This window comes from Homalodisca vitripennis, chromosome 2, assembly GCF_021130785.1.
Source record: "Homalodisca vitripennis isolate AUS2020 chromosome 2, UT_GWSS_2.1, whole genome shotgun sequence".
NCBI classification, from domain to species: Eukaryota; Metazoa; Arthropoda; class Insecta; order Hemiptera; family Cicadellidae; genus Homalodisca; species Homalodisca vitripennis.
The window spans coordinates 29,572,899-29,633,322 of record NC_060208.1 but is presented as its reverse complement, the minus strand read 5'-3'; the positions used below and the strand labels follow the sequence as shown (position 1 = coordinate 29,633,322).

Here is a 60,424-nt window from a genome sequence, read left to right as displayed (position 1 = left end):
ATATTATTTTGCCTTTGCAAATTCTGAACCTTACAAGCAAAACATAGTTCATTATAGTCATGTTGCCTTCAACCCACGATATTATTGTAAATACACAGATGTTTCACCATATATGCTTTGACTGGACAGGGTACAGTTTAATGACATAGTCCGAATGGGAATTGCTTATCATACTGTTCGGGTGTGTACTTAACCCTAGACTATTTAGGAGCTGTACACTGTGTACAACATCCTAAATTTATTACATTCTTTGATTACGTATAATCTATGAATCGGCTTTTTCACTACATAGTCTAAGACACCCTTTACCCACCAACTTCGTGGAAAAAATATTTGTGACGTTGTTCTACTCAAGAGCAGGCTCTAAATCTAAGCAGAATAAATCTTATCAACATTTCTGGTATGAATGTTTCCATCTTCTATGAATGCTCGAACTCAAACTTTCATCACGAAAAAAATACCAGGCTGTGACTCCTTTGTGTCCATTACCACATAAATTCTGGACAGAGCTGTGAAATTAAAGCTAGTTACGTATGTTTCATCAAGTCTTCAATGAAATCCGACTACTGCAAGTAGGTTTAAGTAGGTTTATTTTTTTTGTGTGAAATCAATACACAACTTTTCATTATAATGTTACAAAATAATTTTTAATTGCATATTCCTTAGGGCTGATTTCTATCCTTCCCACCATTAGCAAGATGTTAGAACGTTTAGTTTATGACCGATTCATGGATTATCTCAATCTAAACTCCATTATTTCAAAATCTCAATTTGGATTTCTAAAAGATAGTTCACCCCGGATGCAAAAAAACAATTTTTTTTGTCAAACAATGTATATGTGCTATCGAATCTTGATTCTAGGCGATCTGCTGCTGACATATTATGTGATCTTGACACCGTTGGCTACCAGTGCCTCCTCAAACAGTTGGAGGCTTGTGATGTCACCGTTGCTCTGGACTGATTTCGTTCTTATCTCTTGTGGCCAAACCCATCGCTCACATATATTGTGGCCAAACTCAATTACGAATCACGTTGTTCAATATGCCGACGATAGGGTGTCGCCGTAAATGCTGAATGAGAAAGTGCACTAAACCAGAAACTCTCCTTAATTCTGAATAATCTTAGCATTTCGTTAAAAAATTCTTGTTTTTAACTACAGATAAAACAAAAATAGTGTATTTTCGTCTAAGGACCCAGTTGACGATGCCCCTATCCCGAATATCATTTCCATGATGAAGTCAAATGTCGTTAGTTTCTTGGACCTCCATATCGATTCAAATTTAAATTAGAAACATCACTTCAACGTTCTGTGCTCCAAACTCAGCTGCTGTCTATATTGTTGAGGTGCGTATCCACCTTCCTTGACAAAAACATTTTGCCTCGGCGACTTTTACTCTCTTTTAAGCTACGGCATTATGTTCTGGGGAACATCTACCAAATCATCTGTGGCCCGGGATGTCTTGACAGCTGTCAAGATGTTTTCCCTGCCGAGGGTCTGTTGACTCTACCTTCTATTTCTATATATTCAGTGTTTGTTCGCTTTTAATAATCTTTCCAATTTTCCAATTCATAGCCACAGATTTGAACTAGGCACAAGAGTAATCTGTGTTCCGGACTAACATATTTTAAAAAAATAATTCATTACCTTGGACCCAAATTGTTCCACAGCCATCCTTAAACAACAAAAGATTGTCAAAATGCAACTTTATTAAAAACATCTTTACGTTGTTTTTCTGCAGTAAAGGCTATTACTCAATAGAAGAATATTTAGGAGACTTGACCTAGCTTAATTTTTTGATTATGCTCCTTAGTTCTTTCATAGACTATAATAGTCTGTTTTAAATTCTAACGTTATGATGAATTAATCTGTACGTCATTTCTTATTGCAAGACTATGTTCTATACAATATTTTGTCTGTAAACAATAAACAATTTGACATAATAACAATGACTTTGAATAACAGTATAGCTGGTTTCAAGAAAAATAAGAATCACATTTAACTGTTGGATTGAGATACAACTGCAGTCTAACAATTCAGGGTATAATACGAGTACAAAAAACTGTAGTTTAGCAACAGCATTTGTCAGAAGAGAAACAATGTGGTCAGTCGTATTAGGCCATAACCATAGTGAAGACTCTCATCTTGAAGGTTTTGTGTACCGTGCAGAAAATTTCTCATCACACGGCACTATACGTTTTTATCCAAAGTCCCACTTGTCTAATTGCGGAAAGGGGTGCACGAAATAGGAATTTGGTTGGATGCTGCCTACTGAAAAGCTAGTGAATTTGCTTGTCGGGGACGCACAGTTCGATCTCATCAAAGTTTAGGTAGCTGAACATTTTGTAGCTTTTGTACACACGTCTCATTTAACAAATGTCTGTAAGGCTGTAATCTTATTACTGTACTGGTCTTCTCAGCATGGAAGATCGGTAAATGCAACAGTTATTTTAAGCCCCATCTCAAATTCATAGAAATTGCATTAATGTTTGTACTGCTTATCAAAACTTACGTACATTACACATAACACGTACAATAAAATAATTTTAATGTATACAAACTTCATTGTATGCTCACAAAGTATAAAACAACGACTACAATAACTGACTGATCATAAGAACAAACAGTTGTTATGAACAGTGGTTTTATGTTTGGTTATTTTTTCAGATACAATTGATAACCTCTCAAATTCGAATAAAACCTTGTAATGACTTCATAAACTGGAATAATACTTTCTCAAATACACTTGACTATTCTCAACTACAATTTTTGTTTTCTAAAATTAAACTTATTTTAATAATCTAATTTTCATCATTCTCCGATACAAGTTACTAACTTCAAACATAATTGGACTCTAAAATAAAAGTAGAGAATATATAGTGTACTACAAACTTATAAATACTACTTACTACGGCTACACATTTATCTAAAAACAGTTACTGGTTGTTTCTAATTGCACTACAATCATTGTCATGTGATATTTAAAATGTCATTCGAATAAAGAATTGCAGGAAATAATAGTGTAACAGAAACATTTATAATTATATATATAATGCAATTTGAATAAACATAGCAATAGACGAAATCACGTTAACAACATGTGCTTCTATGAGTGTACCCACCATAAATGGCAGTTCCTTTTCCCATAGATAAACTACAAAAAACCATACTCGTACGGTACGTCCCATACAAACAGCTGCTTCAATCAAAATCAGCTGACTTCTCAAAACTGGAATTATAAGTAGAATAAAATAAAATAGGTTTTAATAAGATATCAATAATTTAAAATATTATTCTGGTACTGTTCCAACTATGTAGTTGAAAGTAAATAGTCTAGTTGATATTATTAATCATTTAGGTATTAACATATTAGATTTGATATATCACAAGATCTGCAACAACGATCTAATCAATTATTCCATTTTACCGGGTTTCCTATCATCACCGGTTAAAGCACGTACTTTGAATTGTTTAAAATTATTGTAATATTACAAATTATATTTTGAATTTGTATTAACATCTTCTCATTGCTGGTTTTGCGTATGAAAGTCTACCCTTATAATAACTATTCTAGGACAATGATCCTTATTTAATTTAGGTTGCATGCCAGTAATAATGTAGCACTGGTTTTCCCGTTATGGCCAGAGAAAGTACTGTATTTATGTTTACCTTGTTCTCTCTAATAGTCTATTTCTGTTCTTACTTGATAGTATGCCAACAATGAGATAATTTTAACTAGCTTTCATTATTATTTTGGTTACATGCCAAAACTGAGCATTATTTCTCAGTTTCAATTGAATGTGATCATATGACCAACTAAAACAGAACTAGACCTAACTTACAGGTAGGCTAGGCCTAATGTTTTGTAATTATCAGTAATAACTTTACATTTCTTAGACTGGATTAACCCAAGATCTGTGTGTGTTGTACATAGGTACACAATTTTAAATAAGTATTAACAGTGTTAAAATGTAGAAAATTCACTAGTTCTTTTGGTTACAGTATGAAAGCAGTACAGCCATTACGAAAATGATAATTTAATCATGGATAATTCTGATTATTATAACTACTGAACAATAACAAACTGAATTACGATAAAAGTATTTCATATTATGGTATAGTTCACCTATGTTTTTATATCTAAGTAATAATTTAATGATGAGTTCAAAGCAGTGTGAAACTTACTTCTTACTATTTTGAAGGATAAGCATGTCTGACAGCTTTTGGCATAAATAATATAAGTTTATCATCATTGTAGTTATTGCCATTACTCAAAAATCGGACACGAATGACATTGTTTGAATTAAATCTAAACAGCATTGTTATAATACACTATATACATCTAACTTTAATTGAAAATACATATAATGAGAATGATTTTGTATTTGATAATTTAGGTATTTATGTAATCGATAATGTGGTTCGCTGATTCGACTGTCATGGTGGCATTTTATTATACTGCATCCATTCTTTTCTATATGACATCAATATTTAACCTTAGTTTAATGTCAGTAAAATTTTTGTTTGTGTAAAGAAGAAAAATAATAGATTGAAGTCTTTGCCTTGATAATACACAAACAATACTCTACATAATAACATAATAGATTTTTTACATTTACATCTCATACAGTCTCTCATTTACAGTCACAGTATTGAGCACCTTTTTGCACTCACACGTTATGAGTCAGTAGACTTTCCAATGCTGGAAGAAATTCATTTGTTGTAATTTCAGGAACCCTCCATCTTCAAACCAACTCCATAAAAGGGATCCAAATTTTATCCTACCCTGTTTTAATTGGTGATAAACCCTTAAAGAATGTTGGGTTGGCAATTGATGTAGGTAGTGATACTGCTAAATCAAATGTTGCTGTAATCTTCTGACTGACTACTAATTTGACCTTGTAATTCACCTGTCCAGCATGTCAGCAGCATCTAATTGAGTGCTAATAGATGCTTGGACTTTTGTTCTATCTCTCCAGGAAACCTTTCTCGATAAGCAACCTTTGTACGTTGTACTGCTTACTTATCCGCCAGAAACTCCACTGTCTAGTCACCTTTCTATCTTTCACACACCAAAAGACTGCAATCAGTGCAATGCAGATTCTGTCGGCTCATAGGATAGCAGTTGGGCTATCAGTACCTGGACTCGCCTATTTCTGAAATTGAGATCCAGCTCGGCCTAGATCCTCTCGTCCACTAGCGTTGTGAGATTGCGGACATTTCCTTTCCTTATAAGATACTTATCAGCGAGTTGAACTGTCCCGAGTTATTATCTCTCATAGAGTTTAAAATTCCACTCAACAAAGATTCCAAGACCTCTTCATCAATCGGTCACACCAAACAAAACCTGCAAAATGCTCTTATCCCAAGACTTTTGAAGTTGGGCAATATTCTCAGCTTCCGGAATCACAGCAGCACCAGTATCAAGTGTAAATTCAAGACTACCCTTCAGGATCTCAGCAGAAACTGACTCTCTGTGGACTTATAAAGTATTCTGTAACGTTCATACATTGACTGCTGCTTGTATTTTGGTCACACCATTTTATATTCAACTGTTCTTCCCTAATATTCTTAGTAGTATTATATTTTGTTGTCATAGAGTTATGTTTATATTGTTATAGGGTTGTTTGTAGTTATTTTTCTGTCAGTTAACTCATCCCTGTTGTTGATTATTACTGTTATCGTTGTTATATTGTTTATTATCAATTGTTACTATATCATTACCTATGTTGGTTTTCTTTTTTTATATTTAGAGTTCTGTTTTATCATCTCAATTGTAAATTGAGTTTTCTGTTTATAAATAAATAAAATGAAATAAATTTGTTGAATGTAAATATCTGAGTTCATTCATTGTTATCATTTTTCTCTTCCTTAAATTGCAATAAAATACTGTTTTTCTCATGAAATCAAGACTTTAGTGCTATCGATGGACCTTTCTTTTCTTTTCCAAAGTTGCATGTGTAATGTTGCTTCCAGAAAATGTCTGTGCAAACCAAATGCAATCTTTCATTACCGAGACTTCTACCAATTTCAGTCATTGGATACTTTTAGTCCAAGCTTTTACTACCAGACTTTAAGAAATATAGGTTACTATTTACATACAGTTTTACACCATGGACAAGCAACACCCTAAGATTTGACTAAAACTGACTTGGTTCCTATTAGGGTGCCATCATTTGATCACACTATTTGATTTGCTGTGGATGACATCTTACTCTTCTCTTTGGGGTTGATGCAGTCTAAGAAAGAGCTATGAAGTAAATGCTCTATCTTCGTGATATCTGATTCCGTCTTTGATACAGGGCATTTGGAGTTCTTGTCAATTAATAAAGAATATTCTACATGAACTAGGGTTTCTCTCCAGTGATCAGTGCCCAGTCTGTATGCTACTAACTGTGCTTGTTTTAAGGAGGATGCTGCAGGATATCAGGTTGAATAATAGTGTCTCTGTACTCCTATTGGTGTTAAATTTGTACAGATTTGTGAGTTTATCGATGCCATTGTCTGTATTGGTTTCCAGGGCCACTAGACCATGATGCTATGTGCAATGTGGGTCCTGACAACTAATAAGTAGTCAGTAGCTGATTAGAGGAATGTTAAACAAAACATAAAAGGGTCATCGTGAGAGATATTATTTTGCTTTCTAACTATATACTACTCAGGTGCACATTCTCTTTCAAATTTTGATCTAAAGTAATATATGTAGATGTATTCCTTCTTTGGAGGGTATGCACTGCAATGTGCTAGAGGCTGTTTGGGATTTTATTGTTGTTAAATGGAACTATTTCTTCCCAGGATTGATTCTGAGACTGTTTGACACCAGTCAAATATTCCACAGATTGTAATTGAGAACATCTGTTGCAGTTTTAGGGAATCATATTTGAACAAGTATAATTGTAACGTCCACATAATTAAGGGTATTATGTCACCTGCTTGAAATGTTGTACAGAAGACTAGCAACAAAGAGATACCAGAGGAGTGATAGAAAACTTGCTATGGGCTACCCTTGGTTTGCTTATTTGAACTGACGTTCCAAGGAGTTGGTATATATTACCCTCCCTAGGCATCATTGAACAAATCAATATCCATTGTCCAATATCCATATCAGGATCCACTCCCCTTCTAGCTTTCTTGGAGATGTTTGAGATGTTTTCAAACGCCTCCTCAATATCTAGAAAATATCTGACTGTCATTTATCTCCTAGCAAGAAAATCCTTGTTCCTACAGACAGAGTTGTATGCTACAGAACAGTCTTTTTATTCATATATTTCAAATTTTGAATATTTGATCATGTATAAGTGAAGCTAATTCACTCTGAAAATTGTAGTGATTTAGTTTGATTAATCATTTTGGAATTCATTGACCTAATACTGTAGTTAAAGAGCTCAATTAAGATATGAGCAGGTTGTCCTACTAAAGTTGCAGTAGGATAGTTTTAAAACATTTATTTACTTTATATGTTGTCATTTTGCATGATACATTTTGAGATTTAAAATTTCACATTAAAAGATAGGGTATTTCAATTTGTTTCAGAAATATTAGATCTACAAGCTGATGACCAAGTTGATCACATTCCTCTTAATACAACTGCTTTTGTAATAAACATAGTTCCTTATGATATGTCTTCTGAAGAGTTGACCGTTACTTCGGAGATCTATTCTGAGTTGGAAGGATGTCTCTTACGTGGTGTTTCTGAAGAAAGTAAGTAGTTGTTATATGTAAAGCATTAGTTTCCACATTGATTTCACAAATTTGCTTTTGAAGACAGTGTGTAAATTAAAAAACTAAAATGTATAAAAACAAAAATATAATAAATTGTTTAATAAATAATAATTTGGTTAGACTAACTTCTAGAATGCCTTGTATTCTAGAGATAAAATAAAAGTTTCTTCTAAAAATCCAACCCTTTGGTGATGTATGCCCTTTAAAGTTTAAAAAATAATCATCAATATGTTTATAACAGTGGGTCCACGCTATTTGATGAGATGGTATCTAGCTAATTATGTATCCCTTTATACCTCTTTGCCAGACCAGCAACATTAAGGCAATACAAGACACTAGATATAACTGTTCCTATTTTCCTTCCAAAGCAGTAATGTTGGCATTTATAATCTGGAGACTAGATGTGAACCCTCCTCCATGAACCTGTTGTTCTCAAATACAGTTCATTCAAACCAAAAAATGTAAGATAATAAGTTTCTCCATGTATCGTACATAATCTGATAAAATATAGTTAACATTTGCAAAAATAATGCAGTGTAAGTTTTTTTAACAGAAATAAAACATATAAATTTTGGTTGCCTAGTTTTAAGAAACATTCTACTCAAACTCGTTTTATTTATTTTTGTTTTAATTGATTATTTACAATAAATTTAAATGCTAAAACCTTTCATCTGACTATATTTATCCCAAAGTAACTGCATCTTTAAAACATATAATTTGTTTTCAAACTTTTGAGGGCCTTTGCCTCCTCCTAATGGTTGCGTGTTTGAACACATTTTTCACTAGAATGTTCTCTTGGTTTATCTTGTGGTTTCGTACATACCTTGCAGACTCATGGGTCTTTATCAATAACATCACTACACTAACTTATTAAGTCTACAGAAATAACAAGTGTATTTGGTTTTTAAATGTGTAATACTGCTTACCTCATCAAATATTTAGTATTTGTAATACATAATTTTTTATGTTCAATAATAATTACATTAATAATAATAACTTTAATATAATTAATTTAATAATAATTGTGATGATCTGTTTTTAGATATAATTTCTTATTTCAAATTCACGTACCCATTGGAAGCTGTAAATGGAGATGTGAATGGTGTAGAAACAGACGAGGATGGCGATTTGGTGGTTATTCGTAAGAAAAACAATGAAAAAGTAATAAAAATAGGTGAGAGTTAAGTTAATTTTTTTCTTCTATTGACTTAGTTCGATATTAAAACTCACACAACCATAAACATAACATAGCTACTATGGTGGGAGGGTTAATTCAATTATTGTATTGCAATGTCAGATTCCAAATACTGTACTGAGAGAAAGGTGAACTGGAGCTAAATTCAACATTCAGATACACATAATAGTTGAAAGAGCTGGTGGCTTTTGCTACTAGGATGATCTGGAGATTGAAAATTGCTTGGATTTTCTGTATACACGTCATGGCATGTTTACCCAGATGACCTTAAATAATTTAAAACTTAAATAATACTCACTCATATTAATTAAAAAATCTTAAGTACATTAAATACACTTTAGTACTGAGGGTTTTCTCAATTCTTGGGTGCTCGCTTAGAAATAATTTAAAAATTTTTGCTATCTAATCGTGGAAGACCACAAACCTTCAGAACCTATGTATATAGCCACGTTTAATATGTATCTGGCAGTGTAATTTGTTTATTCTATATTTTATTCTAAATGCTCTGAACTTGTGTTCAAAATTGCCACCGTATAGTATATAGTGACATTAGATTTATTTTGGGAGAAATTCAACATGAATTGAATTTTGTGTAAGAATAATACATAATGAATTGTACAGCAGTTAAAAATGGTTGCTTTGTGAAGAAAAAAACAAATGTTCTTTATAAAAAGCGAAGTGGCCTTGTGTTACTGATAACCTTGTCAAAACCTAACTCAATCATGTTAGGGAAAATCAAAGATCTTTCAAACCACTTTTCACAAATACCAAAAACTCTAGTATATGAAATTGTGAGTGAGAAAGTTGGACATGGTAAGTTTTGTGCCCAAACTCTTAACTGATGAACAAAACAAAGAGAATGGGACTAGCTCTAAAGTTTCTTTTTCGGTACCATGGAGAAGGTGATGCATTTCTTAACCACATAGTAACTGGTAATGGAACATAGATTTCTTACATCTGTGTGAAAGGAAAAAATCAATAGAGTGGGATTACATCTTATCGTTGTGTAAACCACCGCGTACAGTTTTATGCGTAGACAGGAAAATTTTATTCAGTAGTGATTGAAAAGCTTGTATACTAGGAGGCATGTAGCTGTGCCTGCGTTCTTGGTCAGTAAGGCTGGTGACAAGGGCTGGGTGGGGAAGAACTGCATGCGTTCTACAAACATAGACTAGGCATTGCCACTGCTTACCTTCCCCACTTGATGGCGATAATACATAGACTGATGTTTTTATGCATGGCAGTACAATTTGGGCTTGCTCCAGTTGTGAGCACAGCTATTGTACCTATATATTATGATAAGAGCTTAAAATGTAAATAGTACTGTATCAATGTTGAAAAATAGTTTGAATTGTACTTACTTTCAAATGTATATAAAAACAATTATGTAAATGTTAAATTTTTATTTATTAAAGCAACTTACTCTCTGAATGACCCTCATATTGTTGAAATGCATTTGATCAGTTATGAATTATGTTTAGATATTAGTCAATTTTTGAGAACTATTTAAAATATTTGATATACAATAATAAACCATTTAACACTTAGTATATATTTTATTGTACAATGTACATTTAGAATTCAATTAATTCATCATCAGGTACTCATAGGTACCTGAACCTACAAGTATCTGATGATGAATTCATTGAATTCGAAATCTACATTGTACAATAAAATATATAAAAAGTGTGAAAAGGTTTTTTATTGTATATTTATACAAACACTTTTCGAGGTTACATTTCTAATAAAATATTTGGTTGTTTATCAGCAGTTGTTTCTACCAGCAAAATATGTCCTTATTCATTAAAGTTTGGTGGTCACATTTTATTTTGTTTTTGTTGTTTATATTGTGCAAAATATCTTTATACAAAGAAGGTTCTTGTTAAAAAAAATAAATAGTTCAGGACGAAATAAAGATAGACATTTTTAACAGAGATTATGTACTAGATTTTAAGACTTGGTGTCACTATATAAATTGATCAGTTGCTCAGGAGCAGAATGAACCAATTTCTCTCTTACACTGACAATGATAGATACCATAATATCTCTCTTACACTGACAATGATAGATACCACAATCTCTACCCAAAGATGATTTAGTTGGTTAATAAATGGGTACTACTATAAATGTTTGTTGATAGTTAGCCTACCATGGAAAAAATATATGCTAGGTTGTTGTAATCTCCCAACCAATGTTTGAATATAACACTCTGATGTGCAGAACACAGTACTGCAACACCGTTGCGGCTAGTGGGACTTCAGGTGTGGCGCGGCGCGTTGCTGCTTGCCGACTATGTGTTACATAACGCGCAGGCCTTGTCACAGTCGACAGTGCTAGAGCTTGGCTCAGGCGTTGGTCTCACCAGCATTGTCACTAGTCTTGTAGCTCGTAGAGTCATCTGCACAGGTATAGCATTTATAATACTTACTAATAGGCTGTGTCAAAGTATTTGTTTGAAAATAGGCTTCTTACTCAGGTCATTAAGGCTGGTAATAAATCTCTGAAGTTTTTTTAATTAAACATAGTACAAAATAAAATTTGGACAAGTCAGGCTAACTCTACTGACATGGTTCAAAATGTGCAATCAAACTGGCTGTAGGAATATTGAACACGCAATCAAACTGGCTGTAGGAATATTGAACACTGATTGTTAAATATTGGACTGAAACTGTTCATCCATCAGTAGAAATTGGTCTTTTAATTCAATATTATTTTGTATTCTGTTATATTATAAACACTTTTGTAAATTCATTCTTATGTGTATACAGTTATTATTTATTTAAATATATAAATATTTTTATTTTCTTTTAATCAAAAGAAACTGAAATCCTGCAATAGGTAAGGATATTATGGCCACAGTTTAACAATGCAGTGTTATAATCAGCTGATTAGAGCAGCTAAAATTAAAACAGCTGATTGTTGCGGCTCACAAATAGTGATGGTACATAACCACACTGGATATTGTTTAGTAGTTGGTTTTTTAAAAGTGCATATTTATCAACTGATTTTCTTAACCTTGATGTTGTTGGATTTGTTATTAAAGTGTAATAATTACGACTTTTTTTATTATATGCCATTTGTTAGATATTGTCGCTTAAAATTTTTAGGAAGCTGCCATTTTGATGAAAGTAAAGCTTCTAAAAAATTTTTTCTGTAAAGCTATATACCAAATTTAAACTTATTAAAACAAGCCGTTCTCAAATTTAAATACTTAAGTGAAAAATCGAAATGGCAGCTATTTGGGTAATTATTTCGTTTTCAGGAGTTTTAATACGATATTTTGGTTTGTATTTGGTCCAGCAATAATACCTGAAAATATTGATAGAGAGTTTTGGGACATTATATATATATTTATATATATTTTATATTAGTTTGCTTATTTAAACGCATATGTGACAGATACGGCCAAATACAAAATAATTGAATCGGAAAAAGTAAGCGCTCTGTGGTGTAATGGTAGCACATTCACCCGGCAAGTGAGAGATCCGGGTTCGACTCCCGGCGGAGCAAGTACTTTTTGTGATTCAATGTTTATTGAAATTAAAATAAGGCTATTGCCATTTATACTATTTAATGTAAATAAAAGTCGTTTGACAGGTATTTGGTCTTCCGATCATATGTTAGTTTGCTTATTTAAACGCATATGTGACAGATACGGCCAAATACAAAATAATTGAATCGGAAAAAGTAAGCGCTCTGTGGTGTAATGGTAGCACATTCACCCGGCAAGTGAGAGATCCGGGATATATATATATATATATATATAATTTCAATAAACATTAACCCTTTGAGTGCCACAGCGTCGCTAATTTTGACGGTACGAAAAGTGCATAAAGTGCCAGCGTCGCCAATTTTGACGTTTCGTATTTTGATAATATTTTATATAGTACAAGATTATTTTGGCAAAATAATCAGACGGCTGTATTCAATATTTTCCAAACTATCAATAAATACGAGTTTTATGTTGTTTCTTAACTATTTTATCTGTGAAACTTATGTTGTTTGGGTACTTATCAAGAAGCCACTATTTTTGGACGAGTTTTCCTTATCGGGAACAAAATAAATTACATTGTTAAAAACACCTGACTTTATTTAACCTATTTTGGAATGTACAAGTTATTACGACAATCAATTAAATCAAAAACTATAAGAACAACGTTTCATTATTCGGAAATGTCAGGTCATTCGTGTGTCTATTTGGATACGATTTGGAGATAAGAAGTATGACTCATCGAGTATTTTTCGATTCATTATGGAAGAAGGAACGTATAATGAAGTTTATTTTGATCTCTGATAAGGAAAACTCGTCCAAAAATAGTGGGCTGTGATAAGTACCTGTACGATGATTCTGTCTTACAGTCACGCGACGTAGCGGACGAGTACCGTGTTGCGTAACGGCCTTTCTTGTTGTTTATGTGCCGATAACCAAGCATTTGAGTAAATACAAAATAAAATAGTAACTTATACAGTATTTTACTGTATTTCTTTACAAAAGTAATGTATGATTTGAGTTGTGTTCAAGCGAAAAACGTGAATTTTCAGTGTAAATATTATTAGGGTTATTATTTAGTAAATGTAAACTTTTATGTAAATATGTTAGCAAGTATTTGTTTATAAATTTACTAATCATAATTATTTGTGTTGTATTAATGTTTTATTAGATTTATTAGGAAAACTATATCATTACTAAGTAATTTCTAAACTCTGACAAATGAAGTACAGTTTATAAAATGTCGGTACCAGGCAGCATTTTGTTAATACATATAATGCCATGTTTTTAAAATTCTAGAATAAGATATTACACATGGGTTTTATTTATAATCATATGGCCTTTATCATGGTATAAAGAAAACAAATCTTAAAAATACCGTATACACACAAATTAGGTTGAAACTTAACTTTTTATACAAAAGTAAAAAACTTTTTTTATAAATACTGAAATTTTTATATTTTTATAAATCAAATTTTATTTGTAACGATATGTATCATATTTTGCATTTAATAAGAAAAAAACAACAACAAAATGATGGAAATCTGTTTGGTAGTTATTTTACAACAGCTTTTGGGAAAAAAAGCTTACAAATATGCGAAAAACAGCGTGGCACTTTATGCATATGCCTTTGGAAAGTACCCGTGGCACTCAAAGGGTTAAATCACAAAAAGTACTTTTTGTGATTCAATGTTTATTGAAATTAAATAAGGCTATTGCCATTTATACAGTTTAATATATATATTTGTTGTAAAAGACTTAATGAATTCTTGTGTTTGTATTAGGATTTGAAAACTAAAACTAGCCATTCACTTAAAAGTTTTAACTATGTTCTTGATTATTTGTTACATGATAACTCTACAAGGCTATTCATAGAAAATGAATGATTTGCATTAAGCCAATATTACAATATTATTGAATACTTGATAATATTTACTAATTTAACCATCCATTTGGCCATATAGGCACACCCATTTTGGCTTTATGCAAAGTTACAGTTACTATTTACCTTTTTTTCCAAAATATGCTAAATTTGATAAATGAACTGGAACCACAGCTATTAAGTTTCTTGAATGTATGTCAACATTTTCTTTTCAACCAAACTAGCCAAAAGATTTATCACCTAATAAGAAACTGTGAAAATATATATACATATATAGGATATACATATTATACCAACAGATATAAAAAATGTGAATGAATAAAAAATTCAATAATTTTTTGAGAGGTGAATATAAAATATTGATTTACGTTTAAACATATTAAATGTTACATCATAGTAATTCTAAATTTATGTTCTATTATCTAAATGTAAATTGGTAAATCAATGTAAACAAGTTTAAAATTTTGTTGAACTGCTAAAGTATGAAACATTGTAAGATGCAAGTAATGAAATTTAACGGAAACTTCAGTACCTATTTGGGGTAATGTAGTTAATTGGGAACATATTGATATCATATTTGTTGGGGTAAAATTTGATGATTAAATAAATCATAGATTTGAAGATGACACAGTGACTAGATATGAGTAGGTAGCCACTGGAAAGTGAACCTAGAGGATGTGAACTCTTCACATTTTTGTCTGCTGCAGATGTAGATCTGGGAGGAATCCTGAACTTGATCACAGCAAATATCGAGCTGAATGCTGAGCTGGTGCGGGCACCGGTGAGCGTGATGGCACTGGACTTCTTCCAGGAGGACTGGAGCGAGGAGTTGACGGCAGTTGTGGGCCAAACGGACCTTGTGCTGGCTGCTGACGGTAAGGTACTGCTGTCGTAGCATCGGGCTTTGGCCACACCACTCACACACAGTCAGTCAGTTTCAGAAGTCATTGGCTCCAACTTTAACTTTGAATTAATTTTGTCTCCTTAAAACAGAAGGATGCAGATGGAAACACAAATTAATGTACAGAAGAGTTGAAAACATTAACTGTACTTTCCTTGTTTTTTAAAATGTGCTGTAACTCCCCATTGGGACACATTCCTAACAACAATACCATGATATGATTTGATACATTTATTTTAATCTTTCAAATCCATATTTAATATCTCTGTTCTATGTGAAAATCGAGTTTAGCTCCATTTCATCTTCTGCTTAGTGCAGCATCTGATTTCTCCAATCCCTGTTCTCTCATCTGGCCAAATTCTCAAATTGCAGCTTTGCTTAGAAATATTTTGGTTATTCCCCCTGTAAGAGTTCTATACTTTTTGTAATTTCTTACATAACTTATTTGTAGATTAACTAATTTAGATCTCTACCTGTGATGTACTCTTGGCGGGGAGTATCACTAATTCACATATTTTCTATTTTAACAACTCAATTTTTTTAAACTGTGAGTTGATAAATTGTAGTAAAACTTATTCAAATTAACAATAAGAAAATATTTATTCCACTGAAAATAATAGATGAATTAAGAAAAAGTAAATTCAGAATTTATGTTAATAAAAACTGCTAATGATAACTAGTGTACAAGACATATCAAAGATCGTTACTACTCATCTTTACTTCACATGTATCTTTCTGAATCCTTTACTTTCACAATTTAAATTAATACATGTTTACACTATGACACAAAATTGAGAAATAATAATAAATAAAAACATACATACTAATGCAAAAACGCAAAATGCAATAAATAATATAAATATTAGGAAGTCAGAAATTTTAGAGATAATAATAATAAACATAGAATAAATTTTGACATTACGTGAAATGATTACAATGTTAAATTCAACTACAGTATGATTTAAATTATTGAAATGTGTAATTCATATTTGAGAATAATAATCGTTCAAAGTAGTTAAATCTTTGCAAAATTATATTAAATAGCATGCAATATAATATTAAAATAGGGTGTTAATAATGGTATATGTAAAGAGAAAAATTGTTTTCTAGACAGTGGCATTTTAGCTCCTAAACACAAAATGTAGAAAATCATAAAATTGGAAGAATAGGCACCTTTTTATAGCATTTCAGTTCCTATGAGAGTTGTAAATTTTTGTGAAGCTGATAAACATGAAGGAAGTGTTTGCTGTGGTGTAAATTTTAACAAATTCAACAACTAGTGAGTTATCATTGTTTATCGAAGAGATGTATTTATGATTGATATGATAATGGCAGGCTCTTGAACTGTAAAAAATAGTGATAGCAGAATTACAAGTATTTTCCAAAGATAAGTACACCTTATTTTCAACTTATCAGCCAGTTTCTTACGTTTTTTGTAAAAAAATATAAAAAGTTATACAAATTGGAAATTATGGAAAAGATTTACAAATTATATTAAAAATATTGTTTTAAATAGAAAAGTTCTTGAACAAGTATTGAAAGAAATAAGTATCAATATTTTGTAATTATAATAAATAAATTATTGTAATTGTAATAAATAATAATAAATGACTTGTATCTCAGCACTTTGAATTCAATTTATAAAAATTTAACAGAGGAAAATACACAATACCTTTATATTCTTTATTGTATAAAAAGTATTTTATGTATTTTCTAAACTTCCCCTCAAAAGCGTGTGGTGTAGAATCATTATGTAATTGTTTTACTTTTTTATTTTTACAAAGAAGTTAAAATATAAAAAAGTTAAAATCATATTGGAGGGGGATCAACAAAAGCTCGTAATGAATTATTACTGAATTCCTTTGAAACATTTTATAAAAGCAAAGGCTGTAACAGTTGAACACTGATACCTAGCGGTGCAGTGGCTCAGTTGATTTAGTCTACTACTGTGGTAGTGGACATATTAAATCTTAACATGTATACTATATGATGTTAAAATTTTTAGTGTCACTGAAAATCGCTGGTTAATACTGAGAGTACGAGCTAAAATCATATGGTTATTCATAGAATTCCAAGCTTTTATTCACAAATTTGCATAAGTGCAGAGAAAAATTATAACTCAAGTAATTTTTACATAAATTGATCATCTCTTTTTGTTGCATGATTAGTGAGCATTTCTCTTTACATATATCGACTGTATTTTGTACCATTACTTAACGTAAAAAAATAAAAATAAAATGACATTAATAAAAAATAACAGATTTTTATTGAGTTGATGTACAGATTAGCTTATGAGAAGTTACCACTAGTAAAACTACATAAAAACATTGAGTATTTAGTTCATAATGAATTTGCCAAATTTCAAATTCATAGCTGAGGCAAGCGTTTGAGAAATATTTTTAAATTAGACATTTGTAAACAAACTGGGTATGATCATATGACATAGTAATACTCATGTAATCTAACTATCACAATGATATTAGCTAGAGTTGAAATTTTGCATGCACCAAGCCGAAGCCTGTTACGTGAGATTTGGTCTTGTGTACATATATTATATATTTTGTTTTTATAGTATAAAGATAAAGAATGAAGATTGTGCTAGTGTTGACCCAGTAAGGCTGACAGAAGATAGTGACCGACTTTTTGTAGTACAACAATCCATCAGTCCATCAGGGATGTATGTTTGATCACCATTTTTGAGTGGTAAATTTTCCTGGTACAACAGTATATCCACTCTGCAATAGTCAGTGCCTACTGTATATAGCCAGGCCTATCAAATTAAAAAATATTTAAATAAAATTGATTGGTATCTTAAAAAAGAAAAACATTAAGGTAACACAATGTTACCTTAAACTTAAATACTAGAATACTAAAACTGGAAGATATGAAAGCTGTTTTTTTTTCATAATAATTAAAATAAGTTAAGTGATTATAACTGATAATAAACTGCATTGAAATAAACTTCATATTTTAGAAAACTTTAAAATAACTTCTTCATATTTTAGTTTAGGATTCATAATGATAACAGTTAAATTCCATAATTTTTAGGATAATATAAATGAACCTTTTTTGACAATATATAGATTATTTGGAAATTGTTTCATGTTATAATTAATTGCGTTCTAAAATAATTTTTGAAAAAACAAAAATGTTAAATTCTAAATAAAAGAAATTTAAACAGTATTTTACTTTAACAAAGAAAACAGAATTTGAAATAGTTTTCCCAATACTTCATCTTCCCTTCCCAGTTTTGTTTTAAGTGGTGCTCTTATCTATTATCAGTATCATTGTTCAGGAGCTAGGTGAGTTCTTACCTGTACTTTATTCTGCGAGATAAAGACTACATAGTGCTATAGAGATGAAATGCATCTACCAAGGAGATAGCCTATTAGTTAAGTTTAGACCCAGTTAAAAGTGTAAATACAAAGAAAATTAATTACAACAAACTTAATTTGTTAATATAAGAGTAATTATGCATAATTTTTAATATATATTTTGAGAAACGTTTCAGTATTTACGTACATAATTTACAAAATCTACTTTTCATGGATTAAATCATATTTTATATCTAACAAAATTTAAATGAAAACACACATTTACAATGAAAACCGACACCTGGTCTGCGATGTCAAGTACAGTAGGCAAATTCAAATGACTGTGGAGTCGAGACAACTGTATAGTGATGCTAGACTGACTCACTCACTCACACAGAGACTGGTTGAGACACATCCATCGATGTACAATCTAGGGTATAATGGATGCATTATATCATCTATAAGCCGCCAGTTTCTTGTTAATCTGATACACAATGCGCTAGGTTATTCAATTTAAACATGTTTTATTTTTAGTTTTACAATTTTTAAATTAATTCTTGTATTGGGTGTCATGTTCATAGTTTTATCTAACTTTCTATCTTTCAATGTCCTCCAATTTTTTTGGCTTGACTAAAATTTTCCGTGAGCAATGCTCTTGTGATCAGATATGTATGTACATGTCCCCAAGACTACCGACCAATTAGTATCTTACCAGCTCTCTCGAAAGGCCTTGAGCGAATAGTTCATTCCCAAATATCAGATTTCTTGTCTAAAAATAATATTATTAATGTTTTTCAGTCTGGCTTTCGCCAAAACCATAGTACAGAAACTGCACTTCTGAAAATAACTGATGACATTCGATTAGCCATGGATCGAGGTCTTTATACCTTACTAGTTCTATTCGATTTCAGCAAGGCCTTCAATACAATCATTCATAATATTCTATTTAAAAAGCTTAAAAATTTAGGTTTCTCTGAAAATGCTTTAGCATGGATAAAATCATATCTGAGGGACAGAAAGCAGTGTGTGTGCAATGACAACTCAATGTCTGATTTCAGAACTGTGACCTGCGGAGTTCCGCAAGGATCAATACTTGGCCCACTACTTTTTATTTTGTACATAAATGACATTAACACTGTATTGCGACATTGCAAATTTCACTGTTATGCTGATGACTTACAAATCTACTCACACTTTAACATTATCGACATAAACCAGACTGTGAAGTGGATGAATGAAGACATACAACGACTTGTTCAATGGTCTTTAAAAAATGGACTTAAACTTAACCCGGATAAAACCCAACCCATGATTGTCTGTCATCAACGACTTGCCAACTCCATTGACCTACAAAATACACCGACAATAACTGTAGACGGAAAACTTTTACCATACGTTGAAAGGGTAAAAAGTTTAGGACTAATCATAAGCAAGACACTTGGATGGACCGATGCAGTGGTGTACACCTGTAACAGGGTGTTCGCTGCTGTGCACACACTGAAACGAATGCAAGGACTTCTACCATTTCACATTAAACTTCTGTTGATCAAGTCACTTGTGTTTCCTTACTTTAACTACTGCAACTCTGTAATCAATGACATGACTGTAGCCCTTAGCACTAAACTGCAAAGAGCACAAAATTACTGCATTCGCTTTCTGTTTGATTTACGTCGTAGGGATCATGTTACACCATATTTTATTCAATCATCAATTCTAAAATTAGCTGATTCAAGATCGATTAGAATTTTGTCATTGTTGCACTCTATTATTAATACGGATTCACCAAAATATTTATCTGAAAACTTTCAGTTTTTGGCGGGGAGTGGCGCAAGAGAAACTCGGTCTGGTGCACTAAGTCTCAGAATTCCAATACACAGAACCAAAACCTATAACCGATCCTTCACCGTTACCGCATGTAGATTATGGAACTCCTTGCCAGATCCTGTCAAACAAATTGAGAGCCGAAAACGGTTTGTGGCGGAGCTGAGACGAAAATACCTGAACCGGATGATCGTGGCGGGCGGCGGGGCTACTCTTTGAATCGTGACTGTGTGAATGGAAGAGTGAATGGAATACTGTAAGTGTAAGCTATAGTTAATTAGCCTTAATTTACATTATTAAGATTAATTTTTTAAGAGGTTAAATGTAAGAAAGGACCATGTGGTCCTAATTTCGCCTCAATAAAGAAGTGTTTCTTTCTTTCTTTCTTTACATGTGGAGTCCGGAAGCTGCATAACCTACTACACCATCAAAGTCACATAATATTGAAACATTGCTTAGAGAATTAAATTCTTGAAATATTTTGGCCTTACTGTAGAAAGCCACCAGATTTAAAACCGAAACTGCCACATTGTATAAGTATAACTTTCACCGCTAGAAATCAGTTATTCTATGTGATGAGACAGCTGATACCAAGAGGTTGCTAGATCGGACTTTTATCATAAAAATGATGCATTGAATATATTTTCCAACAGCTGGTTCTATGCTTGCTTCTCCTAATTGTTTCTAAATAGTCTTTGTTTTAAGCTGCTTTCTGTGACTTTTACCAAATTGTAACCAATTAGTGACACTTCCCTACTACACTTCAGATTCTTGTAAACTTTTTTGGTTCTAATATGATTAAATTTGTAATTATTGATATTTTATTTTGATAATAGGTTACAAATTTACATTAACAATCTAACTTTATTAGGAAAATACAAGATGAGTTCAAAAAGTAAGTACCAAAGTAATATACAAAAACAGTTTTTTAATTATTTTATTTTTACAATTAATATTATATCTTAAACCACTTTTAAATATAGTTTCTAACATTGTTCATGCGGATAACCAGTTTATCTAAACCTTACACAGTAAAATGTTACAGTAGTGAAGACAGCTATGTCTGTACTCAGTTTTGTGTTGCATCATGTTTGAAGAGCTTACTGACAAGCTCACATTCCATGTGCAGGACAAGTTGTAGTCTGAGGATGTCAGGTCTGGACTGAATGACAGGTGAGTGTATTCTCTCAACTGAACTATTCAATTTGACTTTTAGCATTTTTGATAAGTCTGTGAGAATTATTATTGGAATCCAGCAGGAACTAACTTGTGATAACCTAAGTGCTCAGTTACAATCTCGAAACTTGTGAAACATTCATTTCTCAATTCAACTGAAGCATTCTCATTATGAATCTGTCTTCTTTGATTTCCTCATTTAATCTCCTAACCAAATCACCATTCGCAACAGCAGGCCTCCTGTGAACATTATCACTGTGAATCTGTCTTCTTTAATTTCCTCATTCAATCTCCTAACTGTATCACCATTCGCAACAGGAGGCCTCCTGTGAACATTATCACTGTGAATCTGTCTTCTTTAATTTCCTCATTTAATCTCCTAACCATTCACAACAGGAGATCTCTTTGTGGTTTTTCATGGACATTGTTACATCCTTCATTAAACTGTGTAACCCATTTAGTAACATCCCATCTCTCATTGCACTATCACCGTACATTTCTCAAATCTGATGGTGGATTTCAGCTGCCTTAACATTCCTCGTATTCAAAAATCGAATAATAAACTGAATCTCATAGTCGTTGGTGTTATAGTAATTTTTTTAAACAATTTAAACAGCCATATTAAACACAAAACAGTCAACCATAATGTAATGACTTCAGTACGGAGGTAATGAACTAAAGAAACAAGTGTTCATACACGGTGGTGACGGTAGTGCTGCGATGGCGTTATGATGAAATGGTACTTACTCTTTGGATGCGCCTCTTATTATTAGATGACATGGAAGAAGAGAAACTGAAAGGGAAACAGTAGATAATTAACTCATCTGACTAACCTTCATGAAAGGTGTTCAAATAGGATGAAAATTATGTTTTCCGTTTTTAACTGTAAATAATTTGTCCCTCAATTCAAAATTGTAAATGTGATTGGTCTGAATTCCCAAGCATAGTACAATCCACGTGTAACCAGAGTTTAATCTCATATAGTTATTTCTTTACTTGGCTAATAAAAAAACTTTGTTCCTTAGGATAATAACTTTAAGATAACGTTCACAATCACTTTCCTCGTGTGTAAGTCATTTCAGTCCGCTTTGCTCTAATAAATTTTTAATGTTCCGTAAATTTGCGAAGTCAATTTATAGAAAGGGGAGTCATGATTTTTAAACATACCAGTTTGAAAAAAATCTAAGGCAGTAATTAACTACAAAATTTTATTTAGTTTCTATTAAACCTGTTTGTTGTTACGGTATAGAATTACATTACAAACAAAAACGTCAAGAAGCAAAAAAAATTTAAAATTGATATTTAGTAATGGTTAGTGAAATGGGCAACAATGTTGTACATAACACATTAGTAATTAATATTTAAAAAGCTGTTTATTTACACATTTTTGCATATGTACTACTTTTGATTTAAAATTATATTTACATTCTAAAAATTATAGATATTACTGTACTTAGTATGTGTGTATGGTATTACAGTTTGAAAAAAAACTAAAGCTTCATAATACAATTTTATGACAGGTGATTTATTAACAGACTTAAAATACTAGATCAAATATAGACTCGAAATAAATAACAATTGTTATGACAAATAAACTGTTTTATAATCTTACAATCAGATGACTACAATTTGGACAATAATCATATTAAAGACTATATACAATATTTTCCCTAATCATAAATAATAAATACTGGAATCGTTATAATTTTATTCATGTGTAAGGAGAAGTAAGCGTGGTAAATTGTATGTTTAGTTTTTAGTGTTGTATATTTAGTAATTCTTATAAAAAAATTTACGAAAGAAAATTATGAAAAATATGAATCCATGGATACAACACCTTGACATTTGGTACACCATGATAAATGTCATTCCAGTTATAATTTTACTATTGAAAACATTTTTTTTCAATTGTCATTTGTTTGATTTATTTTTAATAAGACATAAACCAACTAAGTTCTGCATTTCAATCTCAATATTTAATAGTGTAGATTTAATAATCTCATCATTAACAAATTTCTTAAATTTTTATTTTACAAACAACATAATTATGTATGTCCTTACGACATGCCCACTTCTAATTTAAGGGAAATGTTTGAGATTAAAAAATTGTCCATAAGAAGGGAACTAGCCTCAATAAGTTTTTTATGTAAGTTACTTAATAATTCAGTTGATAGTTCGTATTTGTTAAGTCACATAGGTTTGCATGTACCACATCATATATTTAGAGAATTTAATTTATTTGCTTTACCTACATGTAGAACAGTTTCTCATTATAACTTTCCTTTGTACAAGACTCTACGGTTTCTTAATTTAAACCAATCAAACATAGATATTTTTAATGATAATTTGGAAAATATTTTAAAGATATGCAGCAACCTTTTATTTTGATTTAATTTATTGTTCATTGTAGAAGTGTATGTGTACAATGAAGCAAGTTGTTATTTTTTTAAATTTTATAGAGTTCATTTATTTATGTTGTGTAAAGAAATTTTAATATTAATTTGTGTAACTGCCAGCAGTTTAGTTTAGTTTAGTTTGTTATGTTAAAGTTCATATTAAGAGTACATTAATTTTAGTTAAGATAGCTGTTTTGGGAATAATTGAAGGTTTTGTACTTTGTTTGTGCTATATCATGTCCTGTAGCTGTCATGTAAAATTGAAAATAAATAAATAAATAAATAGCCTAAGGCCATAGAAAAGCCAGTTTTTTTTTTACTTAAAGCATCTAAGTATAATGAGAAATGTATGTAGGCTTCGCAATTTTGCACAAAAACAACTATTTCATCGATTTTTTTCAATTTTTCTCTGTGTGCCCCAAGGAGTACCTAAAAATGTTAATTTACCATAAAAATTAAGTAATCATTTGCCTGACTGGGTGCACGATAACCTGAGGTATTTATTTAAGCACGGGATCAAATTTAACTAACCACCAAGACATGCAAACAGTAAAAACGCAATAATGAAATTCATAACAATGTGTACCCCCATCGGGCGCACAACGCACTTTACAAATGAAAGATCACGTGTACCCGATGGGGTACACTTCGTTGTAAACGTGTTAAAATTACCTCAACAATGTGCAAAGACAAATAAAAATAGATAAAATACTACCAGCTTTACCGAAAATGACAAGACTCAATACTGTAATGGCAATATTTCATCTGTTGTCTGTGACAGTTGACGTAACAGTATCATTGACAACAAAAAAGAAAATCATTTTGTAAAAATTGAAACAAAACGTGATGTTTTCAATGGTACCCATATCATGTAGATATAATAATATTATTGTGTATTACAGAAATTGAAGAAACAAGAATAATCAAGTGGCAAAAATCTCAAAATCAAGCGGTATGAGATCTAACAAAATATCTCATACTGTTATTGTTGTTATTGTAGAGTGGGTTAAAAATTCAGTATAACAAGTGTAAAGAAAGCTAATGAGTGGTATATTAACACGTTTAATAACGAGCGTCAACTTTAGTTAATGCGAGACTGTTTCTCACCAATTGGTCCCGTTAGACTTGTCTTCCACCAGACATCAAGCATGGTGAGATAGGATTCCGCACAGACCAAGTTTAAAAACATTTTTTTTTAATCAATTAGGGTTTACAACCATTAAATCAATATATATATATATATATATATATATATATATATATATATATATATATATATATATATAAATCAGTAAAGAAAAACATAATTTTTACTCATCAATTATACTTTAACTTACATCAATCATAGTGACGTAGGTCTATAGCGTACATCACAATGAATATAAGCATATTACTTTTCTCATAGAACCATGTTAACTATAGTTAAGATGGAAAACATTTTTATATAGGGTGTTCAGTAAAAGTGTTCCAATACTTTGGAATTTTGTTGTACACACAAAAATGAGCAAAGAACCCGTTTCGTAATGGCGGGCGTTAGTCAGTTTTGAGTTATTTTGATGGAATAATTTAAACATCCACCATTTTGAATCGGGTATAAAACGATTTTGATAATAATTGTTATATTTTCAAAAAGTTCTACCAAAGGTTAATGCAATTCATAACTTTTATCTTAACTGGTTCAAAAGATAATTTTTTAAATAAAAAATCATAGAGAGACAGACGGAGAAATAAAGGTTTTAAGACATACCTTCATATGAACTTTTTTGCTCATTTTTACATGTAGAACAAAAAGCCCAAATTATTGGAACACTTTTACTGAATACCCATATAGTGGTGTTTTTGATCAATTAAATAAAATGATTTTCTTTTTCGACCACGATTGATCCATTACAACACACAACAGACACCAACAGCCTATCTGGACACCCTGTTGAATCCTCTATGCTGTAGATTTTTGTAAGGATGCCAAAATACCAGTAAAAATTATTCCACTCCGGGACCACATGGCCAGCGTAATTTTGAAACATTTATGTAGACCGGCAAGTAATATCTAAATTGATAACATATACTACAATATAGGGGGGTTGTTTTAATGGTTGTAAAAGACAATAAAACAACATTGTGTTGGTATCACCTACAGTGACGTTCAATGGGGATAGTTTGGTGCGTCAACTATATTTGGTGCTGAACTGTGGTGATAGTTTTTTACATGTTGGTAGTGAAAGTTTTAAACTCTCAGGAGGTTAAAAGATTAATGTTTGTTCAAGTCAGTCATAATATTTTAATGGAATAAAAAATGTTCATGAAAACAAACTTTTACCAATGACTTATGAAACACACTGCATCATTAACACTTACATGCCATCAAAGTTACATTCATTAGGATACAATCATAACCATAACAGGCTTGAAAAACATTCTTTTATGTGTTGTAACATGCTTTATTACATTTTAAAAACATAAAAAATCTTTAATTTTGAACAAATCTTCATATAAATTAGAGAACTTATTAAATACTGACACTATACATTTTACACTCTTGTTTTTATTTATATTTAGATTCAGACTTTGGTGTGGGTCTGATGTAATTTGTTCATTTTAGTAATAGCTTTTAGTGCATTAGATACTGGAAATGTTGTAAATATGTAGTTACAGCTATTTTCTTTCTAACAGGTGAATTATGCTTTGTATATAATTTCACCAATTAGTACAAATTAATTAGTTCAGTATGTTTAGAGTTAAAATATTGATCAAAATTCATTGATAGAACACTTGTTTTGCTAATGCTACTACATTAAAATACATATATTTTTAGTAGAGATTAAAAGTAACAAAAAATAGGCAGAAATTATCTCCAGTTAAAGATTCTCAAAATACCTTGTTAATTTTATGCTTTTATTTATTATGCCTTTAGAGTTTTTTAAACAATTCTTCTTTAAATCTGTTAAGCTTTTTGAGTATTAATTGTGTTACTCAGGTTGGAAGATAAGCGTATACTTGTTGTATGCTGTATTTGTATTAATTGTAATTTTAATGTGTGCAACAGTTTTGAAATGACACCCAAAAGTTCTTGTTAATGCCTCAGAAAGAAGTTCAGTTGTAAGTTTATTTATGCTATAATGTTTGAGATGGTTGCGTATTTGAGTTAATCCATATTTTATAGTTTATTAGTGACCATTTCTCAATATAGATTTCTTCAAAATAAACAATACTTCTCTTAAAAATTATTTGTATCAGGGTAATCAGTATTGGTATCAGTCTACGCTGTCTTATATTTTTCTTTTGCGATGATAGTCAAAACATCTTCTGAGAGCAACTTGGTATTTGGCTGTCATTTCTGTTGTCAACTAATAAATAATTTATTTTACAGTAATTTATGATAACGATTTGACTGAAGCGTTTGTTAAAACATTAACAAAAATATTAAGCACTCCACCAAAGAAAACTGTACTTGTGGCATTAGAGAAAAGGTAAGTACAATTTAAATATAAGAGTGATTTTTTTAAAATTGTTTATTATGTTTTATATCAAGTGGCATGGAAACAAGTCTGTTGAGCAATAGTCAATAGCAGCATAGTGCATGATCGTCATGTCAGACGGCCGACTAATTATCTAGATGGCGGTGACTCTTGTCTAAATTATCTAAAAATGTTAATTCAGACACAATGCCCTTATAGATTAAAAGGCCTGAGTGCAAAACTCACATCCTTAGCTCATTTGACAATATATTGTAAACAGTGAGTTGTGATTTTGAACTTACAATAATAGTCAATTTAAATCTATTTATGTAGTTAAAATGTAACAATAATGTATTGGTTCTTTGTTTAAAGTTTGTTTTTTGACAATGGAAGGTTTGAAAGGGTAATAGAATTTCGGACATTTGCCATTGTTACATGTTACAAAAAGGTATAACACAACATTTCGAGGGTTTGAATATATCCTCTTCGTCAGGTGGGGGAGGTATTAATTGATAGAAAAATAAAGTAAAAAGAAGGAAAAGAAAAGAATTCAAACATACCCAAACACTGCTTGGGGTCCAGTTCACAGGGGTTATCACTGCATAGAATACACATCCCGAGCACTAAACAATTGTACAGCATGTCTTTTTAACACTGTGTATTATATTGAAACCAGTGTTTCACCACACAAACAATATTTTGCTGGTGGTTTATAAGCATAGATGGTAATACAAGTAGATTCATTTGCAAGAAGTTCACACCAACGTGTTTGAAATACCGGCAAAATGTGAATTTTACAATAATCTTAACTGTATCTTATTGTTTGGGGGACATAGAACTTAGTAGTAGTATGGGTTGATCAGTTTACCTATGTGTTGTCTGTGCTCTAAGTTATAAGTTGTAGATTTGTTAAGAGAACATTTTTTGCCTATAATTTTATACAATTTTGAAGTCGGCTTTCTACTAAGAATTCATAGAACATCTCAATCTTCCTTTTCCTTTCAATGTAACTAATTATAATCATATATTTTTAACTATAAATTGCATTATTTATTGAGGCCTCAATAATTTAACAACAGACTCATTCATTGATTAGTATTGATGTATTTAAAACAATTTTCAAATAACATATGGTGAAAATAAAAGGATTTAAAATGGCACTTGCCATTAGACACCTCCAAAAAATAAATGTTATGACAAAGGTTTAATTTTAATCTAAAAGCTAAAAATAACAATGAAAATGTGGTATTAGATGTAAAAAGTGGTATTAAACCTTTAGACAATAACACATATTTCCATACTGTTACAAGCATTAATATGATTTAAAAGCTGACAAAAACAATAGTATTGTTATTATGGACAAAAAATCATATTTTAGAAGAATAGAATAGATTTTAAACAAGAATAAACAGTATGTCTGAAAAATGACACGTTCACTATTATTTACTCTGTACATATTTTCTAGCCATATGTACAGTGAATCATCTACTGTTTTGACATCACATGTTACCATGATTAGATGGTTCCCCCCATTATTGGATCTAAAATCCGCCAATTATTGAAAATCTTTTGAAAAATTGCAATCATACATGAGAAGTATACAATTTTTATTGGTTTGCAAAAGTTTCAACCAAAAAGATTGAGCAATTAGTTGCTAATTGAGACAATCATAGTAGAAGCTTAAGAAGAACCCAAATCAGATTGTAGCCAAAGTGAGTTTACCTCAATTGGTTACAAGTTGGTGCAGAAGAGACAATAGTAATTTGAGTCAGAAATAAATATTGATGGGTATTCCTGTTGCCCAGGAGAAAATTAGAAGAACAAGTATGAAGTAACACAACTTAGATACATCAGTGTTCCACAGAGTCTCAGAACATCCCCACATAGTTGTCATGAAGAAGGGAGACTTGTAGGCCATTCCATAAATATTAGAAATATTTAATGTTCTTTACAAAATCTACGAATCTTTCAGAGAAAAATATAGATCGGTGAACACTAGAAAATGCACCCATTATTGGGAATACACTTATGAAAAATCTTCTGTCATATAAAAACAAGATACCGTAGAAAAGTAAAAACTGACTCAGTATATCTGTTTTGAAAATGATCACGTCAAGTGAATGTAATAGATCGTAAAGAGAAACAAAATTTAGTTGACACTTTTAGGACTTATTTTTGTTTTTATCAGGAGCATATCTGTTGCATATTCTGTCAATACATACTATTTAACCATAGATTACAATAAGACCAATAGATAGGACATCAGGTGCTCGCAGGTGAAGCCACTGCAGAGCGGCTAATACTCAACAATATGGCGGCGCGGGCGTGAGTCACCCTACTGAGGAGCGTCGCCTTGCACCCCCGCTCTTCACTTCGCCCTTGTCGAGCTTACTGTAGTGACCTGCTATACACTCTGCTTACTGACGCGTGTGCTTCCAGCGTGTTGCTAAACATCTTGTTGTTTACTCTTGTTTAACTTGTTTATGTTGTGGATGATGTTGTCTTCACAAACACACAATGCCTATGTCATGTGTTGCTTTTGGATGCTTCCATAAAAAGGAAAAAATTAAACTTTCAACCAGAAGATTGTTCCTTCTTAGGATCAATTTCTCAGAATTCGGACTGTTTGATAAAACGTCAATAAAACGAAGGTCAATAAACTAACATTTATAATATATGACTTAAAACTTCCTCCTCTTCTCAACTGTGTATTACAGATTAGTTACAATTAATTAACTGAGTTGTAAAGTTGAAACTATATTTTATTGTACATTTAAGTAATTTTCTATACTTTATTATAATTAATCTATAAATCTTTGCCTTACTAATTGTATAATAAATGTTTACAGACTTAACAAAATATTTTATTAAACCTTTATACACTTTGTTACAATATGTAAACATAAACTTTAGATATTGTATTTTGGGATATTTTGAGCTGAAGGATTATAAGGTTTAAAGTCATGTTTCACTCATCTAATAATTTACCCGCATATACAAACTTTGCTCATATTATAGTATATATGCAAAAAATAAATAGCAAATAAACTCTTAGTTATAATTGTTTAGAGTATTGACTCAGATTGAATTCCTTCCTTAATTCAACTTATGTGATTTTATTTGAAGTAATTACTGTAAACAAGTACAAATAAAGCGTGTTCTACTCACTTTTTATAATATGCTATAATTACGATACGAGGAAACAGATGGCCCGGCACGGAGCGTTGAGCTCCAAGCGGTCGCGGCGCTCGTAAACTAACGTCTCACAAACAATAACTTTCTGGCCAAACCATAAGAGCTAATTAAAAAAGAAAAATATGTTCTGAAAACGTCAACTATTCAACAACATTTTCCACCGTTTTTAAACTTGCCTGACCAAAAAACGGCAAAAGTAGCAGCCGACCAACTTTTTTATGTCAAGTTTTAAAATGTAAACATAATTCTCAACTTTATTTAATTATTTAAATTGCAAGACTAAGTTTTTTGAACATTTGAATGATACCACAGGCATCCATAGCTTATTGACTTCACTCATACAAAGTTTCAAAGTATTTTCTTTATTCTAAGTAGGGTAGATCACGAGTTGATTGAAACGGAAGAACTGAATTTTTACACAAATCGGAGCGTAGTTTTGAGTTTCTATCCCACGACAACATGGCGGACCTGGCTTCACCTGCCCCAATGTTGGCAAGATAGGCATAGCCCATCTATTTGGTCTTATTGTAATCTATGTATTTAACAGACCCATTGAGCTGTAATATCTAGATAATGGGTTTCATTTATTACATTGGCCACAAACAGCTGTTTGACACAGATTATACAGATACATGTTTAACAACCAACAATCTTTATTTAAACCGACTATATAATTTAACCTGGAATATTTTAATTAATAGTTATTTTGCAAATATATATGAAATATTCTCCATAAAGACAAAGTTTTATATATATATATATATATATATATATATATATATATATATATATATAAGTAGATAGTAATATGGGGTTCCTGGCGCACTTTCGGAGCCGACCGAAAAGCAATGTAAAATACTGTTCAATGTACCATAAAGGAAGCTGAGAAATAACACAGCAAATCTCAATGAAAAATTAACCGAATCTACAGTCGTTCGTCTCCAAAAGCGATCGGTACATTACTATCTACTCCTGAGGAATGAAAAATTAACCGAATCTGAGCTTCTACTTTCTTAAGCTGTGCTTTGTAAAATGTTGTCAAATCTGCTACGAATAAAGGATTTATCTTAATAAAATTTAATCAATTTAAAACATTTTTACTAAAAACATACTGTACTTTAATAAAAAACTTTTCTACTAAATAAACAACATGAACTCACCAAGCTCTCTTCAGTTTCTAGCATTTCAAAAACTTACAAAGAAAGACAATTTTAACGAGTTCAACGAATTACCAAAACATTTTAAAGAACAGTTGATACTTTCCTTAAATGATACAGAATTCAAAGAACTTGTAAAGTCTTTTGCAGAAAAAAACGTCTAATGGAGTGTTTTACTATCGGCAAAAAACTAAAAAAGTAAGGGATTATATATTTAATATAATTACGAAAGATATTGAAAAGAAAGTAAAAAATAAACAAACAGAGAGTTTTCATCGTTTTTTTATGACATTTTTCCCATATTATACGTTCTTTCAAGATAATCAAGACTTAATTGATGAATTTCTTAGGAATTTTTGTGAGTATCAAGATTTATCAACACAATTCATTAAAGAGCATTATAGAATTTTTCTTATAGAATATAGCCACATTTTGTGTGAAACAAAAGGTATTACTGTAGATAATATTCCATGTGATTCCTATGAAGAAAGACACCAACTATGGTTATCAAAACAGTACTATGACGTGGGGAGGGACTGCAAGTTTTAGAGTTAAGACTTTATTCTACAAAGTTAATTGTTATAATTTCTTTATCTTTTATAGTCTTCTTTCCAGTAACAATCAAGTGTAATTTTTCATTTTTGTTTAATTCTTTAATCTTTTTTTCATCCAAAACAGTCAAAAATCTGTTCGGCAAGTGTACTTTACAATCTTCCAACTCGGCAATTATTGTAAACCCGAATTTATCTTTCATTTTCTCCAAATTCAAGATTCTATGTTTCTTCCTTTCTTCCAATTCATTTAACTTCTTATACTCTTTAAACTTACATTCTCCAATATCATTTAACTCCTTCAAGAACTTTATTTAAATAGAAAAAATTTAAAGACGGAAAAAAATGAAATTCGCTAACCTTCACTCGAGAAGTCGGGGAGAATGTGAGTAAAACCGCATTCTTTTCAAGAGGTTCTTCGTTTAATTTCTCCAAATGTACTATAAAATCATTGAGGATTTCTGGTTCAAAATCATAAACAAATTCAACATCCAGATAATGAAAAAATACAGGTAATATCTTTTCATAATAAACGTGTGTATCGATACCTACAAACCTAATGTATTCTTTGAAAAGGAAAATAATTTTGTCAATGGTTCCAAGAGATAAGTAAAAATTTTTATTCTGTTTTCTAAATTCTGTAACAAATTTTGTTTGCTTCTTGTCTCCATATTGCAATTTTGTAAGCAGGTTATTCAAATGTGTTAATTTATTTCGAAATTTCTTAGGTTTAGGTCTTTCTAACAAAATTAAATTACAACCTCTACAAACTAAATATCTTTTATCGATAATTTCTCCTCTATTAGAACACTTGTAACAGTTGGCATTATACTCTTCCATTTAAACAAAAAGATTTTTTTATAAATGGAGATTATGGAACTAAATCTGCCGAGATATAAATTTTTCAGCGCAAATGTTTGTGTTTACATTTCTACAACAGAGATAAATAGAAATAATTTCATTCTATTGTACAACTATTTAGGATATTATGTGTACGATTATAAAGATTATTACGGGAGAAATCGGGATTTTTCAGTGGCGAAAGAGTATATTTTTGAAATATTAGAAGGAATGAAAGAGAATAATATGAACATCATTAACTACTGAATTTCTCTAATATCGTTCTTAATCACATCATAGGCTAAAAATTTCTCAGAGACAACAACAACATAACAAATCGCGTTTGTAACAGCTTTTTGAAAATCCATATTGATAATTATATCGTTCTTTGAACCAGAAATATTTGTCAAACTCTTTGTTGTATCAATGACATAAATAGGTCTTTTCTCTAAAAATTCTTTAGGATTGTAATACATTTCCTTATTATTACAGTAAACTTTCTTAAAATCTTGATACATCTGATACATGATTCTGAAAAGACCTCCGGAAATGTTTAAATTTTGTAATTCATCTGGATAATAAGAACCGTTCAATTTTACTCTGATATTTTTTACATCCAAACTATCAAACTTTGAAGGATTTTTTTCTTGATTATTCTGTCTATCTGTTTGAAAACCTATGATAACGAACTTGGGATTGAAGATATTTCTATAAATATTTGTGATATCGAACGAATAAGTTGTTCCGGAAATACCTTTTTGTTCAATACATTGCCAATCTAGAAAATTAAACATAATGTTTTGACTTTTTGTAATTTCATCAATCAACCTAATTTTACTCGTGGTTTTATAATCAATCATTGGAACTCTAATAAAAAAATCTGTAATTGTTATTTTTCCATCAACAGGCATAACATTTCCAGTTGCAGTCTTCAGAATCACATCATCGTCTTCTGCTCTTATAAAACTTAGATAAAATCCTCCTTTATAGATCGGAATAGTAACATTTTCAAAAAATCCTAATCCAAAATGAGATAAATTTCCAGCTGCTTCAAAAACACCAAATTTAAAATCTGATTCAAAGCCATTAGAAGTTTGAGAAATAACATCACTTTTTGAATACGAAATAGTTCCTTTAATTGTGCTTAATTGGCCACAGTTTTCGACTTCTTCTATCAATTTATTGTGTTTTCTTACTTCAATCTTAGAAAATAAAAACGGTATAAAATTATCGATTAATCTAACATTATCAGTTCCAAGATATGCTTGACCATCTTGTTTTGTTAAAGTTCCAGAAATATAAAACTGGAAGTTAGACGAGCAAAAGTTATCTCCAAAATCAATATTAAACTCAGTTCTTTTATTCGGTTCATTCAAATGTTGTTTACTAATTGGATAGAAATTTTTAAACTCCGCCCTTTCAATATCACTAGCATATTTTCTGTAGTCCGCCATTTAATAAGAGAAAATTTAGAAATTTTTAAACATCGTGTATCATTTTTTCATCGATCTAATGTACGTTTTTATAAGAAAAGATATAAATTTTAGTAAAATAATTAAAAAGATTAGAGTCATTTTTAATGATCTACTTCGTCATATTCAGGATTCTCTTCCTTAAATTTTGCGATCTCGGTCACATATTTCAATAAAATCTGCACAGGATAGTAACCGCTATCTATAATATTATTCCAATCAACTGTATCTTTATTTTCATCCAAAAACTTTATACTCAAGTGTTGATAGAGACAAAGAACAGACATATGATCTTTTAATTGATAATGTATATTTTCTTGAATGAACTCTGATGATAAAGTTTGATATTTAGCAATGTTATACCAATTCAATTTGTTTACGTATAATCTCATCATATCTTCGGATAATTCATATTTTTGAGAAATGTCATCCCAATGTTCTTTTTTCAAATCTCTTTCGTGTTGCATGATAAAAAGATCGAAAGCACTGTAATGTCCCGCCATCTCTATTTATTAAGAAAAAATTTCAAAATCAAGTTTTTATAAATTGGCTCTTTTTTGCGTTACATTCAGAACATTTTCCAGAAATTCTCTTAACTCCATTGATATTTGCGTAATATTTTATATCATTTGTTGCAGTTTTTTCTTTACATCTCACACAATATATGAGCGCCATTTATATAAGGAAAATTAGTCATCATAGCCGCCTAATCCATTAAATCTGTTATCAATATTTTCAAAAGTTTTATTAACATCTTCTTTAAATTTATTAAAGTTTTCTTCTAGTTTATTTACTTTATCGAGATATAAATCGTTGTATTCAACGAGTTTATGATCAATATTCTCAAAAGTTTTTGTGGCATCTAAACTAAACTTATCAAAAGACTGCTTATTTTTTATAACTTTTTCATTAATTTCGCCAAAGTTTTCTTCTAGTTTAATTAATTTATCATGAAGTAAAGATTGATTAGTAACTACTCTTTTAAAAACTTCACCATTTTTTCTATCGGTTTCATTAAAACCCTCTTGAAATTTAGCGAAATGTTCCAAAAAGTTTGTTATTTTTCCATAAAGATCGCCTTTATATAGATTGAAATTTTCCTCAAAATTTGTAAATTTTTCATCACAATTTTCTATAGATCTTTTACTTCTCGCTTCAAGTTTTTCATAGACTTCTGTTGTAAAATCTTTAACATGCTGTTTATGATTCTCATAATTTTGTTTTAGTTCATTAAACATTTTAATAGGATCTTCTAATTGAATCATTACAACAACATCAAATGGATTAATTCCTTTACTAACACCGCTAATTCTTTTTCCTTTAAAATCTAAGGCATTTTTAACATTCGGATCATGTAAATCAACAATATCGATGTTTTCTGATAATTTTAGAGGTTTTAAAATTTGTTCTTTAACAACAACATCATGTTTGTCAATACCAGGTCGAACACCGACAATTCTTTTCTTATTAGCCAAACTAACATAATTCTTTTCAACTTTGATTGCTTCAGTAATTTCATCAGCTTTTTCGATGTGAGACATTAAATTGGTAAATAATTTTTTTACACCATCATCAACTTCTTTTTCCAATGTTTTTATTTTATCAGCAACTTCATTTGAACTCATGAAATTTGCAAGTTTGTTATCATATTCTGCTTTAAAATCTTCAATCTCGACAGCAAACATATCTGAATCTGGAAGGTTTTGTAATAAATTTTCTAACTTGTTATCAAACTCATTTCTCAAACTATCAAAATTCAAACTATTATCTACATTTTGAATAATTTGTGTTCCAAATACGTCAAAAATATTTTGTGAATCCATATTTATTAAGTAATAATTTGTTAACAACTTCTTTAAAATCTTTACCAGTACTCAGTTCATTCAAAACAAAAACACATAAATGACCACAAATTGGGGGATCTTTATAGTCTTGAATCTGAGAATCATTGTAGTAGACGCTTGATTTTTTCAAATATTTAATCAATTCTATAGGTGGTTTGTCCTCAATTCTTCCATACGAATCAAAATAACATGCATTCTTATCATTTTTATAATAACAAATCCAATGCGTTCCACTTCCCATAATCGAGTCTAAATTCACAATTCCACATTCAAATTTCTTAACTTTTTCAGGTAATGTATCTCTCATGAAGATTCCTCTAAAATGTTTAATATTTTTGCAGATTTCTTCCAATTCCCCGAATGTTAAAGGTTTAAATTTTTTTTTCAATGTTTGATTTCACGTAATTCAAAGTTTTTTCATCTAATCCAGATCCTGTAACATCTTCCAACTCTTTATCTAACCAATTTAAAATGTTTCGAACAATAGGAATCACATCCTTTTTAACGATTGGAGCAGCTTTACGAACATAAGGAACAACATTTTTAACAACTGGAATATTTTCTCCAAAATCTAATAAATCTTTCAAAAGTCCACCATTTTTGAGTTCTTTCAACTGATTATAAGAAAATTCTATTCTGGTTCCTTTATTGTTTTTCTTATGTTTTTCGAGTTTATTGTATTGTCTATTTGTTAAAAATATCTTATCTTCGCCATTTTTTAGTTGATCTATTTTAAATTGAATACTAACGGGTATTTTCTTCTTAAAAGCGGATTTTATTTTTTCTTTCTGATTTTTGCTGAAGTTTACGTTCACCTCCATTTATATAGTTAAAATTTCAAGTTCTCTTCGATTCCCATTCCTAGTTTTCTCTTCAAAAACATTGCTCCAGCTGTTGGAAGCGCAACAAATCTTTCACCTAAACTAGCATCTTTTGATAAAAATCTATCCATTGCCTTATCTTGCAAAACTTTATCTGCGATATGTCTGGAATTTGTGTCTCTATGTTTTGCATAAAAAATATCGTGTTCCATAGCAGCTTGATCTAATTTATTTATACCAGGATCTCCTCTTTTTAGTCTTTTTTCGAGTTTTGTGCCAGGCCCCAGATACTGATAAGTTGGTACGTGTAATTCAAAAGGTAAATTGTTGATAAAATCATTCAAAAGTCCACTACCCTCAATCATAGATGAACTTATTGCCGGCAAAACTCGTTTTAAATATTTAATTCCATCAGGTTTTTCAATCATTTCATCAAGTTTGTTCGAAATAAAATCTTTAATCGCTTTCTTTTCGTTCAAAAAATTGTTGTTTCCAGCCTTTTCTTGAGCATAAATATAATTAATAATTCCATCGAGTTTTGTCAAATCGTCGATATATCTGTATTCAATCTTATTATCACTGTATTTTCTCACACCTGATCCTTCGACTCTTTTTTCCCAAATTGGTTTAATCAAATTGAGATATTTTTTACCTTTACTTGACTTTGGTTTCTTAGTTGATGGATCATTATTTTTGTAAATTGAATCAGATTTCCATAAAATTTCAGTATACTTTTTCAAGTCTTCTTCAGAATATAAACCGTCTTTTGGAACATCAGTGCCTGTTAATAATCTCCATAAACCTTGAGTTCCTTCATATGTTTTTTCATTAATAATGATATCATTATGCTCAAAATTCACGGGCAAATTTCCAATCATAAAACTTTTCTTTTTTCTGTCCCAATACAAACCAAATTTATCATCCTTTGCTCTAGGAAGAAATTTTTTACCAATTTCACCAATTATTATATCCGTTGTTCCAGGACTTATTGGTTCAACTATGGTAGAGTCTTCAATGATTCGAGGTCTAAATGGTGTTGAAGATGGTAATTTTGGCAATTCAAACTCAGATTCTGGTATCGAAATATCAGCAAATTGTCGTACAACTGGAACCAAATTCATCAAATTTTGATTATCGCTTAAAACATTTTCAATTTTGCCCTCAACATTTTTTATTGCAGATGTTACAGGTTGATTAATTTTTTGAATAAATTCTTGTTCTTTTTCATCAATTCGAATCTGTTCTTTAAATTCTTTGATTAATTTCTTTTCTATTTGATCAAGTTTTTTTGCTTCTTCTGAAGTTACGTTCGCCATTTATTTAGGAAAATTTTGAAACGTAAACGTGGAACGTGGAAACGTGAACACGAAACGAGAACACGAAACGTGGAACGTAAAACGTGAACACGGAACGTAAAACGTGAACACGGAACGTAAAACGTGAACGTGGAACGTGGAAAACGTGAACACGAAACGTGAAAAACGTGAACACGAAACGAGAACACGAAACGTGGAACCGTAAAACGTGAACGTGAAACATGAACGTGAAACATGAACGTGAACGTAAAAACATGAAAACAACTAGATTATCACACGTTTATATTGGAAAATTTATTCAAATATTTGCCATTTTTAGGCTTCAAAGTTAGATTAATAGTTAAAAATCCGTAGTCTTCCTTCCAAATTTTATCACATAACTCAATAAAGTGGTTAAAACTCATATCAGATCCCACATAATTGTTATAAATCTTTCTCGAATAGTGATCATCTTGCTTAAAAATACACAACATATTCAGGTTATTTCTTATAACTTGTTTATCAACCTTTGAAAAGCATTGGGAAAGATAGATACAAGATATGTTTTTGTGACGAGACATTACGAAATATTCCTTAATAACGTCCTGATTTTCCAAAATACAATCATCAAAAACGATTAACGAATTGGGTTTACATTCGCTTAACGGAACTATGTCCTCAGAAGCATTATAAAAATGTGATATTTTTTTGTTTAAGTTTTTCTCAATATTTTCAAATCTTTCTTGTAATTTTTTATAGGCGTCTTGTTCTAAAGATTTACTAAAGACGTACAAATTGGAATAAGGAATCAACCTATTGTAGATGAAATTCAATAATAAAGTTGTTTTTCCACATCCACTTGAACCAACAATTAACAATCTGATTGGTTGATCTTTCTTATTTTCTTCAAACGTTTGAAGTTTTATCTGATCTTTTTGCTTTAAAAATTTCTCCATTTAAATAGAAGATTTTCATCTTGAAGCAACGCTTGCGAAAATGAAGCTGTTCAAGTTGACTTCAGAAAGCTCTAAATTAGTTTTAAACTTGGAACATCCTATACACTTAGAGGAAGAATCAAATTATTTTATCGGTTTAAGCGGTTTTTATTCTGACAATTTTGTAATAAATATTAGTGAAAGTTCTCCTTATTGCATAGGATTTAGTGAGAAGAACATAACAAAATACTATGGTTTAAACAAAGGATATTATACTTTCGATCAAATAAAAAATTCCCTTAAAAATTATCTGAAAACATTCAAACAATCAGATAAATCTTTAAACTTTGACGAAAACAAGTTTGAAATGCAAAAAAATTATCTTTATAATAAAATTCAAATAAAATCACCAGTAAGAATAATGTTTTCAGCAATTATTGTAGATTTGTTAGGGTTTGTTCAAGAAACTATTGAGCCAAATCAGGTATATTTAGGAAATAAAACGCCAAAATTTAGACCGTTTGATGTAATTGAAGTACACTGTAATCTCGTTGAACCTAGTTTTGAAAATCATACCGAACATTTACACAAAGAATCTGAAATTTTGTACACATTTTTCCCAAATGTTGCTTATGGATCAAAAATCAGTGAAAAACCGAATGAAATCGATTATATTCCAATTAGAAAAAATATTAAAAGAATTCAAAAAATCGTTCTAACTATACAAGACTCTGAGGGAAATTTATTAAATAATGAGAGTAAAACAACAATATATTTAAGATTGAAAAAGGATTAAAATGGACCCCAAAATATAAAAAAAGCTTCGAAAACATACATTCTGAAGGTAGGGGTGATTCGCCCCCGCCTTCAAACTTTCAAAAAAACACTGTTTTCATTAATGAATCTGGGCTTTATTCTCAAAATAAAAATTACTAGTTAAATTTCTTTTCTATCTAAATGGAGACAGTTGTAGATCCAATAAATAATCAACTTATATTCAATAATAAAGACATTGTAACGATTGTAGACGAAATCAATGTAATCTGGTTTAAGGCTAAAGATGTTTTGTGAAATATTAGGTTATGAAAAAACAAAAAACGCAATTAAATTAAATGTTGATGATGATGACAAAATTCAATATTTTTACTTAAAAAACAAGGGGCTATTCGAATGGCCCCTTAACAATCTTCATCCTGACACTGTTTTTATCAATGAATCTGGACTTTATTCTTTAATTTTGAGATCACATAAAAAAGAGGCAAAAATCTTCAAAAATTGGGTTACAAAAGAAGTTTTGCCAAGTATTCGTAAATTTGGTGAGTACAAACTTGAAAACAAGATTAAATATTTAGAGGACGAAGTTAAACACTTGCAAATTAAAGATGAAATAAAAACGGAAATAATCGCAAAACAAAGTGTAAAAATTGACTTAATGAAACCAGACCTTGTTTGTAAAGATTTTGCTAAGAAAAAACACCATGTTTTTGTATTAATTAAGAAGAATCACATGTGGGAATATCCTTATTACGTTATCAGAGCTCAAAAGAGAGAAATACCGAAAAGATTGAAAGAACTTGAAATTGATTACCCAGAAATGGAAATTTTATTAAGACAAGGAGATCCAAATAGTATAAATCTCTACAACCAAATGAAAGAATCTTTGAATATTTTATACAACGGAAATCATTTTACTACAAATATGGCAGAATCTCGACTGATTTATAGAATATCTAAATTACACGATGAAAATGTTTCTAAATTTTACTAAAAACTCTCGATTTATTATATTTTGTTTGTAAATGTTTAGCATAACTAGGTAACCATTGTAGAATTCTTTTTTCATATTCACAAGGCATTTCGTTTTTATAACTTTCGCTGAAAATTTTTTTAGCACAATCTTTGCAAAAAGCATCTTTTCTATCTTTACTATACTGCCAGTTATTAAATTCAGAAATATTTTTAATTTCTTTACAAAAGTAACACTTTTTCTCTTCTAAAGTTAATTTGTTCATTTTATCGTATAATTCCTTACAATAACAGTCTTTTCTATTCTCTTCTTGACACTTTGTACATTTCTTTTGAGACTCCATTTATATAGAAAAAATTATTACACGATGAAAATGTTAAACTCTTGAATTATGATATTTTGTTTGTAAATGTTTTTGATAATTATTTAACCATTTTATAGTTCTTCCACATTCACATTGAGTATCTTCATAATATAATCTATGGTGATTCTTCTTTACACAATCTTTACAATATGAGTCTTTCTTATCTCTACTATAGTGATCACTATTAAACTCTGAAATTTTTTTAGTTTCTTTACATTTAAGACATTCTTTATCTTCCAAAGTTAATTTTTCTATTTTATCATATAATTCTTTATGATATTCCCTTTCACAATCTTTGCAATTATAATGCATTCCATCTTTCCTATTTTTATCTTTATAAAATTCATTTAAATCTTTAAATTCTTTGCACTTTGTACATTTCTTTTGATGCGCCATTTATATATAGAAAATTTATATTACAGTTTTGACTTCTTCAATTCATATTCATAAAACTTTCCGGTTATTTCTTCATTATTTAAATCTTTTATACTATAAGTTACAGGATCTGTGTTATTAATTTGATAAATCACAAAGATTTCTCTTGACCAATTGTTCTTATATTTGTTCGAAAATGTTTGTTTTTTACTAACAATTCTTACATGATCATTGACTTTAAATTTAGTTTTCGTGTGAATTTCAGGTGGAACATACTTGAAAACCGACTCTAATAACTGTTTTTCTGCATCTTTATCTACGTCTTTAGGCTTCATTTTGATTGTGCTATGAACAGTATCGTTATATTTCTTTACGATTTCTTGAAGAATATCGATCCATTTAAAGTTTTTATTAATCTCAAAAAGAACCTTCATTCTTTCATTTTGAGTTCTGTTTATATCTCTCTACAATACTTGATTTCTCTTCGTTTTCAGTATGATAAATCTTAATGTTGTATTTTCTCAAAACATCGTTAAATTCTTTATTTTTAAACTCTAAACCCTTATCTGTATGAAGTAGGTTAGGAGGTTTGTGATTGATCCTTATGGCATCTTTTACTATATCTTCGAAAGCTTTTGAAATATCCTTGCCGTTTTTTCTTTTGATAGCTCTTGACCAAGCATATTTTGAGAAAGTATCAATAACATTTAACATATACTTAAATCCATCATTTTGATCTGAATAGTTAGACATTATAACTAAATCTGCTGCCCATAAATCGTCAATTCCTAATGTTATAATTTTTCTCTTTTTAAACTTTTTTCGTACTGGTGCATGAATTTCTCGAGCTTCAATCTCTATCTCATCTTTAGTCTTCAATTCTTGCTTAACAGGTTTTGGATTTGGATTCTTTATAAACTTACTCTTGTTTGTCTTACATTTTGAACATTTTGCAGCAATTCTATACAATCCATTTTGAGTTTGAACGATTTTTGAATCTATATTTTTCGTTTTCTTTTTACACTTGTGACAGTGAATTAAATCATCTTCCATTTACATATCAAAGTTTCCAAGTTTATTTAATTCGTCTAATATATCAGATTTTGCTTCATTTTTATAGCCATACGGTACTGTATCGATCTTATTTTCTAGGACAATTCTCTTATCATCTTTAGCGTTCAGTGCCAGCTTGTTTATGGTAACAGTGTACAACTCATGTTTATAACTTTTGATGACTGTCATCTCCCTAAATTCTTCTTTATCTTCGAACAAACATTTCTTCAAGTTTTCGATATTTATTGTTTTATTTACAACGCTTCTCTTAATCCCTTTGCATCTAACTGGGTTTTTGTCTAGATATTTGTACGAGTACATTTTCGATCTCAATCCACAAAATTCTTCTAAAACTTCGCTATTTAACTCATCTTTGAATTTCCCTATTACCTTCTTATTTTTAGTAGTGAAACATTCATGATCTTTTGGATAATCACTTGTATCAAAGTCATCTATATTTTCTTTAATAATTTTAAAAGGATCTCGTTTCAATTCTAGAAAATAACTGTCTGTATCCATGTAACACAGATTCAAATCTGGATCAAACCTCTTTAATTTATCGTAATAAAACTCGTACATTAGCAATTTTGATAGGTCAAGAACTGAAAATCCTATGTAGATCGGTTTGTTAAATTTAACCTTTTGTTTATACATGTGACTCGCTATACAGTTGTCGTCAAAGATAGTGAAGCTTTTGAAGTTCGTTTTCTTGGCCTGTTTCATTGAAAATTCTTCATTTCCTAGTCTAATATCGCATCTATTTCGCACATTTTCCATACTTTTTCCAAAAACTGAGTTGTTCATCAGCTTATAAAAATCCTTCTCAAAGTCACTTGTAGCTTTGGTCCTCATATTAGTATTAAAATCAATGTACTCTTTCATAAAAGGCTTCTGATCGAATGCAATAACTCTATTCACATGTTTCAAAATCATACCTTGTTCCAAATAGAACTTCAAATTTCTCGAATGAACAACGTATTCAGTTTTATCCAGTAGAGTTGTGCAAAGTTTGTTTTTAAAATGTTCTGGAGCAAGAGGTAAATCCTTGTGATGTTCGTGTAAATTCGTTGGATATCCAAGATCAACTTCGAGAATATAGCCATAATCTTCGTCGCCAGTGAGTTCCAAAATTGTTTCTTTCCATTCTTCAGTTGTGTAAGTTTTTGGATCCATCCACTTGATATCACTAAACGGCAGTTTTTGCATTAGGCCATACCCATAAAGGTTATTAGCATCAACGTATAACAAATAGTTTTCGGGCTTTGTCTTATCGAAATCTTTCAAATATTTGTTATTTGCTTTCACATATCGTTTAATACACTGAGAAATGCCCCCGCGAATGCCTTTTTCAATCATCAAATACATATTATAATCGTTAATTAGCTGAAGCTCAATTTTCGTTAATTTTAACATTGCGTCCCATGCGAGACTGGGAGCTGTTAGATAGTGTGCCGGATCGAGTTTATAACAATTAAGGCAAATGTTTCTGAAATTTTCGAATATATCAGCAAGCAATAAAACATCTTGGATATTGTACAAATCAGAGTAATTTCCAAGATTTTTCTCTTTTAATTTGTTCCAAACATTTAAGTAGTGTTGAAAATCTTTCTCAGATATGCTCTCATCTGTCAAAAGTGAATAGAAATCTTGAATTCTCAATTCTTCTGTGTAATCAAGTTTTTCAATACTGTCGATAAATTCATAGGGAAATATTCCTTTTCCAGATAGAATTTTAAAAATCTCGTCGTCGTCATTTGGCTGTCTTTCTATTATCTCATTCAGTCCATCTTGTATAAAATGATTTGTATGTTTGAAGTCTTCTCTCTTTAGATTTTTAGCTAACTTTTCTATAGACGAGGCCATGAATCTGAACGTGTCTACAAACGAAAACTTGATGAATTTTCTTGGCTTATCACCTTCGAATTCATAGCCATATCCAGAATTTACAGAATAATTTATATATTTTTCATCGGTGTTTGCAATCAAATCAACATTTCCATATTGTTTAGCCAATTCTTTTATGTACAAATGAGTATCGTAATTTGACATATTGTGGCAGAAAACGGGAATATTCTGAGGAAATTTCAAATTTAGATTGCAACATGCATGAGCTGCGCCTCGAAACTTGCCGGTTAAATGACAATGATCTCTCACTTTATTATAAACTCTTATCTTTCCAACTATCAGGAGTAAAACCATACTGAATTGACCCAACATCATAAGCAGACCATTCACAGATATGACAAACGTTTGAATTTTGATACGAAATTTCTTCTTCTTCTGTCAATTTCATAGGTTTCATGTTCTTAGAATTATATTTTTTCGCTATGTATTTCGATAATTTATTGAGTTCTTCAAACAATTTTGTCGGGACGTTTTTCAAATCTTCTTCATTTTTGGCACGATAACATATCGGTTTGTACATGCGATTGGTCACATTCGACACTAAATATAGAGTAAAACCATAAGGAATGTGCCTCTGAATCTTGGTTGTAGTCGATCTTTGTGGATTGTTCTTGCATGTCGGAATTTTTTCTAATATGCTCTCAAAGTCCATATAAATTACGTACGGATGGTTAAATTTCTTTTGATAATTAGTAAATTTAGTTGTTTGACCTGGAAATGGCATAATTGGCTTACAAACTTCATGATTTTTACAAATTTCTAAGTGATCTGTTAAATCTCCAGATTTGTAAAAATGGCTTAAACATCTTCTACACAAAAATTTTCTTTCTTTATGTTTAGACAACTGCGAAGAAACAAGCTTATTTAAATCGGTTATCAAAACATAATGAGATTTATCATCTTGTTTAACATACAATAAATCAATGTTTGTTTCAGCGTCATATTTTTCAGAAATTTGTAACGGAACAATGTTAATATTTTCATCAAAACTGTAGACATTGATAGACATTGTTGGATACTTATACTTGGAATTGTAGCTTCGTTTTTCAAATATTTGTATATCTTTCAGAGACATTGGATACTCAAAACCTGAAAATATTTCGTCATTCACAAATTTTTCGTATTGCTTTACACGTTCACAGTCTCTTTCTGGTTTTTCAATAGCACATCTTATTGAGTAAATAAAGCAAAAATCATCTCTATTTTTTATATTTATACAAGCTTTTTTTATCTTTGATATTCTTTGGTAAATCGATGTATGATCCTGCATTCATCATTTCGTGTTTGTTAAGGCTCAAAACTAGTTGTTTACAACTTTTAAATGTCCATCCGGAACCTTTATTTGGATTATTCGTTTGTTCTCGATGTGTTAATTTATTAAATTGCTTAGTAATAAAGTCGTTTACGTCAAAGATTTCGTCTGCTTTGATAGTAAAATACATTAGACATGTTTGCGGTTCACCATTCACTAAAGTTCGTTCGTATTCACATTCCAAAGAGAGATAGCCCTTCATATTTTTAACATTTTCTTGAAATTTCTCGATTAAACTTTTAATTTCTGACCGCATAATTGAAAGATATTTGTAAATTGACATGGAATTGTCGTTCAAGTTTGTTAAAATGTATTGCTTGAAAAGACCGTGTATTGAGGATAAAACTTCTACATCAATGATATTTTCGGATTTTACTTTAAGAGTTTTATCAATTTCTTCGATCATTTCAGACTTGGTTTTATCGTTAGTACCGATAGCCAACTTTTCAGCTATTGAATGAAGTTTTTCATCATTAAATAGGTCGAGATTTTTCTTTTCAACTTTGAAATTTCTCTTTAATTCACGTAATTTCTCAATATTAAACATGTTTTCGTGATCGGCAATTTTATTTTCTCTAGCCCACTGTCTTAAATAATTTAGTTCATTATTGTAAATTTGCTTGTTTTTTTCATGACTTTTAGAATTATAATGGCGATCATAGTTTTTTCTTAAAATTTCTATTTTGCAGAACGGACATGATATTTTATCGCGCTCCATTTAGATAGAAAAATTTATTTAACTAAATGGTGCTTGTAAACCAACGATTGCGCCTCTCACGGCGTGATATCACTACGGATATGACGCAGGCGAAGCGATTATCGTGATGGTCGGTCTGTAGTAGCACACCTCGACTGTCATTGATACACACAGCGCAATCTTTCGGAACTAAAATGTCGGTAATGCAGATTTGCTTTTAAGAATAAAAATTGTGTTCCCGTTTACTATTATAACATTTTCTTTTTCAAAATGTTAGATAATTTTACCTATTTTAAATATGCGTACATTTTGTTACTTGTAATTTTCAAATTATATTTTAAATTAATTTCTTAAATTTTTACTTCTCGATGGGCTGTTGTATTGTGTTGCTGAGTATATATGTCCGCGAATTCGGTTTGGTCGGTTAGGAAGTTTACTTCTGAACTGTTTCAATGCGAGTGGCCATAGCGGAGAAACACCAAGTTCAGAAGTATTCAGATCGTATTCCGGAACCATTTCTCTATCCGTATCTCGCTCTTCTCTCTCTCTCTAGCCTGAATATAGATCCTAGCCTATAAACGGCAGAAGTGATCGTGTCATAGGCATAAAAAGAGAGGGAGAGAGAAAGAGACAGAGGGAGGAGAAAAGGTCGACCGAGAAATGGTTTTGCACTTTTTTACTTTGAATTTTTTCTATTTAAATGGAGTTCTTGAAAGAGTTAAATGATATTGGAGAATGTAAGTTTAAAGAGTATAAGAAGTTAAATGAATTGGAAGAAAGGAAGAAACATAGAATCTTGAATTTGGAGAAAATGAAAGATAAATTCGGGTTTACAATAATTGCCGAGTTGGAAGATTGTAAAGTACACTTGCCGAACAGATTTTTGACTGTTTTGGATGAAAAAAAGATTAAAGAATTAAACAAAAATGAAAAATTACACTTGATTGTTACTGGAAAGAAGACTATAAAAGATAAAGAAATTATAACAATTAACTTTGTAGAATAAAGTCTTAACTCTAAAACTTGCAGTCCCTCCCCACGTCATAGTACTGTTTTGATAACCATAGTTGGTGTCTTTCTTCATAGGAATCACATGGAATATTATCTACAGTAATACCTTTTGTTTCACACAAAATGTGGCTATATTCTATAAGAAAAATTCTATAATGCTCTTTAATGAATTGTGTTGATAAATCTTGATACTCACAAAAATTCCTAAGAAATTCATCAATTAAGTCTTGATTATCTTGAAAGAACGTATAATATGGGAAAAATGTCATAAAAAAACGATGAAAACTCTCTGTTTGTTTATTTTTTACTTTCTTTTCAATATCTTTCGTAATTATATTAAATATATAATCCCTTACTTTTTTAGTTTTTTGCCGATAGTAAAACACTCCATTAGACGTTTTTTCTGCAAAAGACTTTACAAGTTCTTTGAATTCTGTATCATTTAAGGAAAGTATCAACTGTTCTTTAAAATGTTTTGGTAATTCGTTGAACTCGTTAAAATTGTCTTTCTTTGTAAGTTTTTGAAATGCTAGAAACTGAAGAGAGCTTGGTGAGTTCATGTTGTTTATTTAGTAGAAAAGTTTTTTATTAAAGTACAGTATGTTTTTAGTAAAAATGTTTTAAATTGATTAAATTTTATTAAGATAAATCCTTTATTCGTAGCAGATTTGACAACATTTTACAAAGCACAGCTTAAGAAAGTAGAAGCTCAGATTCGGTTAATTTTTCATTCCTCAGGAGTAGATAGTAATGTACCGATCGCTTTTGGAGACGAACGACTGTAGATTCGGTTAATTTTTCATTGAGATTTGCTGTGTTATTTCTCAGCTTCCTTTATGGTACATTGAACAGTATTTTACATTGCTTTTCGGTCGGCTCCGAAAGTGCGCCAGGAACCCCATATTACTATCTACTTATATATATATATATATATAAAACTTGCATAATTGCAATTGTAGTTCACTTCAACCTTATTTGATTTATCATGATATAATATGAAAAATTAATACTAGATTAATCATATCTCGTTTCGTGATGGCGGACGGTTGAAATATTTAAAGATTAATAAAGTAAAAACTATTATGATTATAAAAGGTTTTACGCAAGTAATAAGAAAATGGTACATTTAAGTACAAATATTGTAGTATCTAAATTTTAAAATCGCTCACTAAATAATGTAGTTTTAAACTGCTGTAATGCATGGCTACTGATGAACCATACTGATAAACTGTTGTAAAACATGATATGTAAACAATGAACATTTTTATGTGCATTAACAGGTAAAACTTACATCTATTTTATTTTTCACTGATTTTCATGTGTTAGGTGTCAAAATGTTTTTAAATATAATTTATAAACTTATATAATTCTTTCCATATTTTCAGATTCTTAACAGTTGTCATGTTATTAAGCGTTAAAATCGTCAATTATCTGCCATATTGAAATGTGGTATGATGAATATATATTTTTTTTCTTAATTTGACACTGCAAGAACAATAATTGTGCCGAATTTGATTTATTTATCTTTACTGGTTTCTGAAACAAAAAAATAAAGTCTAAATTACATACAGAGAGACAGATGGTAAACTAAGCTTTTTCAGATCTATGTTTATATGATATTTTTTATATGCCTCGATTTAAAGAACAAATCCCCAAAATATTACTGGAGGAGTTGTACACATCCTGTACATACGAATTTTAAAATTAAATATTAATATGTATCTCATGGGATAACAATACAGTAGAGCCTCGATATTACGCATCTCAAGGGTCCGAAAAATATTTGTTATATCGGGAAACTCTCAATAACGAGGTTCGTTATATTGAGGTTTAATGCGGTGGATATTGGCTACAAAGGGGTTCTTAATGCTGAACGAATATACAACTATACATCTAATATGTTTTTCCCATAGAGAATCTGTATAGAGTTTAATGAATAAGTTTTTACTATGTACATAGTTGTTCACTACCTTGATTACCACTACAAAAGTCAATAACTTTTTATTGTTTACCTTATCGTGTAGATTATCCAATTCACAATCCAGCACAGTTATAGATTTAACAACACCATAATTTAAGGCACTTTTTTAATAGCTTGCACTGACTAACTAATGGTTTTTAAGGGGAACAGAACAGGAAGCAGGTTCTATTGTTTTTATGTCTTGAGTCACCACAGTCATTACCGAACTTGTGTTATAACTAGGTTGGACACGTGAGAAATTCTTAACTAAGGGTTTTGTAACATTGGCTATTTGTAATGTAGAGGTTTTTTATGTTCTCACCTAAAATTGTTAAATTTTGTTATACTGAAGTTACAAACCAAAATAATTTGTAATGTAACAACACCATCTATCTTTAACATTGACTGTTATAAACGTTATAAACGTTTGAAGGAGATTTTCTAAATTCGTTATTAGGAATTCATTGTATTGCAGTTTGTTATAGACAACTCCACTGTATTTTACTACAAATCTTTTTTAAATAGTATAAACACATTGTTACTGGATTGTCTTAGACAGTTTTTTTCGGTTCACACCGAACATTTTGGCTATGGTGAAAACTAATTTTAACTTAACTTGAAACATTATTACTAGTTTAGTAATTTCAAATGATCTTTTCTTCAGCATTTCATATCACAGGTGGATGCGTAAAGTTGCAATTTAAAAAAAAAAAAAAAAAATACATTTTTTCTATTATCTGGTGATGAACAAAATTAAATTATCTGAAAAAGATCTCATTAAATCTGTACTGTTTAAAATTTTAGTCTTGCTATCAATATAACAGAACAAAGTGCATGATTCTTTTTTTTAATTGTACAATTTATTCAATCATTATTCTATATCAATTAATGATACTAGAAAATTAACTCTTCTTTGTCTATTGTATTGATCTTTCATTCATAACTTAGCTTGCCACACTTTGCCGATAGCATTACAGGAAAAAAAGATCGTAATGCCAAGAGATGATGAGAGTAGATGTCTGTTAATATTTACTGTACAATCTGAGTTTGGATAGTTTATCTTAATTGTTTAGATCTTCTTTAAATGGACTGAGACGGCTTAAAATTGAACAAAATTTAAAACCTTATAAAACAAAACGATTTATTTTTAACTGTAAATATTACAAGTTTGAAAAGGGGTTTGGATCAGAAAAAATTACCAATCTTAACATAAGCATAAATATTGGAGACATACAGATAAACTAGAGATTGTGTGAGAAATGTCAGAAGCCCAATATGGGCTCCTCATTATTGTTTGTTATTTTTTCCTGGCTGAAACTAATACCAAAAGTTAATTGGATAACTATTTATATTTCCTCCATTTAAATAATGTATTAAAAAAATTAAAACTAGATAAAGAAGTGTTTACAGCTGAGTTACAAGAATGCAGTTAAGTGTCCTCTTTGTTTATGTGCATGTTGTATTATTATTGTGCTGACTTTTATATTGTCTATAACTAATAAATTATAGTGCAAATAAAGTCAACACAAGTGGACTTTTTCTTGTGCTTTCTGGGAATGAGGTGAAAATCCAAAGATTTGATCTGTAAAGATAGATAGATTGCACATAATTAATATTGACTTACTTATATTGAACGAGGTTTGAAATGAAATATTTCAACCCCTTATTAAAGAGCCAAACAGATATTAAACCAAAACTCCACAGAGAAGCTGTAATATTTCAAGAATTTAATTGTGTAACCAATTTTTCAACGTGTGAACTGGAAAACTTAGATGATAGTTATTTCACTGGCCAAGTATACATAAGAAATGAAGCTTATCCCTTTCATTTTCTATAAAACATTATATATATATATATATATATATATATATATATATATATATATATATGTTTTAGAAAGTTACACATTAAAAAACACAAATACAAAGTGTTCTCAAAAAGTAACCGGGAATTTTTTAAGTTTCGTAGGTTGGAACTGTTCGATTTGTCAAAATTTTTTTATTATATTGGTACTCATGCTCCTGAAGTATAATAAAATTTCCAGCTATATTCATGGTTTACTTTTCCAATTTGAAGCTAAATAAGGTTAGTTTTTATGAACTCAGAAATTTTTGTTTCTTAAATAAAAAGTGGATCAAAGATGTATTATCCAATGTTGTGTGAAAAATAAAATAAGATATTAACAAAGGTTTATGGTAAGAGTTCTATGAGTAAAACAAGTGTTTATGAGTGGTATAAACAGTTCAAAGATGGTCATGAAGGCATTTGAAGATGATGAACGCTCCGACGCTCTAGCACATCAACAACCGATGAATATGTGAAAAAAGTGGAAGAAATGGTTATGAGCGATCGCTGTAATTACTTTCAGAGAAGTCACTGATGATATATCATCATATATATCATGTACGATTGGCATATATCAGTTGGCTCATGCCAATGAAATTTTAGGGGAATATTTTTGGGTATGAAAACGTGTGGCAGCAAAATTATTTCAAAAATTGTTGAACAAAACCAGCGGCAAATGGAGTCAACAACGATGCAGGATTACTGAAACGTGCTATAAAGGTGACGAAAAATGGGTTTATATGAATATGACGTTGAAACTAAGGTTCAATCATTCAGGATTGCCAAGACGGAAAAAGGCTCAACAATTATGTTCAAACGTGAGGTTATGCTCACTGTGTTCTTCAATTTTAATGGCATAGTGCATCATTAGTTTTTCTGGGGGGGGGTGGGGGGGGGGGGGGGTGGGGGGGGGGGGGGGTGGGGGGGGGGGGGGGTGGGGGGGGGGGGGGGTGGGGGGGGGGGGGGGTGGGGGGGGGGTGGACTGATTTCCGAACAATTTTACACAGGTATTAAACATATTTAAACAATCTAAACATTTATATATAATTTGATTATTAAGTTAAAGGAACCCCCTTAAGTTAAAATTAATGCAGTTAGTTTTTTGTGTGTTGAGAACTAATTTTATTCTTGTAAAACCCCCATTTTAATGTTTCCAGATCAGTTAAAATTTTTCTTTCCGATTTCTTCCCACGTCTCACTTAAATAGCAGAGGGCCCGTGTCATCCGCAAATGCGGTGATTTGGCCATTTAATGAAGCATTACAAAGATCATTGATATATACAAGAAACAAAGTTGCTCCCAAGACTGATCCCTGGGGGACTCCGTGCCTGACTACACCCATTTTACTTAAAACACCCTTGATTTGAACACATTGCCTTCTGTTTTGTAAGTAGCAGGAAAACCAAGCATGAGCTACCTCACAATTATATAATTTCTCTAATAAAATGGCATGGTTGACTGTATCAAATGCCTTCTGTATATCTATCTATTAAATGTTCTTTTTATCTTAAATAACACGTGTTATTAAATTCAAGCAACAATAAGAGCTAAGAGAGGATGAGTAGAGGTAAATAAACAGTAAAAGTAATATTAATAGACAAACGTTCAAATTAATTGTATTACTTGTAAAAGTAATTTCCTTCAAACTATATTTTTGAATGCTTTCTTGTTCTGATCTATTCGCGATCGTGCTCAGGCTATCCTATGGGTCTGTCACATGCTCTGTGCGACATCATGCAGCGGGAGATCTGTCTTTCGGGTCAACTTTCATCAGTGACACAACAAAATATACTGTACTATACATACAAAACACAGCAGAAGAACTATAAACAAGAGCCTACTTTCTATTCTAGTAGAACCTACCTTTTTGGCCCTATGTTTCTATTATGTTTAAAAGTTACGTTGTAATATATTTTGAGACTAACTTTTTAACTTTATTTTTTAGTTATTTGCATCTCCCCAAAACTTGCTTGTGCTATAGTCATTAAGCCCATATGTAAATCCAGTTCTGAATCTAGAACTAATTTATTGTTATTTCATAGTTTTTCGCCCACTTTGTTTGCCTATAGGTTAATAAAAATAGAGCATTTTTCATCTGTTGAACTTTGTGCATCTGAATAATATTTTCTTCTTTTGTGTAGCATCAGAACTGATTCAAGGAATAAAATCAACACAAGTATGTTTTAAATATTCCATAGTTTTATCGAGTTTAATATTTAAAATGTTTATATATTAGCCAGGAATATAAAATCAACCAATAGAAGAACACAGCCATAACTTTATTTATAAAACAAAATAACATCTTTTCTTACAGGAATATGTCTTGTTTGGTATGTGTTATGGTAGGACATTATAGTAGAAATAATGTAGTAAACAGAAAAAATTAATTAATTAATTAAAATATATATATATATATATGCTTACATATTACATTAGACTGTTGTATATGTAACACATAAACTTACACGTAATCAAATATCTTGCAACACAGAATCTTTGTCTTTAAACTTTAACTTATCATTTGACATGTTTTTTTACATCAATATACTGTCATTTTATAAATTATAAAGACATTTGTTCTATTATTTCTCCAATCTCATGTTTTTGAGGCAAAGTGACAAAGTAAAAAAGAAATATTTCTTTCAAGAGAGAGCTAGAATGATAAATCTAAGGTAAGCATAAACCTAATAAGTCAATAAACTTGAGTTTTCCAGAAAATTATTATATTTGCCTCACAGGAGAAAAATAAATTTCAATGTCTTACTATACCATCTCTGAATGAGTCAACATCCAGACTTTTTAAATTGCAGTAAAATAATTTATTGTGGACAATAGAGTGTAAATAAAGTGTTCTGTGTTTGTTATGACATAATTCATTCGTGTTTGATGTAAACGTAATAAACTTCAACTAATTAACCTAATTACAATAAAATTAACCGTCAAACAATTGAAATATCACAGAAGAATACTATAAAAGCAAACCTACTTCCAATACATCTGTGCTGCTGGTCTCTTCAAGTTGTGGGCGTCTTGCTAACATCCTGAAGACAGTACAAAGCCTTCCCTACCAAGTAAGTCCTGACATTTCCTTAAATTTGTTTACATTAGTTTGTTTTTGGATTAAAGTAGGTATTACAATGTATCAAATTTAGGGCCTAATTAAAATACAGAATTTTTGAAAATATTAATTCTGGACCTGTCTGTAATCAAGTTCTTGCTATTTTTAGTGTAATTTTCATGGTGTAAACTGAGAAAAAGTCTCTGTTTTGATAAGCAAAAATAGAAGAATGAAAGACTGGGAGAGAGATTAGGAGATGGATATCACCTGTATGGAAATGTACAGTACTCTGCAACTTTCATCCAGTGTCATCCCCTAGACAACCCTTTTTAGAAGAGTAAAAATTCTATTAAAATTTACTGTACCGCAATACTCCCAAAATTGCAATGCTGTAGTACCTCAACTTAGATTCAAATAAGCCAAGTATCCCAATATAATGAATATCATCCGAGACAAATAAAGAAAAACACTTTAGAGCAAAAGTTGCTGAATACTGCTGCTTAGACAGTATGTTTATGTGTATGTTCCAATTCAGATCATAATAATTATGATGGATATCTAAGAGGTTTATGGGTAGATTAATAATATTGTTATTAAATTTAAATATATTTTTTAGATAATGGCAAGTTTCAGAGTAGACTTACTCAATATTTGTGAAGGAAACTGGATTTGCCATTGTTGATTAAAAAATTCAGTATCACTCGGTTTCAAAATCTGCAATCTGATATCTTCGTCAGGTGAATAACTAACCTAATACACAACTACAATCTAAGGTAAAATATACAAATAACACAAGAACATTGTGACATTCATGTCAGGAATCACAACCACCATGTTGTGTGTCAATTACACAAACTCTAAAACATGCACTTAATAATAACACAACACATTATTAAAACTGAACTGTAGAATACAGGTCACAATAAGTCTGCATTCGCCGACCAACCACCTACGACTGACCAAAAGCCAGTAGTAAAGGGCAATCACCACAGCAGAAACAAGATTGCGTCATCCACATACCTCCACCAAATCTTCGGTTTGCACTGAGCTAAAGCCAAGGCGTTTTTGCTCAAATTCCTCTGTAAATATGTTGGCGAAAATAGGAGAAAGTGGAGAACCCATTGCCATCCCCTCATCTTGACGGTAAATTTAACCCTCTAATTCAAAATAATTACATTGAATGCATAACTCTAACAATTCCATAATTATTACTAGCGCGGGAAGTTTATTTCATTTAATGTTAGGTCTTCTTTGAGACACGATTCGATGATTTTGAGTTTCTGGAACTGGTACATTTGTGAATAGACCTTTAACATAAAAAATACTAGCTTGTCAGTTTCAGTCAACTTCAGGGATTTTGACCTCTTTACTAAGTTCCTTGAATTTTTAAAATAAAATATTCAGTTTTCTCTACCAATGGCGTTAAAATGTCCAAAAGGACTTCAGACAACTCCCAGCAAGGTGAATGACGAGAATGAATTATAGGCCGGAGAGGGATGCTTGGTTTGTGGATTTTGGGAAGGTCATACATTATTGGGAAAGTATGGTCAATATTTTCTTTAGAATTATTCAGATAACATTTGATGAGTTATTGATACTGAAACAATCCGAACATTATGGCGGAAAATTAATTTATCCAGGAGAGTAATGAAAATCTTCTTTATTAAAAGTAAGGCTTGCATCATATAGAAATAATCTGATAGTTAATTTTAGAATGGCTTGTTGTAAATAATGATATATAGCTTTACGACCCTAAAATATATACCTTTGTTTTTAAGATATTTGATAATTGAGTATATAGAATAGGAGATTTATTCGTGTTAAGAACGTTTTCATTCCTTCAAAAGATAAGAATAAAAATGGGACTCTTTAAAAGCCTTTTTATTTACTTTAAATATTTACAGTTACTAAACGGTTGTGTTTGTAAATAACACACTATTTTTGAAAACATATTGCAAATATCTGAAAAATAAATGGAAAATTCCCAAATTTCAGATATTACATTTGCATTTTATTTTATTAAACTACACGCCCATTTAAAACGCGTTTTCTCATTTTAAACTATTCTAAACTGTTTGAAGTAACAGTGAAAAATAAAAATCCGGGAAGTGATCTTCAGGAGACGCCAAAGCAGCCAAGGGTGTTGCTTTTTGAATCATTCGCTGACGCCGTTAAGAGCACAGGACACCAGCAGCATGGCAATATATTAGAAAAACAAAATTTTTTAGGGAACCCACTACTAGTCACCAAAACAAATTGACTGACCTCAAATCGAAATTTAAAAAAAACAAATTCGAAAAACAAATTTTCAGATAGCTTGACATTTTTTGCATCAAAATGCACAAATGGCTACAAACTTTCCCTCTTGTGCGAAGAGCTTCTTCCCGACGTGCTAGTCATATCCGAACACGGATTTAACAGCAGCAACATTGAACACTTCAACATTCAAAATTACCAATTGGCTAACAAATGCTGTCGCACCTCAGCCAAAGGTGGGGGTGTTGCGGTTTTTGCTCGGAACAATCTTTCGTTTACCCCTGTTTCTGTCGAAAGCACAACTGACAAAGACTTAGAAGTCACAGGGGTAAACATTCACAGAAACAACAGCACAATCCAAGTAATTGGAGTATACAGGTCCCCAAACGGAGATGAAAAACAATTCTTTTCCAAATTTGAAAAACTTCTGACTGACATGACAAGGAGGGATCGAAAATTTATCGTCATGGGAGATTTTAACATTGATGTCCTAGATATCGATAGTCCCTTGACGAAACATTTCGCTGACTTGTTGGGGTCCTTCGGTCTTGTCTGTTCAATAGACACACCAACAAGGATTACCGGCACTTCAGCGACTGCGATAGATAACATCATATCAAACTTGACTGACCTCCGGGTGTCTGTGATCAACACAGCCATCTCAGACCACTATGGCCAACAGGCCATTGTCAGTGGTCTCAAACCAGCACGGGACCCAATCATACAAACAACAATCAGAAACACAAAGCCCTCAAACATTGCTCTTCTAAACTCTTTTCTTTCGAGAGAGAGTTGGAACTGCCTAAATTTTAGAGATCCCGTTGAATTACAATTCAAAAACTTTGAAGACACTTTTATTTTCCATCTGAACGTGAGCTGTCCCCTAAAAACAATCCATCAAAAGGCTACAATACAAAAATGTGAATGGATTACAAGAGGCATTTTGGTTTCAAGGGAGAAATTACGATTTTACTCTGAAATCAACAAGCACTCGAGTGACGAGGCTTTCAAAATTTTTTTTACAAATTACAAGCGGATTTATAAAAAGGTGATCAGAGCTGCAAAAGCATATGACGTCACCAAAAATTGCTCACGTCAAACAATTTTTCAAAAACGGCATGGGCTATCATTAAAAATAAAAGTCCAACTGAAAGACAAATTGAGCTTCAGATTGGAAACGATCAAGTCAGCGATGCAGCCAAAGTCGCGGACGCTTTCAATAATTTTTTTGCCTCGGTTGGTGCTGACCAAGGATTCAGTCCAAAGCAGCATCAGCCACATTCCACTTTGGTACGGAGCCCAGCAGCTTCTATGGCTCTGGCTCCTACTACAGAAGAGGAAATTGCCAGAGTGATGAGAGATCTTCCTTCAAAAAAATCAAACGATTTAAATCATGTTTCAATGTGGCTTCTTAAGCAATGTGCACAGCACCTGTTCAGGCCGCTTGAACATTTGATAAATCTCTCTCTCCGCTCAGGAATTTTTCCATCCTCTCTGAAAAAAGCCAAAATCACCCCGATATTCAAAAAAGGTGACCCCAAATTAGTTCAAAATTATCGTCCCATCTCAATTTTACCAGTTTTCAGTAAAGTTTTTGAAAAGATCTTCCTCAGTCGACTCTTGAATTTTTTGGAAAAACACAACTTACTATCATCAAACCAGTTCGGTTTCCGAAGTGGGAAGTCGACAATAGACGCAGTCGTTGGGCTGGTCGAGATGATAGTAGAAGGAATTGAAAGTCATAGAGACACACTTAGTGTGTTTCTTGACTTATCTAAAGCATTTGACTGCGTTGATCACAACACCCTAATTCACAGACTGGAGTATTACGGGATACGAGGAGTGCCACTCTTGTGGCTTGAATCGTATCTCAGTAATAGAACACAATTCGTAAAAATTTCTGACGTACGGTCGGAGGGGGGTAAGCTGGGTTGTGGTGTTCCTCAGTGCTCCATTCTCAGTCCGCTACTCTTCCTATTGTATGTCAACGATGCTGGCTCATCTTTGCACCAAGGACGAATAGTCCAGTATGCCGATGACACGACTCTCTGTTTCAAAGAAAAATCAAACACACAACTTGAAATGACAACATTCACTGAGCTCAACAACTTAATTCAACATTTCAATGAGCTCAATCTTAAAACAAACCCGTCAAAATCGGTGTTTGTTCAATTTCGTTTGCGGCCGACCGTCTCTGATCAAAGTCCTATAGTGATGTTGGAGGAGACTGAGATCGAAGAAGTCTACTCGACTAAATTCCTTGGAATACACCTTGATCGAGGGTTGACATGGGATAGTCATGTAGACAACGTTTGTTCAAAATTGTCCTCAGGCATTTATGTTTTGAGGCAGCTATCCAAATACTGCCCAACTCAGGTACTGATGACGGCGTACTATGGATTGATATACCCCCACCTGTCATACGGAGTGGTCTTGTGGGGAGGCTGTGCAAATACACATTTCTCTAGAGTGTTTACACTCCAAAAAAAAGCCGTTCGAAACAATTGCAAAACTACAATGGAGAGAGTCGTGCAGACCAGCATTCATAAAACTGAAACTGTTGACATTACCCTGCCTCTACATTCTAGAGACGTCTATGTTTTTCAAGTCAAAATGCAATCTCATCAGAGGTAGTGATATACACTCATATGAGACTAGAGGCAGGGACAACTACCGAACTGGGGAGACACAGGACGATAGTACATGAGCGCTTGCCTTCTCAGGCAGGAGCTCAGTTTTGTCAACAAACTGCCAAATTTCATAAAAAGTGCCGCAATGCCTAAGGCATTTAAAACTCGTCTGAAAAGTGCATTGCTCTCAGAAGCTTTTTACAATACAGACGAGTTCATGGCACATGTTTGGGTGACCACATAATTGGCTGACTGACGCTGGTGCTAGAGTGGGAAATTCGAATAAATGAGCAGTAGGATGGATGGAATAAATTGTATGTACGAAAGTAACCTAGATGTAATGTATGAATCCAAAATTTTAGCTTATTTTCTTCTTTGACAATTGCTATAACATGTACATGTTCTAAAGCAATAAAATTATTATTATTATTATAGCGAGGAATTTGCACTGCAGAAGAAAGACCCATCCTAATATTAGTAAAGTCAACAGAGGAATATTCTGTAAGTAATAATTCAATCGTCATTTGAAATTCAAAATGAGAGAGTAGCAAAAAGGTAAAAATAAATCAAATAATAATTTTTGCACTTAATTTCTGATTCTGATTCATACTTTTTTTAGTTGGACACTAGTTGTATGATATGAACATTTGCCGAGCGGGGGACCCGAGCCAGGTGCGCGACGTCCAACTAACACACGCATTGGAGCGCACAGCTTTGTTTTTAACAGGGATGGGCTAGTAGGCCTTTC

General features: G+C 31.2%; 1 protein-coding gene across 2 annotated transcripts; it reads left to right on the top strand.

Moving 5' to 3' along the window:
* The first annotated feature begins 3,212 nt into the window (after positions 1-3,212).
* Positions 3,213-27,622, top strand: LOC124353751 (methyltransferase-like protein 22). Of its 2 annotated transcripts, none has more exons than XM_046803740.1 (6): positions 3,213-3,296; positions 7,532-7,699; positions 8,763-8,894; positions 11,136-11,321; positions 14,995-15,162; positions 27,266-27,622. In XM_046803740.1, the coding sequence occupies exons 2-6, from the start codon at positions 7,618-7,620 to the stop codon at positions 27,367-27,369; spliced, it is 672 nt and encodes a 223-aa protein (XP_046659696.1). In that variant the 5' UTR covers positions 3,213-3,296; positions 7,532-7,617; the 3' UTR covers positions 27,370-27,622. The 2 variants fall into 2 exon arrangements, with proteins under 2 accessions (XP_046659696.1, XP_046659695.1); XM_046803739.1 differs by lacking the exon at positions 3,213-3,296 and adding an exon at positions 3,476-3,842.
* The last annotated feature ends 32,802 nt before the right edge of the window (positions 27,623-60,424 follow it).

Bases quoted from the DNA above. Each gene is read 5' to 3' on its own strand.
- LOC124353751 (XM_046803740.1), top strand. From the start codon at position 7,618: ATGTCTTCTGAAGAGTTGACCGTTACTTCGGAGATCTATTCTGAGTTG. The intron at 7,700-8,762 runs GTAAGTAGTTGT...ATCTGTTTTTAG, and splicing joins ACGTGGTGTTTCTGAAGAAA to ATATAATTTCTTATTTCAAA. The intron at 15,163-27,265 runs GTAAGGTACTGC...TTTATTTTACAG, and splicing joins CCTTGTGCTGGCTGCTGACG to TAATTTATGATAACGATTTG.